Here is a 72,089-nt window from a genome sequence, read left to right as displayed (position 1 = left end):
TTGGGCTCACAGAGGCCACAGAAGAGACCGCCACTACCCCCCTGGATGAAGCCCTAAGTGAAGAAGATACTCTTGGATGTCTGCACATGGAGGACGGTTCTGGCCCATCTGTACAACCTGGTCAAACACCAACACTGAGGCCCTCATTACGACTTTGGCGGTCTCTTTTGAAGACCGCCGAAGCCGCTGAGCCATCAGACCATCAGGGTTGGCGGTCTGCTGACCGACATATTACGAGTGCTGAAAGGACCTTCGCCTGATTACGGCCTAAAATCAGACTCTGTCGGCCTGGCCGAAGGAGTTGAAGAGGTAGTTCCACCACCAGCACTGCCATGTCAACAAGACTCCACCCACCGTATTACGATACATAATATGGTGTGGCGGAGACCTGTACGGCGGTTTGGTGCTGGCTGTGGAAAATGTGTAGGAAAGCCACCATGAGTTTGGTGGTCCAAGGACCGCCAGACTCGTAATGAGGGCCTGAATCTCACTGTGGCCACATGAACACCTCCAGTTGCCTCAACATCACAGGCAACCGTTTGCCTATCAACCTGTGTATCGAGTAGAGTGTCTACCATCTTGTGCTCCCCAGTCCTCGATTCTGAGTTGCAGCCCAACACTCCGGACAATGAGGTTCCAGGATCCAGTGGAAGAGGGCACCCTATGGCATGGGCACAGGGCCATGGGGTAGGGGCGTGAGACGAATGATGTGGGCCAACGGGGTAAGACCACTCGGGCTGTTCCTGGCCAGGACGCCATCAGCCTCAGTCTATCAGGAGTACCAAGGCGTGATGGGCCAGGTCTTGACTAAAGTCCAGGAAATCAAGCAGCTACCAAGGGCATGCACAGAGACATGCAAGGATAGATGGAGGCCCACAACACCAACATGGCCTTCCTAACAGGAGTGATGAGGGACATACACACAGCCCTGAGCAGGGCTATTCAAAACTAATCTTCCCCTTTTTTTGGCTCATCAACACCAGGCATGTCAACATCGGTGCCAGCCACTGGAAGGGGAGCCCTGCCAGAGGAAGAATCTGCCCAGACACCTCTGCCTCTGTAGCAGCAGATCCCCCCTGCAAGTGGGGACATCCAGCAGAGAATCCAGGAGGTGTGGATGACCAGACACACCACACTGCAAGCTAGTGACCTCTTCCTAAATGACCTACTTTGTCCACCACACATTCACTCTGTTGACTGATCCTCAATCACCTGCCAGTTCCAATGGAAGGAGTACTCTGGACTTTGGACTCCCAATGGGGTGACATCTACTCCAATGATTTCAATCATGATGACTGACATCTTCACTTTGCTGTTTTCTTTTCTTCTTGTCCAAATGTCATTTTATGTATCAGCATGGTAATAAATTGACCCATCATAAACTCATTGTCTGCTTCCTTAATTTTCACATTTCGCTATGAAGAGATGTAAGACCATGTGAACCATATGATGAAGATACAAGCTACTTGTGCAAGGAGGGATATGTCATAGGTGCACAGTGTCCTGTTCAGGATTACAACCATTATGCACACATTAGTAGACATTTTCTGGTCACACCAAACATTTTATTCAAGTGTAGAGCACATAGGCTGCCTATATGTCTGGACTTTTTGAAACAAGAATATGTGACTCATACTGAGTCAAAGTACATATACCAACGTACAGACTCCCAGACCACAGTCGGAAGGGATTTGTCAGACATTGTCCTGTAGAATAGGCAATCACTGAAGTGGATGATGTCACCAGCTTGAACCTTATCACATACCACACCTAAGTAATCTAACATCACATAACTCAAGACACAGACAGATGGCAGTACAACAGTCTTTGATCACAGGCCCATCTTAATCTAATGACCATGCATTTGGTTGGATGGCATAAACATATGTCAGTGTTGTGGCACAGGCACTGTGGCCTGCAATGAAGAAACACATCCACAGCTACAGACAAGTCACACAAAAATAGTCTTTAGGCAGTGTGAACTACATATCTCTATGTCCATGACTACATATCTCATGCCCACATGATGACACACATGATGCAGTCGGCCCACCACAGAACACAAAACAAGTCCATTGTGTACTTCTGACCTTCCACCCAAACACTGTGCAAGTTGTCTTGGCACAGGTCTTATACACCCCAAACCTGTGACCTACATTACTTGGAACAAACCATGTCCACTTTGTATGTCAGAACAGCATCAGATACGTGCCAATGCCACAACTCAGAAATGCCCACATGAGGATGTCATGGTGACGGTACCTGAGAAGAGAAATCAAGGAGTAGGCTTGAAAACATACCTATTACACATATCACATACCTTGAAATGAAATTATATTGCATGGAAACTGAGACAAACATAACAACATCATTAAGGTAGGGATATGTCAAAAGCTAACTCATCAAGCAGTCTTCGGCTGTTAACTCATCAAGCAATCTTTGGCTGAATATTGTAGAGTATCATCTTCCCAGTTGTTTCTAAAACACTCAAATCCACATATTTTACTACAGTTGATTGTACAGTCACAGTCATTACATCACATGACATAGTTACACTCATGAAAAGTAGCTGTTGAGACCTTCCAGCAAGTCAGATGCTTCCTTTTCACCACTGTCATCCTCTCTTGGCATTTCAGGAGTCTCACTTGATGTCAATGCTGGCTCCCCTCCTCCCGGATGTATGGGATGTTCTTCCACAGGGCGATGTTTTGGAGCATGCAGCATGCCACCGTGATTTGACACTTTTCCGGGTGAGTAGAGAAGCGCTACACCGATCTTGTCCATTCACCTAAATCTGGCCTTCAGGAGCCCAAAATTCAGCTTCACTACCCGCTGTGTTCTTCCATGGGCCTCATTGAAGTGGGCTTTCCCTGATGTAGTTGGATTCCTTAGTGGTGTCAACAACCAAAGATGGTTCGGATATGTGGAGTCTCCTGTAAAGGAATGGGACATATGTGCAACAATGAGTCACTCACTAACTGATTGTAGCTCCTGATATTACACACACACACAATCAGGCCAGATGTTATTTACCAACCAGTCAGGCCTTCTCTGGGTACAGTGTGACATCAGCTGAGGTATGGTGCTGATCTGCATTATGAAGGAATCATGGGTTGAACCCGGATAACGTGCACAGACATGAAAAGCAGAGATCTGCCAAACAGACAATTTGTACGTTGATGGAATGGAAGTTCTTTCTTTAACAATAAACGTGTTCATTGGCCTGCAGTGGCGCCAAGCAAACATGTGTGCCATCAATGGCCCCCACCACATGTGGGAGGTGTGCAAAACCACAAATGTCAGCCTTCACATGGGCCATTTCCTCATGAAGGGGAAAACTGGATATAGATGTCAATGTGTTTCAACATTGCTGAGAGGACATCCTTCAACAACAGACTGAACATAGGTTGGAACAAACCAGCAGAGAGGGCCATTGTATGTTGGAAGGACCCTGTGGCTAGGAAGTGAAATACTGACATGGCTTGCATAATGGGTGGTATTCTGGTTTGGATAACTAATAGCTGGCATCAGATCTGGCTCCAAATTACGGCATAAGTCAACTATTGTTTGCCTATCCAGGTGGTAGTACATGATAATATGCCTTTGCACCATGGTCTTAAGGTCTGGCAGTGGAAGGCAGACAGGGCATTGTTGCTTCCTCCCTCTCCCAGGGTACCTATGTATAACAGGACATGATTTCTATCATTAGTTAGTGTGTCCACAGCAACATACATGATTCTTGTCAATGAGATCATGAGACAAAGCATTTCTGACCGTATAGACATAACACATAGTACACATCACAGCTGCTAACTATACAAGGGTCACAAGTGACCCCAATGGTTTTCAACACATGTGCCCACAACATGGATTTGGATGAAACTCAAAGACATACAACACAATTGCCCCCTCAAAATGTGATTGTATATAATGACTGCCAAAATGACCCTCAGTGTGTGGACTGTGCCCAGCTGTTAAATGCCATCTGTGCTCTGCAACATATTACAATGGTGGTTGAATAGTAGGACCCACATAACAAGACAGGATAAGGATGTTTATGAGGTCAAAAACATGTTTTGGAGGTGTGACACAGTTTGTAAAGGAGAAAATTACAGCATTTCAGGCTGCCAAAATGGCTGATGCCTGACCTACTCCACTGGACATTAGGAACCACCCACGAAAGACGGCAGAAGTCATCACGGTGGTAGGTAGTTGCAACAGTGGCAGACACAGCCATAGGCTAATGTTGCCAATGGCAGTCTCAGCACAGACCTCTTTTCTACAGATTCACTCACATGACTCCTGACACTGCTGCCAGCAACACCTGGGCTGCTGTGTGCTGTCTCTGGGAGCAATCATGCCATGTCCAGCAGGCAATAGGGCCCCTGCCTTCTCTCCAGAGGAGGTGGAGAGGCTTGCGTCTGAGGTCCTACCCCTGTATGAACAGCTTTATGGCTCACCAGAGGAGCAGGTAAGTATCTCACTGGTGCACTTTTCTCTGGACTTCACCATACTTTTCATCCTCACAGGCTACAATGTACCCCTGTGTGCCAGTTAGACTTCTTGTGCGCCTGTTGTTGCAGTCTGTGTGGCAACAATGGAATGTAGAATGTGCAGGGATTGGTGGAGAGAACCATATTTTAAGTTCAGTCACATTGTGTTTTGTGACGTTTTTGGGGTCCTTGATCATCCTCATGTTGGATGCAAATTACTAGGTGAGGTGATTTTACTGCTGTCCAATGACATAACCTTCGTCATGGTTGTTATAAATGTTGGACAGCATGTATGTGCATTTGAGAATGTTGTGAACTATGTGTATATTGCCTCAGATCTTTCAAACTACATTTCGCCTTGCTAGACTGTTTTGTGGAAGGCATATCATGATTCACTGTGCCCTTCAGGTTGCCACACACGCCCCGTGCCAAATTGCTGATAGCCGCAAGATGTACTGTCACGCATGGAAGTGATGTGAATGGAGTGTCATGTAGGTTGTGTCTGTTCAACCTCCAGAGACTAGGGGGGTCATTCTGACCCCGGCGGTCATGGACCGCCGGGGCCAGGGTTGGCAGGAGCACCGCCAACAGGCTGGCGGTGCCCCGCAGGGCATTCTGACCGCAGCGGTTTGGCTGCGGTCAGATGCGGAAAACCGGCGGTCTCCCGCCGGTTTTCCGTTGCCCAAATGAATCCTCCATGGCGGCGCAGCGAGCTGCGCCGCCATGGAGGATTCTGACACCCCATACCGCCATCCTGTTCCTGGCAGTTCGCCCGCCAGGAACAGGATGGCGGTATGGGGTGGCGTGGGGCACTGCAGGGGCCCCCGTAAGAGGGCCCCACTTTGTATTTCAGTGTCTGCTTTGCAGACACTGAAATACGCGACGGGTGCCACTGCACCCGTCGCACCTTCCCACTCCGCCGGCTCAATTCTGAGCAACTGTGGCCACTCCCTATACCCCAGCAGATCCTGGCATGTGGCCAATATGATGCTCTAGAGGTAAAACCTGCCCTGAATGCCTCATTGCTTTGACTAGATTAGGAATGGGTACAGAGGTGAATCATTCATCTAGTTCATATGTGCATTGTGCATCATTGTCAACGTGTGTCTTTGACTCATGATAGGTCCCTTACTCCCACAGCTCTGTTGTCACCTTCACAAAGGTCACATTTGTCCTGTACATGCTTATTGCATAAAGGACAGTCCCACAGTGCAGACAATGTGTTGAATCTTAGAGACCATGATATGTGACTCAGTAGCTTGGTCACATAGCTGAAACTGTACAGTGCATGTCTTTGTATGTTGAATGCCATCTCTGAGAGATAGACACATGTGTCCAAAGGATTGTTAAGTGGTACAGGTACATGCCACAGAACCCACCCCCTGAAGTGGCTTTAGCCTGCATTTGTTATTCCACATGTCCACACATGGACAAGGAAGACACTTTCTGTACCCACCATGCCAGACCCTTTATTATTACTCAAATGTAATGGTGAAGTTTATACTATCACAGTTGCCTGTAGGGACTGCATGTAATGAGTCAATCTCACAGAGTGTGAGTGCATTGATCTATTCAGGCCTAAGGAGTTTATCCTTTAGAAGCCACATATGTGTGTAGTGTTTCATTATGGCTCTATCACAGTTTGCTGGAGAAGTGGCTGCCTGATGTCAGTAAGCTTACTTAGTCATTGTAGGCCATGAGCAGTGTAGTGGGTTAGCCTGCAGATACAAATACATATGTCTGTAGTCATGTCCCTGTACTCATGGGCTTGTGTTTCACACTTGTGGAGTGTTAACAAATTGAGAAGTTCTAGCTTGGTGTTTCCAACATGTATGTGACTCAACCATTTGTAACAAAATGTGTGATTGTGATATCTTGATTTGTCTTTTGCATCCATACAGGTCAACGGCCATCAGCAAAAGGAATTATGGAGAGCCATCACCAAGAAAGTGCGGACCCTGGGGTCCACATTTGGTAGAAACGCCCACTGTCGGAAGAGGTGGGAGGCCCTGAGGTGCTGAGCCTGGAAGATCACAGAGGTCCTTCTGGGGATGTCCTCCCAATATGGGCAGGTTGACCAATGCACCATGACCCACCTAAGGGCCCACATTCTGGTGGTGGCCTTGCCAGACGTTGATGGGCTTTTTGAAACTGCACAGGAGCCACAAGGGGGTGAGTACAGGGCATAGCCTGGCATGTCGCCAAGTGAATTGTTTCTTACAGCTTCCTCTGATGATTAGGGATGAGCCATTTGCAACACAGTAGATGAAGGTTTGTAGACATGTCATTTGTTGCATAATGATGTGCCTTGACTATTGGCCGAGGGATCTAGGACACAACTGTGTACAATTCACAAACAATTTTCTCTCCCGGAAGTACATAAGGCTGTGTACAGTGATCAATCAAGCACTGTTTTATGTTGTAGTGGGTGTAATTTCTATGCAACAGACCACTACTCCTCAGTGTTACAGCCCAAAGAAGAAGGGACTGATGGATCACTGTCAGCAGCTATAAGGCAGGTAAAATGAGTACATTAGCCTCTGCCACCCGGAGGTTCTTGTCTTCACCATATGACAGATGCTAGTGCCTCACAACTGTCACTAATATGAAGATGGCCATTACGCTTGTGACAGTGCATACATTTTTCGGGGTGCAGCTGTAGATCAATACTTTCCCTTGGTAAGTGGGGAATGTCCATTGACATGAATTATGTGCCATCACTGTTGCTAACATTCCTTGTGCCTACATGTTAGCACATGTCCGCTTCTCTTGATAGAAACATTTGTAAGCTGCTGTTTCAGGCATGGTCTACCTGTGTTGAGAGGATCATTTTTTTGTATTCCCTCACATACATGTGTATGTCAACGTGTGTGTGGAATAGGACATTTACAATGGGGGTATATTTCATGTTGTGCCAGAGAGAGCAGTGTGTCATCTTTGGCTATTGGTTGACACAGATCCTCACCCGTCATAGCATGCCATTTGGCATGTACAACTGCAGTACCAATGAGGGACATGACGGGCAAGCCTATATTTTTTCACAACAATGTGCATTTCCATGCCCGTGATGTAGAATCATGTATCAAAGTGCTTTGTACATGTGAAATGGGGAATGTTTGTAACCTGACTGTTGGTACGCATCATGGAGTGTCTTGCAGTTATGATGAAAACACATGTTTGGGTACAAGCATTTATCCATAGACATCTGGGTTTGCATGACCAAAATGGAGACAATCATGTAGCTTCCAATAGGTCAACATGTTGAGGGACTTTTACAAGTACTTGCAAATCTTTGGCCCATCCGACATCCAAGCGACTAAAGGTGTCTACTGGTGCACTTAGAGTATGTCATTGTCAGGGGTGCCAGACATTAGTGGTGATTTCCCTGGGACTTGTTGATTTATTGTGTTGTGGATTGTAGAGACATTTCTCCCTGACATTTTGCACATTTTGTCTACAGTGTCCATTTCCATGCTAAATGTGTGGTTATATCTGAGCAACTTTAGCACTAACTCCATGACTCCATTGGGACAAATGTCACTTGGTGAAGTGTGCTTTGTGGAACGTTTTTCAGTGTGACATGAGTATTTCCATGTTACCTTCTCCAGGCCATTGTACTGTTGTCAGCAATATGGCATGTTCTGGGAGCATCATTTCTTATTGTTGTGTCATTGTGTATGTGACAAACAGTTGTGTACATGACATTGTGTGGGGTCTGTGGGGATGGAGTTGGCATTGGCCTACTATTGTATGACAGCAGGTAGGTGATGTATGCTCCATGAGGCAAAGCATTGAAGGTGATAGTCCCTACTTGTGGAACTTCAGCCATGCAATTGTAGTTATGTGAGATCCTGATTTTCCTATGGGCAACTGTTGACAATTCAGATGGCATGCATGCATATGGTATGGTACGTTTATGGGACACTTAGGTAGAGTTTGTTCCTGGGGTCTATTTGACATCATGGTAATGTTTGTGAATCACAACTGTTCCTCCAATGTGATCTTGGACATGTAGGTACCCTACTTCTCTTTGTATTTGCAGCATCTGCCAAGGGAAGCAAAGGAGACAGGGCACAGTCGAGTGGGAAAGCATCAGGCTACAGAACCTCGGGTCAAGACAGTACCGATACAGAGGCCCCAGTGATCCTGAGGATATGGGGAGTGCCACTGGGGAGACCAGATCAGTACTGTTGTCATCATCGAATTCTTCCTCCAGTGGCCACTCCCTAGTCGTGGCAGAACCATCGGGACATCCTGTACCATCTTTGTCCACCACTCCTATTTATATTGCTACCCTCCCTGTTGCTCCCCAACCAGTTGGCCGTGCTCGCTCAGTCAAGAGGGTGGGCATCTCCTTTGCCACAAGCACCTTTGCTCCAGCCCCTGTTACATCTGTTGCTCTCAGTGAGTAGGCTATTCACCTCATTTGAAGTAGTTCTGTGGGTCAGACAGCCATTGCAAATGCCATCCAGGGAGTTTTCAACCAATGTCAGCAGACAAATGCAATCCTGGAAGGCATTCATTGTGCAATGTCATGCCTACAGAGATCTTTTCCGGCTCTGGCCTCCACACTGACGGTAGCCAATCATCTCCCACCTCCCCTCCACCTCTCTCTTCCAAATCCAAAACCTCTGTTCACCTACCCATCCCAAGCACACAGACCTATCCGCACTCATCCACCTCAAAACACAAGAGCAGCACACACCTTGAAGTACCTTGAAGCTACTTCATGTAGATGTATGTCCCATGCAGTTGGAGTTGTATTTGCTTTGTTGACTTGCACTTCCACTCTACTATTGTTTGTCCGTGAGATACCTGAAGGGCCAGTTCCTATGCAAATGTTGTTTAAAGGGAATGTGCAAAGTGATATGTGTCCCAGTGCAGCCTCCGTCCCTGAGTGCTCCTGATGCCCCCATCCCTATTGTGCAGGTATTGTTTGCATAGTGAGCTTTGTATATTTGTCTCTCTATTGTGCATCCCATTGTCCTTCCATTGTGTTGCAATGTGACTGATGTGTGTGTACATTGTAGGGTTGTTTAATGGGAGTGGTGTTTGTGTTCCATGCCACATCCATCCAGATGTGTGTTGAATGTGAACACAGTCTATTTCATGTGTGCAATGTGAGTTGTATTTGTAGAGGTTATGTTGGTGTGTTGTTGGTGTTCTGCTGCTCAATATTGTGTATAGTTCACTGTCCCTGTGCCTAAGTTGAGCAAACGTGTGCTTTTGTGTAGTGATGACCTGCCCAGAGGGGGTGTTCGGTGACTGTGAATATGTCCTTCTTTGTGTTTCATTCTGACCTGTGTCACTATGACAAGTGCACTTGGTCCATGAAGCGTGACGCCCATATAATTTGGCTGACTGCATGACAATCTGTTGTTGAAATCTATGACACAGTTAGGTGTGTGTACTTACAATCCATTATGTCCACAGTGGCGTGGATTTTGTGTCCCTTCGATGATCAGCAGCAGAGGCAGGATATGTGTGATGGGCTCCATGGCGGCACCAGACATGTACAGCTGTATGCAGGTGAGCATCTTCCTCTATACTCTCCATTGCCGCCTCCTGAGACATGGTGGTTGAACCGCCATGGTCACGTTGGCAGGGTGCAACCTCACAATCCATCCGGCGGAAGTACGGTCTCAGCTGGCATGTTTGTGCTAACTTATGACTGCGGCGATCTGTGCCTCCTGGTGGTGCTGGCAGTACCACAGCAGTCTTTGCTCCTTATGCCCGTATGACTCATAATATGGCAGTCTGACCACCAACCCAATTGCGGTCACGTTTTCAATGCTACCATGTCAGTCCACAGACCCCCAAACTCGTAATGAGGCCCTGTGTGGAATTTACCGAATGTGATACCAAATCCGATAGATAGCACATGCACATAACATCATAATTTGCCAATTATCAGGCATTGGACGTTTCTGGAGTGAGTAAATGAATCCCTACAGAGCAGAGACACCCAGAGCAACACACATAAAGGGCTCAGGAAACCCCCAAAGCACACTAGCAACTCCTTCTTGTTTGATGGTATACAGGTATTCATTTTATATGGACAAACCACCTTAACACAAGATAAGCAGAATACATTTCCACTCTCTTATATCATACAGTTATCACATGCAGAAACCTGCCAAACTCTTGGTGACATCTCAGAGATGAGAGAAAGACCTCCGACTAGTTTAACTCCAATATGTTTAACTTCCATGGAGAAGGCTACACACAACACCTCTCTGCAACCATCACAGGTCTCCGGCCTAACTAAAGAGCTTGGAATCCTCACAGACAAGTGCTGTGTAATAATACCAACATTCCACATCCAGTCCACATCACATATCCTTTTCCACATGAATGCAAGAAAACAAATTACAACTAAACAAAAGGTGAGCAAACATGTTTGACATTGAAAACAAAACAATAAAATACAAATAACCCCTCATAAGAGTTAGAGAAAATTCACATCAGGATAGAACATAAGCCTCCAAATATTTGGGTTTAACAACTTTTCTCTTGACTTGAGTAGAACCTCTAATTTCCTCAGCTCTCCCTCTAGAAGCACCAAGATCAAACAGACCCTGACAACCTTGGTTAATGCTTACACCACAAGAACATGCACCATGGGACCATGCATCATTGCATGCAACATTGCAGTCACCCACACCAGCACCTGCTCTTCCAGGCACATGTCTGACCATGTAAAAAGGGGAACCCAGGTAAACTCAATCAACATCCAGCTTCAAAGTACATACTTCCCGAAAACTCATCCTAGACTTCCTGGTCCCTCCAGACCACCATGTTCCTTAGCTACATTCTTTGTACTCCATATTTTACAATTTTCAACCTTCACAAAAAGTTTGGAGATTTGCACTAAAGCTGTCTTGGGAAAAAATTTGAAAGTACCCTTCCTAGCTCCCAAAGGCTTTCTTATCCTTACTTTGTTACCTACCTGAACAACATAATCCTTAACACTTTTCAAATTGTCATACCTGAATTTTCTCTCCAACTGCAATTTTGCTACTATAGCTTTCACCTCCTTTAAAAGGTGCATTGCCCTCCCACTACTGAGTTTTTTGAACAGCCCATTTGATAAACAACATATTCAAGGAACAGAACAAAGAGAGCCACACCTGTAGTGGAGTGGGTAGTGTTATGATAACTCAAAACCCTATCAGCAATTGCTTCCTCCACATGAAATCCTGCAGAAATGGCTAGCTGCATGGTCGTTTTAAGCATGCTGCTCATCTTCTTTACCATGAATTTTCCTTGGGGACTGTACAAAGCTATAGTCAAATGTTTAATCCTTAACCTTTTTAACAAGGAGTCAGTTTGAATGAACTTAAATTGTACTCCATTATCAGTGTCTAGGAAGGGTGGAACCTCTTCATAATGAAAACATTTCTTCAAAAATTCTTTGGCATTAAAAGTGTTCAGCTCTGTCATGACATTGTACAACATCCACTTTCAGTGATAATTAACCACTACCAAACCAAATTTCATATTTTCATCCAAGGAAAATATAGGCCCAATAAAATCCATTCCCAACATTTCCCAGGAAAAATCCGGGAATACCAGTGAGCACTTCAGCAGATTGTGTATACATAAAGATTTACCGAAGAGAAAAAAACTCACTAATATAATATGTCCAAATATGGAAAATTAAATATTGATAACACAAATTTTGACACCGTATACATAAGTATAAAAATCACAAATGCTGAGTACACAAATATTGTTATACATAATACAGATTTTTACTTATATCAAACAAAAATATCGGAAACAAACATATTGTCACCTATAAATAAACATAATATGTATAAAATATTGATTCAAACAGTATCAACTGCAATATTATCATTAACATGAATAAGGGCCTGATTTTGATCTTGGTGGTAACGATCCCACCATCAACTTCTCTTCTGAAAACCCGACTGAAGCTGCGAACCTCTACCCGCCGTATGTTGGCAGTCCCATAGGGGAAAGCTTCCATCTGAACCGCCGCCTCTGCCAAGTCACACTGCCCCGTCGATGGCGGGAGAGGGAAAAGTGGTTGACGGTGGAGCCCCAGACACCCTTCCCACTGTGCAGACTTGGATGTGCCTTGTCACCAAGAATAAAGTGGCAGTCCGACCTCCAAGTTTGAGTTGGTAGATTCAAGGGGTGAAGGGGTTAAGACTCACCTTTTTTCCACATTCCACACCCATTTTCGTAAGGGTATGTATGTGCTATTTGTTGTGTATGTGTGTCTGTACACGTATGAGTATGTGTGTGTATAGAGTGAATGTTTGAGGTGGAGGGAGCTGGAGTGGGTGCTGTGGTTGTATTTGTATGTGTCAGTTGCCTGTCAGAAGGATGTTGTGTGTGTTGTGTTGCTGTATGACACATTCAGGTAAGTGGTGTTGTGTGACAGGTGTTGTTGTGCTGCATGTAGTTATCTTCTGTGTGAGTGTGTTTCTGTAGCTAAATGTGTAGTCGTGTTGGTTATTGTGGATTGTGTCATGTGTGGGTGCAGTGTCAATGGTATGGGTATGTTGTGCCATGGATGTATGTCAATATGTGTTTTCGACATGTATGGGTTCTGTTTTGTTGGAATGGCAATGGGTTATTGAGTGTATGTGATATGTTGAGCAGTGTGTAGTGCAGGGGTATACATATGTCTAAGGGACAGAGTGCCACTTACCTCTCTTCCCAAACCACTGCCATTGTACGACCCATTAAGTTCTTCCACTGTCTCCCTACATCAGCAATCTGTTGCCAGGCAATCCACTTACAGAACTGTAACATCTGAATACGACAGGTGGAACACAGTTGGCTTGATGATCCTTTCAGTTCCACCGCCAGTGCAGCTTGGCGGTAACCCCACCAAGACCTAAATCAGGCCCTAATTATTCATTAATAAAAACATAAAAGGAACAGTTTAATATAAAACAATTACTTGAAATCTACATATATATACACATATTTAATTAAATAAAAGTATATTACATCAACCAGATATTAAACATTCACCACAACCAAAATTATGCACCTAAAAGACATACAATAAAACCACCAAAACGTGAAAATTAACTATAAATAATTAAACACAAACCTAAATATTAATTAATATGTATAAACAAATACATTTATATCTAAAAGCAAACCAGCATAAAGATATGATAAAGTAAGAATACTTAAATATTAAATAACAAACTCACCTAAAAATCTAGCAAAAATACACGTAACACCCTCAACCTCAACACACTACCAACAGAATTCTATTCATAATTTAGTTTTTTTTAAATTGTCTTTACAAAAAAAATGAAAGCACCTGTTCCACATTAAAACAAGTTCAACTGAAAAATGACAAAACTGTGCAAAACATCTCAACAAAACATAAAAGTAAGTAAATAAAATGCAAGTATTTACATTTTTTATACTATTAATAACAAACGTGCAGAACTTAAAATATAATGGATACTTATACTACTTAACTTCTTACAGATACAATGACAGAATCTGCCAAATATATCACTTCACAGAAAGGAAAACACTTATTAAACCATGTGGGCTACACCTACAACTAAATAAGTGCATCAACAGAAACTATAAACTGGAAAGGTACTAAATATTATTCTAATGCATGCTATGGGAGGGCAACTACAAAAGATGATGTTCTAATATATGTAAAAGAGCACAGCCACCCCTCAAACACGATAGAAATAGAAGTTACAGAATTATTGCAAAATATAAGAGAGGCAAGCACTAGCTCTCAAGAACCCACAAGCAAAATCCTGAAAGGCATACTACACAATGTGCCCAAACACATAGTAGGTTAAATAACATCTATACCCACTTTAAAACATTTTAAATGCATGAAATAAAAAACCATTAATTATATCCCACCTGCCCCTACAATACACTGAGACATACACATACCTGACCGTTTAATAAAAACATGTAATGAGGAACTCTTCTTTTTACATCTAAATGATGAGAAACAAATCCTAATATTCTCTACAGCAAACAACTTAATGAAACTTAGCCAATGTCAAACCTGAATGATGGATGGGACCTTCAAAATGTGTCCGAAACCATTCTCTCAGATACAGGGTGAATATCAACACACCAATATCCACTTCATGTATGCTTTATTACAAATAGTCAAAGCAGCACATACTATAACCTCTTAAGCTATATAAAACAACAAACAAGTAGCTACTACTCTAAAACAAGATTGTAGCCTTTGAGCACACCATGATTCAAACCATTCTAAAATTGCACCCCCACAAAGCCATACAGGCTGTTACTGTCACTTTAATCAATGTATGTATAAATGGTGACACCTTATTAAATCTACACTAAGGCCCTCATTATGACATTAGCGGTAAGTGCTGCTTACTGCCATCCTGACTGCCTCCAACATACTGCGGCGGTATACCACTACGTGTATTATGACACACACATAGAAATCAACCACTATGCAGACACACACACACAAGTCCGCCAGCCCAATGGTCAGTGATAAAATGGCGGTACCAAAACCCACACCATTATGCCAACAGATATATGCCCACAGCATTATAAACCACGAATCACCGCTGCGGACATTCAACCATGGTAAACCATTGGCTTCTGTGCTCAAAATACACATACACTACCACTACGACACCACATTGGAACATTCAGACTACACACACCTGACACACATACACACACCACACACCCACACCACTATAAAACACACACAGACACACTACCCACAACCCTTTACGAAAAAAAAAAAGTTGACAACTGAGAGAGAGACAAGCCAGGAGCACCCACTGAATCAGAGCCACAGAACACCATAACCCATACACCATCCACGCACCTCACAGCACACCCCCAACACATCACCCCACACACCCTCAAACACACCACTCACACTACCCCCATAGCACCACAAAGACACCCCAGGTTCCCAGAGGAGGAGCTAGGGGCCACAGCTATTTGGATCACAAGTGCAGCAGACGTCCATTGCTAGGAAGATGGAGCTATGACAGAGAGTCTTTGACAGGGTCAACACCGTGGGACAGCACCCCAGGAAGAGGTGAAACGACCTACGAGAGAAGGTGTGCTCCGTGGTTGAAAGACACCAGATAGCTGTATAGAGGACTGGCGGTGGACCCCCACCTCCTCCCCTACAAATAACAAAATGGGAGGAGCAAGTCTTGGCGATCATGCATCCTGAGGGCCTGGCAGGAGAAGCAGGAGGACTGTAATCTGGTAAGTCAAATCTTTACCACTTTGTCCCCCCCTACCTGCATGCCATCACAAACTCCTACCCTCACCCCCATCACTCCACCACCTCACATATACCCCACCATCACAATCCACCCATCACAATACCAAGCCCTACATGCTACACCAATGCATTGACCCCCATCACAGACCTGCATGGACATCAATCACCACAGCATGCACACTAGTGACAATCACTTAGCCAACCAAATCACAAATCACACAAGCCAAAGCTGCCTTGCTAATAATAACCATAGAGGGGAACAAACTCATGCATAAGATGGCACACGCAGAAACAATAACACTGTATTTACATCCCCACAGGACCCCCACACAACATCACCGGAGAGGAGTTGCCAGCCACATCCTGTCCCCCCACAAAAGAGGCCCACAGTGATGACAGCAGCTCTGCACGCCTGGATCAGGATAACCAACTTGGCCCATCAGGGACCTCTGGACAGTCGGTGACCCAGACACATTCCCAAACCACCACAGAACCTCCCCCTCAGGAAACACCAGCATAGCACCCACCCAGCGGGCCCATCCCTCTGTCCCCAGGACACATCAATCAGCAGTGTGTCCACCACTACAGGGACCCCAGGCAACCCCACAAACACAGGGTGATCAGGGACCTGGGGTCAGTGGCAGTGGGCACACAGTTCAGGGGACAGGGGCACAAGACAACAGGGAAGCTGGGAGGTCTGCTGTGCGACAGGGGAAGGACAGGCCCAGGGAACCGACTCTCCACGAGGCACTTGCAGGGATCCTGGGAGCATACCACCATTCCCAGGAGACCATGGGCCAGATACTGGCCAAGTTGCTGAAGACCCAGTGGCTGCAGGAGGGACAGTACCTAGTGATCAGGGAGGACATGAGAGACATCCACACTACCCTGGTCACCATTGCTGGTGTGCTGGCAGACATGGCCAACATCATGAGGGAGGCAGTGGCACACCAACGGGCCCCTGATTCTAGCCACACCGATGAACAGCCCTCTACCTCCGCCGACCTTAGTGGACAGGAGGCCCCGCCACAGGAACAACAAGCCACCAGCACCCCTCCCCCTGCAGAAGGAGAACCACCATGCAAAAGGTCCCTGCGATCCAGGCAGAAGTCAGAGAACATTGCCAAGACCCCCACCAGGAAATAAGACTCCCCTGAATGTCACCCTTGTATCCCACTCTATCACCCGGTCCATCTTGAACTGCCATTGCTCCACTTCCTATGCCCCCTTGGACAATGCATCTGTGATATCAATAGACTTGACTCTATCCTGGACATTTCTCCACCATCCACCCAGTCCATTGTAATACCTCCTACACTTATTATCACAGAAATAAACACCCTTGAAACTAATACAAGAATGGAGTCTGTTAATTCGTTGAAATATATATTAGTTTAACAAGCTGTAAACATTGCAATTCAAATGTATAGTTATATTTACATAGGTATGACCTGTAGTGGGCAGCAGTAAACACACCAGGAGCCAGAGTGGGGCACAGATATCTGAAAATAGAGATGCCAAAGGGTACAGTAAGTGGACATAGAAATAGTGAAATTAGGCTACCATGTACAATGTCCAACACAAAACTGCAATGGAAGGTGAAGTTACAGTGCATTACCTGTGTGTCACTGGAAGTACTGTAGAATTACAGTAGTTCTGTTGAACACATCCTCATCCAAACATATACTCAGATTAATATTCTATGTTTGTTTTACAGAAACAGTATGTGAACTTGTAAGTCAGTTGATGTGCCTATGACTGCTGTGACGCAGTTAGGTACCATGGCCTGTGGCCCCCTGAAATGGCAGCCACCTGACCTGTGAGGAGGGACAAGTGGAAATGAGGTAATTCCGCTGCCTTTGTGCACCGTTGCGTTCTGCAGTCGAAGACCGCCGTGCAACACCGCATTGGTTTTCATTGGGGCCTAAGGGTTCCAGGAGCCAATGGTGATGTACGCCGGCGGTGATGGTACGCACCGCCGTGTACGTGACCGCCATTTTCTACCTGTTCACTCACTTACTATCTGACCTTCAACAGGAGAGGACCTACACTGCAAGTGCTGCTGTGACCTGTGTCTGAAAGCGACCATGGCTCGAGTGTCTGGGGAAAGGGCCCCTGCCTTCACTTCCGAGGAGCTGGAGAGACTGGTCGATGGGGTCCTACCCCAGTACTGTTTACTTTATGGTCCTCTAGACCAACAGGTGAGTACACTGTGAGCCCGATGCATGGGACATGAATGCATGGAGTGCTGTGTGTGTAAGCCTCGTGATGGGGGGTGCTGAGGGGTCCTGGGCAGAGTGCTGCATGTATGGTGGTCAATGTTTGTGCGTAAGGGGATGGGAGGGATATGTTGGGCCATGAGTATGGCAGTCCGGACGGTATGAATAATACCTTTTCTGCTGTATTTTTTCTGCAGGTCAGCACCCATCAGAAAAAGGGCATTTGGCGTGCCATCACCAAGGAGGTGCAGACCCTGGGGGTCTTTGACAGGCGGAGCACCCACTGCCGCAAACGGTGGGAGGACCTGCGCCACTGGGCCAGGAAGGAGACGGAAGTCCAGCTGTGGCTGGCCTCCTAAGGAGGAAGGGGTGCCCATCATACCCTGACCCCCCTGATGTTCTGCATTCTGGCGTTGGCCTATCCGGAGTTGGATGGGCTCTTGAAGGCATCACAGCAGCCACAAGGTGGTGAGTATAGATTCAGATTCATGACTTTGTGCATCTTAAGGTGTTACCTGGGTGGGGGATGTGGGCTGTGGGTGCCCCTAGGCCAGGGCGAACATGGCAGTTTAGGTTCCATGATGTACAAGCTCAGATGCACTCCAACCCCGATAATGTTAGTGGGCATCTACTACTGGGAAGGGTCCTGTGGGTTTAAGGTATGCAGCTAATGGCGTTAGGCATTGTACCTCATGGCCTGGTGATTAGCATTGTAACTGGTAGTGCATGGCCTAGTGCATAGGGCTGTGAGTTGTGTACGCCAAATATAGTGTTGTTGCTGGCATTGACCAAGTTATCCTCTGTCTCTTCCCCCTCTTTTTGTTTTGTCACCCTGTCCTTGTGTGCAGTAGCATCATCTGGCGGAGGAGCAGAGGCACTTACGACGGAAGGAGCTGCATCCCACATGGGCCTTGAGGCCAAATCCACAGACGGTGAGGGCACCAGTGGGACGGAGGGCGAGGGGAGCACCACTACGGAGACAGGAGGGGACAGTACTGACAGCATTTCCTCCTCCGATGGAATCTCCCTGACAGTGGTGGACACCTCTGTGCCCACCCCAACTACAGGTACAGCCGCCACCCCCCATACCAGCACCGCCCTCCCAGGAGAACCTCAGCGTGTTTCCCGTGCCCGCTCACCCAGGAGGGTGGGCATCTCCTTCGCACCAGGCACCTCAGGCCCTGCCCCAGTCAGCCCTGCTGCCCTCAGTGAGGAGGCCATTGACCTCCTCAGGTCCCTCACTGTTGGGCAGTCAACCATACTGAATGCCTTCCACGGTGTTGATAGGCATTTGCAACAAACAAATGCATACCTGGAGGGCATTCACTCTGGCGTGGCGGCCCAACAGAGAGCATTCTAGGCCCTTGCCAACTCACTGAAGGCAGCCATTGTCCCTGTCTCCAGCCTCTCTCCTCCAACTTCCTCTACCCAGTCCCAATCCCCACAACCCCAGCCTATCCAAAGCACACCTCCAGACCTGCATGCACCCAAATCAACACATTGAAGTGGCTCAGGCAAACACAAGCACCACACTTCATCTCACAGGCACTCACACAAGCACCATCCAGATGTAGACACACCAACATATACTGCCTCCACTGTGTCCCCCTCCTCCTCGTTGTCCACCTCCCTCCCAGTAGTGTCTCCACTCATACCTGCATGCACTACATCCTCATCCACTACCTCCATCACCAGCACACCTACCACAACACGGCCCTCACTGGCAGTCACCACCACCACATCCTTGCACACGTCCTCTGTGTCCTCTCCCACTGTGTCTGTGACCCCTCCTCTCAAACTACACAAACCCAAGCACTCAGACACCCAACAGCTATCCACCTCACAACAGCATCCAGCCCATGCACCTGCAGAACAGCCAGTGTGCCTGTACCACCTGCCAAAGGCAAGAAGGGGCCGCCACCTAGCAAGGGCAAGAAGGGGACACCAGCCAGCAAAGGGAAGGAGGCACCACCAGCCAGCAAGGGGAAGGAGGCACCACTAGCCAGCAAGAGGAAGGAGGCACCACCATCCAGCAAGGATAAGGAGGCACCACCACCCAGCAAGGGGAAGGAGGCACTACCAACCAGCAAGGTGTAGGAGGCTGGCCTGGCTTATATTGGGTACCAATGGTACTTACACCTTGTGCCGGGTCCAGTCATCCCTTATTAGTAGAGTAGTAGTCTTCTAGCAGCTTAGGCTGATAGAGGTAGCTATAGCAGAGCAGCCAAGGCTGAACTAGGAGACATGCAAAGCTCATGCAATACCACTTATATCATATAGGTACTATACCGTAAGAAAGACAATACTCAGGGTCTCATTCCGATTCTGGCGGGCGGCGGGAGCAGCCCGCCGGGCGGGAACCGCCACTTATCCACTCCGCGGTCAAAAGACCGCGGAGGCCATTCTGGCTTTCCCGCTGGGCCGGCGGGCGCCCGCCAAAGGAGCGCCCGCCGGCCCAGCGGGAAAGGCCCTGCAACGAGGAAGCCGGCTCCGAATGGAGCCGGCGGAGTTGTAGGGGTGCGACGGGTGCAGTTGCACCCGTCACGAAAATCCTGCTGGGGCCCTGTTAGGGGGACCCTGCACTGCCCATGCCAGTGGCATGGGCAGTGCAGGGGCCCCCAGGGCCCCCGCGACACCCGTTCCCGTCATCCTGTTCCTGGCGGGTTTTACCGCCAGGAACAGGATGGCGGGAAGGGGGTCAGAATCTCCATGGCGGCGCTGCAAGCAGCGCCGCCATGGAGATTCAGCCCAGCCGGGGGAAATCCGGCGGGAAACCGCGGGACCCGGCTGAGCGAGCCGCGGTCAGAATAACAGAGGAAGCATCGCCAGCCTGTTGGCGGTGCTTCCGTGGTCGTTGACTGACCCCCTCATTGTTGCTAAAAATAAAGGTACTTTATTTAAGTGACAATGTGTTAAAAAACATCTCAGAGGATATACTCCCCTAGGAGGTAAGTCAAATATACAAAATATACACAACAGACCAAACCGGGTAAGTAAAACAGTCAGAAAGTAGTGCAAACACTGAAGAATACAATAGGATGCAATTGGCCTAGGGGCAACACAAACCATATACTTAGAACGTGTTATGGGAACCACAAGTGGACCCCTAGGCTAGTGTAGTGTGTAGAGGGTCGCTGAGAGTGTAAGAACACACAGGGTGTCCAAGATACCCCACCCCAAGACCCTGAAAAGTAGGAGTAAAGTACTACTATTTCGCCAGAAACACACTAAAGTCGTGATAAGGGATTTTGCCAAGACCACAACAGACTGCAAAGTACTGAAGATGGATTCCTGGACCTGAGGACCTGCAAAGGAAGGGGACCAAGTCCAAGAGTCGCGAAAGTGTCCAGGGGGGGCAGGAGACCACTAAACTCCAGATGAAGGTGCAAAATGGGTGCCTTAGGGTGGAAGAAGCTGAAGAGTGCCCAAGGCATGCTGGAGGAAACAGAGTTGTTTCCTTGGCAAAATACCGCACACAGGCCTTGCTAGCTGCAAGTGTTGTGGTTAAAGAAAAAGGGTGCTGCCCCGGCACAGGAAGGACCAGGATGTCGCTACTTGGGAGAGGAGACAGAGAGGGCCTTCAGCAACATAGAAAGCCCACGCACAAGCAGGAAGCACCTGCATAAGTCCTTGAACACGGGTTCAAGAAGTCTGAACACAGCGGTCTTCTCAAGACTGCAAAAGCAGGTCCCATGACACTGGAGATCAACTCAGGGATCTGAGCAATGCAGGACAGAGTGCTGGGGACCTAGGCTCAGTTATGCACGCAGGATTTCTTGGAAATGTGCAGAGAAGCCCTCGTAGCTGCAGCTCACGGAGTGCACATTATTACTGTCTGACGAGGGGAGGCAAGGGCTTAACTCCTCCACATTTGGACAGTTGGACCACTGGACAGTCTGGGCCACTTGTGTCCACCACCTGTGTTTCCAGGGGCCACGCTCGTCAGGATGAGTGGGGTCCCAGAGTACTGGTGAAGCTGAAGTTTGGTGCCTGCTGAAGTAGGGGGAAGGTTCTGTCGACGCACAGGAGATTTGTTTGTGGCTTTCAGGGCAGGATGAAGGCAGGCAGCCCCCAGAGCATTCACCACCAGGAACAGTCGAGAAAGCTGGCAGGATTAGGCACTACAATGTCGCTGGTAGTCTTTTGGCTACTTTGTTACAGTTTTGCAGGGATCCAGGAGCAGTCAGCAGTCGATCCTTGACAGAAGTCGAAGAGAGAGGTGCAGAAGAACTCTGGTGAATTCTTGCAAGTCGTTATCTGAGGAAAAGCCCACTGGGGAGACCCTAAATAGCCTGCAGAGGAGGATTGGCCCCCTAATCAGGTAAGCACCTATCAGGAGGGGTCTCTGAAGTCACCTGCAGGCTCTGGCCACTCAGAGGGCTCCAGAGTGCCCTCACACCTCTGGCTGGAAACAAGATGGCAGAGGTCTGGGACACACTGGAGGAGCTCTGGGCACTACCCTTGGGGTGGTGATGGACAAGGGAGTGGTCACTCCCCTTTCCTTTGTCCAGTTTCGTGCCAGAGCAGGGACTGGTGTTCCCTAAACTGGTGTAGACTGGCTTATGCAAGGAGGGCACCATCTGTGCCCTTGAAAGCATTTCCAGAGGCTGGGAGAGGCTACCCCTACCCAGCCTTTAACACCTAGTTCCAAAGAGAGAGGGCGTAACACCCTGCTCCCAGAGGAAATGCTTTGTTCTAGCTTCCTGGGACTGGGCTGCCCAGACCCCAGGAGGGCAGAACCCTGTCTGTGGGGTGGCAGCAGCGGTAGCTGCAGAAAAAAACCCAGAGAGCTGGTTTCACAAGCTGAGGTTGGAAGAGGCCAGACTGAAGCTAAGACAGCAGTTGGCCTTGGATAGGAAATCCCTAGATGTAGAGAGGGAAAGACAGAAGTTGGGGTTAGTTCCCCATGGTGGCAACAGCAGGAATCTTGATAGTCATCCTGTTAGAAAAACACATTCAAGAAACTTGCATAAAGTAAAACTTGGGACAGACTGGTTCCATTGTTTCACTGGCCTCATATGTCAGAAGACACAAAGGAGTTTTGTCGCTCCTGTGTGACCTGCCAAGCCAGTGGCAAGACTGGTGGCACACCTAAGGCCCCCTTAATTCCACTCCCAGTGGTTGGGGTGCCCTTTGAGAGGGTAGGGGTTGACATTGTTGGCCTCCTTGACCCACCAACAGCTTCAGGAAATAGATTTATCCTTGTGGTAGTGGACCATGCTACTAGGTACCCTGAAGCTATACCCTTAAGGACCACTTCAGCCCCTGCAGTTGCAAAAGCCCTCCTGGGAATATTTTCCAGAGTGGGTTTCCCTGAGGAAGTGGTGTCAGACAGAGGTAGTAACTTCATGTCTGCATACCTCAAGACAATGTGGAAGGAGCATGGTCTTACCTACAAGCTCACCACCCCTCATCATCCACAAACAAATGGATTGGTTGAGAGGTTTAATAAAACTCTCAAAGACATGATCATGGGACTCCCTGAAAAACTCAGGAGGAGATGGGATGTCCTGTTGCCATGCCTCCTTTTTGCTTATAGGGAGGTACCCCAGAAAGGAGAGGGCTTCAGCCCCTTTGAACTTCTCTTTGGACACCCTGTAAGAGGTCTCCTCGATCTTGTGAGGGAGGGTTGGGAAAAACCTTTAAAAGCTCCCAAACAAGACATTGTGGACTATGTACTTGGCCTCAGATCAAGGATGTCTGAGTACATAAAAAAGGCCAGTAAAAACCTTCAGGTCAGCCAAGAGCTCCAAAAGCAATAGCATGACCAGAAGGCTGTCCTAACTCAGTACCACCCAGGAGAGAAGGTGTGGGTATTGGAGCCTGTGGCACCAAGAACACTCCAGGACAAATGGAGTGGACCCCATCTCATTGTGGAAAAGAAAGGTGAGGTCACCTACTTGGTGGACCTAGGCACTGCCCGAAGCCCCCCTTAGGGTGCATCAGGTCAATCGCCTGAAAACTTACTATGACATGGCTGACTTAACCCTGCTCATGGCCACAAATGAGGGGCAGGGGGAAGAGAGTCACCCTCTCCCTGACCTAGTCTAGTAGAGGGAGTTCTATCAGCAGATTGCCCTACTGCTGAGCAGAAGGACAACTGCATAAATCTCCTTGACCAGTTCTCTGACCTCTTCTCACTAATTCCAGGTACAACTACCTGGTGTGAGCACACAATTGACACTGGAGACAGTTTACCTGTCAAAAGTAAAATTTATAGACAGCCTGACCATGTAAGAGACTGTATTAAACAAGAGGTACAGAAAATTTTGGATCTTGGAGTGATTGAACCTTCCGAAAGCCCCTGGACCAGCCCAGTGGTGCTTGTCCCCAAACCTCATAGTAAAGATGGAAAAAAGGAAATTAGGTTTTGTGTGGACTATGGGGGTCTCAATCAGGTAAAAAAAACTGATGCTCACGCTATACCCAGGGCAGATGAGCTGATAGATACACTGGCTTCTGCCAAGTATCTAAGCACTTTTGAATTAACTGCAGGGTATTGGCAGGTGAAGTTATCAGAAGATGCTAAACCAAAGACAGCATTTTCAACCATTGGAGGGCTCTATCAGTTCACTGTTATGCCCTTTGAATTGAAAAATGCACATGCCACTTTTCAAAGGTTGGTGAATACAGTCCTCCAAGGATTGGAAGCCTTTAGTGCAGCATATCTAGACGATATAGCTGTCTTTAGCTCCACCTGGGATGATCACCCGGTCCAACTGTGGAAAGTTTTGGAGGACCTGCAAAAGGCAGGCCTCACTATCAAGGCCTCAAAATGCCAGATAGGGCAGGGGAAAGTGGTTTATCTGGACCACCTAGTAGGTGGGGAACAGATTGCACGACTGCAGGGGAAAATCCAGACCATTATGGAATGGGCTCCCCCTACAATTCAAATCCAAGTGAGGGCCTTCCTAGGCCTCACAGGGTACTACAGGAGGTTCATACAGAATTATGACACTATAGCTGCCCCTCTTAATGACCTCACATCAAAGAAGATGCCTAAAAGGGTATTATGGACAGCTAGCTGTCAAAAGGCTTTTGATGAGCTCAAACAGGCCATGTGCTCTGCACCTGTCCTACAAAGCCCTTATGACTCCAAAAAATTCATAGTTCAAACTGATGCTTCTGAATTAGGAGTAGGGGCAGTTCCATCACAGCTTAACAGTGAGGGCCAGGAGCAACCTGTTGCTTTTATCAGCAGGAGGTTGACCCCTAGAGAAAAGCATTGGTCTGCCATAGAGAGGGAGGCCTCTGCTGTGGTCTGGGCCTTGAAAAAGTTGAGACCATACCTCTTTGGTACTCACTTTATTGTTCAGACAGACCACAAACCTCTATTATGGCTAAAACAAATGAAAAGTAAAAACCCTAAATTGTTGTGGTGGTCCATCTCCCTACACGGAATGGACTATACATTGGAACATAGACCTGGAAGTACCCACTCCAATGCAGATGGACACTCCAGATATTTCCACTTAGAAAATGAAGACTCTTCTGGTAAAGGTTAGCCTTATTGTCCCTCGTTTGAGGGGGTTGTGTAGGAAAGTACCATCTTGCCTAGCATGTTACCCCCATTTTTAAATGTATGTCTGTTTGTTTTTGCCTGTCTCACTTGGATCCTGCTAGCCAGGACCCCAGTGCTTATAGTTTGTGGCCTGAATGTGTATATCTGTGTAGTGACTAACTGTGTCACTGAGGCTCTGCTAATCAGAACCTCAGTGCTTATGCTCTCTCTGCCTTTAAATTTGTCATGATAGGCTAGTGACCACTTTTACCAATTTCAATTGGCACACTGGAACACCCTTATAATTCCCTAGTATATGGTACCTAGGTACAAAGGGTATTGGGGTTCCAGGAGATCCATATGGGCTGCAGCATTTTTTTGCCACCCATAGGGAGCTCAGACAAACCTTTCCACAGGACTGCCACTGCCTGAGTGAACTGACACACATGTTATTTCACAGCCATTTTCACTGCACTTAAGTAACTTTTAAGTCACCTATATGTCTAACCTTCACTTACTGAAGGTTAGGTGCAAAGTTACTAAGTGTGAGGGCATCCTTGCACTAGCAAAGGTGCCCCCACATAGTTTAGGGCTATTTCCTCGGAATTTGTGAGTGCGGTAACACCATTACATGCATGCACTACATATATATGTCAATACCTATATGTAGCTTCACAATGGTAACTCCGGACATGGCCATGTAACATGTCTAAGATCATAGAATTGTCCCCACATGCCAAATTTGGTATTGGGGAGTCAATTCCCAGGTACTGAAAAACCAGCTCTCTTTAGTTTTCTCTGCAGCTACCACTGAGAAAGCTTTCACAAAGGTCATATCTGTCCTGTACATGCTTATTGCATAAATGACAGTCCCACAGTGCAGACAATGTGTTGATTCCTAGAGGCCATGATATGTGACTCAGTAGCTTGGTCACATAGCTGAAACTGTACAGTGCATGTCTTTGTATGTTGAATGCCATCTCTGAGAAATAGACACATGTCTCCAAAGGATTGTTAAGTGGTACAGGTACATACCACAGAACCCACCCCATGAAGTGGCTAGAGCCTGCATTGTTTATTCCACATGTCCAGACATGGACAAGGAAGGCACTTTCTGTACCTACCATGCCAGCCCCTTGATTGTTACTCAAGTGTAATGGTGAAGTTTATAATATCGAAGTTGCCTGTAGGGACTGCATGCAATGAGTCAATCTCACAGAGTATGAGTGCATTGATCCATTCGGGCCTAAGGAGTTTATCCTTTAGAAGCCACATATGTGTGTAGTGTTTCATTATGGCTCACATCACAGTTTGCTGGAGCAGGGGCTACCTGATGTCAGTAAGCTTGCTTAGTCATTGTAGACCATGAGCAATGTAGTGGGTTAGCCTGCAGATCCAAATACATATATCTGTAGTCATGTCCCTGTACTCATGGGCTTGTGTTTCACACTTGGGAGTGTTAACAAATTGAGAAGTTCTAGCTTGTTGTTTCCAACATGTATGTGACTCAACCATTTCTAACAAAATGTGTGACTGTGACCTCTTGATTTGTCTTTTGCATCCATACAGGTCAACAGCCATCAGAAAAAGGAATTATGGAGAGCCATTGCCAAGAAAGTGCGGACCCTCGGGTCCACATTTGGTGAAAACGCCCACTGTCGGAAGAGATGGGAGGACCTGAGGTGCTGAACCTGGAAGATCACAGAGATCCTTCTGCGGATGTTCTCCCAATGTGGACAGGGTGACCAATGTACCATGACCCACCTAAGGGCCCACATTCTTGTGGTGGCCTACCCAGACCTTGATGGGCTTTTTCAAACTGCAAAGCAGCCACAAGGGGGTGAGTACAGGGCATAGCATGTCATGTTGCCAAGTGAATGTGTTCTGACAGCCCCCCCTTATGATTAGGGATGAGCCATTTGCAAAACAGTAGATGAGCGTTTGTTCATGTAGACATATCATGTGTTGCATACTGATGTGCCTTGCCTATTGGTCCAGGGACCTAGGACACAACTATGTACAATTCACAAACAATTTGCTTTCCAGGAACTACATAAGGCTGTGTACAGTGATCAAATAAAGCACTGTTTTTTGTTGTAGTGGGTGTAATTTCTATGCAACAGACCACTACTCCTCAGTGTTACAGCCCAAAGAAGAAGGGAGTGATGGATCACTGTCTGCAGCCATATGGCTGGTAAAATGAGTATATTGGCCTCTGCCACTCAGAGGCTACTTGTCTTCACCATATGACAGATGCTAGTGCCTCACAACTGTCTGTAATATGAAGATGGATGGCCATCATACATGTGGAAGTGCATACCTTTTTTGGGTTGCAGCTATAGATCAATACTTTCCCTTGGTAAGTGGGGAATGTCTATTGACATGAATTATGTGCCATCACTGTTGCTAACATTGCTTGTGCCTACATGTTAGCACATGTCCACTTCTCTTTACAAAAACATCTGTAAGCTGCTGTTCATGCATGGTCTACCTGTGTTGATGGGATCATTTTTTTGTATCCCCTCACATACATGTGCATGCCAACCTGTGTGTGGAATAGGACATTTACAATGGGGGTATATTTCATGTTGTGCCAGAGAGAGCAGTGTGTCAGCTTTGGCTACTGGTTGACACAGGCCCTCACCCGTCATAGCATGCCATTTGGGATGAACAACTACAGTACCAATGAGGGACATGACAGGCAAGCCTATATTTTTTAACAACAATGTGCATTGCCATGCCAGTGATGTAGAATTATGTATCAAAGTGCTTTGCACATGTGAAAGGGGAAATTTTTGTAACCTGACTGTTGGTATGAATCATGGAGTGTCTTGCAGTTATGATGAAAACACATGTTTGGGTATAAGCATTTATCCATAGACATCTGGGTTTGCATGACCAAAATGGAGACAATCATGGAGCTTCCAATAGGTCAACATGTTGAGGGACTTTTACAAGTACTTGCAAATCTTTGGGCCCCTCCGACATCCAATCGACTAAAGGTGTCTACTGGTGCACTTAGAGTATGTCATTGTCAGGGGTGCCAGACATTAGTGGTGATTTCCCTGGGACTTGTTGATTCATTGTGTTGTTGATTTCAGAGACATTTCTCCATGACAATTTGCATATTTTGTCTACAGTGTCCCTTTCCATTCCCAATGTGTAGTTACATCTGAGCAGCTTTAGCACTACCTCCGTGACTCCACTGGGACAAATGTCACTTGGTGAAGTGTGCTTTGTGGAACTTTTTTCAGTGTGACATGAGTATTTCCATGTTACCTTCTCCAGGCCACTGTATTGTTGTCAGCAACATGGCTTGTTATGGGAGCATCATTTCTTATTGTTGTGTCATTGTGTAACTGATAAACAGTTGTGTGCATGACATTGTGTGGGATCTGTGGGAATGGAGTTGTCCTTGGCCTACTATTGTATGACAGCAGGTAAGTGATGTATGCTCCATGAGGCAAAGCATTGATGGTGATGAGAGTTCCTACTTGTGGAACTTCAGCCATGCAATTGTAGTTATGTGAGTTCCTGATTTTCTTATGGGCAACTGTTGACAATTCAGATGACATGCATGCATATGGTATGGTACATTTATGGGACACTTAGGTAGAGTTTGTTCCTCGGGTCTGCTTGACATCATGGTAATGTTTGTGAATCACAACTGTTCATCCAATGTGATCTTGGACACGTAGGTACCCTACTTCTCTTTGTATTTTCAGCATCTGCCCAAGGAAGCAAAGGAGACAGGGCACAGTCGAGTGGGAAAGCATCAGGCTATAGAACCTCGGGTCAAGACACTACCGACACAGAGGGCCCCAGTGGCCCCGAGGGTGAGGGGAGTGCCACTAGGGAGACCAGATCAATGTTCTTGTCATCATCGAATTCTTTCTCCAGTGGCCACTCCCCAGTGGTGGGAGAACCATCGGGACATCCTGTACCATCTTTGTGCACCACTCCCACTTCCATTGCTACCCTCCCTGTTGCTCCCCATCCAGTTGGCCGTGCTCGCTCAGTCAAGAGGGTGGGCATCGCCTTTGCCAAAGGCACCTCTGCTCCAGCCCCTGTTACATCTGTTGCCCTCAGTGAGTAGGCTATTGACCTCATTTGGAGTAGTTCTGTGGGTCAGACAGCCATTGCGAATGCCATCCAGGGCATTTCCAACCAATTCCAGCAGAAAAACGCATTCCTGGAAGGCATTCATAGTTCAATGTCATGCCTACAGAGATCTTTTCAGGCTCTGGCCTCCACACTGATGGCAGCCAGTCACCCCCCACCTACCCTTCCCCCTCCACCTCCCTTTTCCAAATCCAAAACCCTCATTCACCTACCCATCCCAAGCACACAGACCTATCCGCTCGCATCCACCTCAAAACACAAGAGCAGCACACAGAAACACAAACACTACAAAACACACCGGCACACAAGCACTCAACAGACATCCAAACACATCATCAGCCACCACTTCTCCAGGCACCCCCACTACCCGCACTGGCCCATGCACCACATCAAACATACATATAGGCACCATCACAAGAGTCAGTGACACACCCACCACACTCACCAATCCTGCCAACACCACCCAAAAAGACACACAGACATCCACCACATACGCCACACCCACAGACAACACACCAACAGACACACAGACATGCACCATTATAAGCAGACCCACAGACAGCACACAAACAGAGTCAAACACATCCACCACTCCCACATCACCCAGCACCTCTACCTCCCAGCCCACAAGACACACAAATGCCCACACACAACAGACACCACCCACACATAAGCATATGTCACATACACACACTCAAGACATCCACACTGACACAGCAGAGAGCCACTCCATCGACCTCCAAATCACCACCCCTTCTGATGACTGACCCTGTGTTCCTATTGATGTTTTTTGTTTGAGCTTGACTTTTCACCTGTTCCTTCCACCCCGTCCCAAGCTCAAGAGGGGCCACCCACCTCCATACCCATCCCTTCCATTTCAAAGTCCTACCCTATCACACCTGCTTCCCCTGCAAGCATCCATACCCCTACCCGAAGAAGAAGCCCATCTCTCCTAAGAAGCAGTCAACCCTTCCTAAACCCAAGCCAAACCCCACCCATCCCGAATCTGACCTCCCTTCACTCCCCAAGAATGATCCCTGAGGTGCCTGCCCACTTGATGTCCCTTCCTGTTGAGGTTCCATGGCAGCCAAGGAGTCAAGAGAGCACAGTGATGTGCCTGGACAATTCTATATGGACTGGCCTATGGCCTTGGACTTTTCCAATTTGGTTCAAAATAAACCCAAACAGAATTGTTTTTTAGGTACACATTTGTTCTACAATTCCTTTTCCTGCCTTTATGTTGTTCCTGTGTAATGTTGTCTGCTTACAGTTGTGTGTGTTTCAGCCTGCTTGCTGATCCATTTGCTGTTGTTTGTAGTGTCTGACTTTGTGGGCAGTGCTACTGTCCACCGAGACAAAGGTAGATGTTTAGTGTATGGATATGTGGGTGTTAATGTAATTGTGGTGTCATTGTATGTGTTCTACGTGGGATGTAAGCATTTCATCTTGTCCAATGTGACAATGTACGGTGTCAGAGTTTTCCCACTGATGTGGATTATGGATTCATCTAACGCGTGGCAGCTTGATTTTTCTTTGTCCCGACATGGAGGGTGTTAAATTGTGCTACCTTTTTATCATTTCACTGTGCATGTGTCCATTTATCTGTGAGTACCTTGAAGCTACTTCATGTACATGTATGTCCCATGCAGTTGGAGTTGTATTTGCTTTGTTGACTTGCACTTCCACTCTACTATTCTTTGTCCGTGAGATACCTGAAGGGCCAGTTCCTATGCAAATGTTGTTTAAAGGGAATGTGCAAAGTGATATGTGTCCCAGTGCAGCTTCCGTCCCTGAGTGCTCCTGATGCCCCCATCCCTAGTGTGCAGGTATTGTTTGCATAGTGAGCTTTGTATATTTGTATCCCTATTGTGCATCCCAGTGCCCTTCCATTGTGTTGCAATGCGACTGATGTGACTGATGTGTGTGTGTACATTGCAGGGTTGTTTAATGGGAGTGGTGTTTGTGTTCCATGCCACATTCATCCAGATGTGTGTTGAATGTGACTACAATCTATTGCATGTGTGCAATGTGAGTGTGTGAGTTGTATTTGTAGATGTTATATTGGTGCGTTGTTGGTGTTGTGCGGCTCAATATTGTGTATAGCTCACTGTCCCTGTGCCTAAGTTGAGCAGACATGTGTTTTTGTGTAGTGATGACCTGCCCAGAGGGGGTGTTTGGTGACTGTGAATATGTCCTTCTATTTGTTTCATTCTGGCCAGTGTCACAATGACAAGTGCACTTAGTCCATGAAGCGTGATGCCCATATAATGTGGCTGACTGCATGACAATCTGTTGTTGAAATCTATGACACAGTCAGGTGTGTGTATTTACAATCAGTTATGTCCACAGTGGCGTGGATTTTGTGTGTACCTTCGATGATCAGCAGCAGAGGTAGGATATGTGTGATGGGCTCCATGGAGGCACCAGATGTGTACAGATGTATGCAGGTGTGCATCTTCCTTTATACTCTCCATTTCCGCCTGCTGAGACATGGGGGTTGAACCGCCATGGTCAAGTTGGCAGTGTGCAACCTCACAATCCATCCGGCAGAAGTACAGTCTCAGCTGGCATGTTTATGCTGCTTGTGACTTCGGCAATCTGTGCTTCCTAGTGGTGCTGGCAGTACAGCGGCAGTCTTTGCTCCTTATGCCTGCATGACTCAAAATACGACAGTCTGACCACCAACCCCATTGCGGTCAGACTGTGAATGCCGCCGTGTCAGTCCAAAGACACCCAAACACGTAATGAGGCCCTATGTGGAATTTACCATTTGTGATAGCAAACTCGATAGATAGCACATGCACATAACATCATAATTTGCCAATTATCAGGCACTGGACGTTTCTGGAGTGAGTAAATGAATCCCTAAAGAGCAGAGACACGTAGAGCAACACACAGAAACAGATCAGGAAACTCCCAAAGCACACTAGCAACTCCTTCTTGTTTGAGGGTATACAGGTATTCATTTTGTGTGGACAAAACACCTTAAAACAAGCTAAGCAGAATGCATTTCCACCCTCTTATATCATACAGTTATCACATACAGAAACCTGCCAAACTCTTTGTGACATCTCAAAGATGAGAGAAAGACCTCCGACTAGGTTAACTCCAATATGTTTAACTGCCATGGAGAAGACTACACACAACACCTCTCTGCAACCATCACATGTCTCCGGCCTAACTAAAGAGCTTGGAATCCTCACAGACAAGTGCTTAGCAACAATGCCAACATTCTACACCCAGTTCACATCACATATCCTTTTCCACATGAATGCAAGAAAACTAATTACAACTAAGCAAAAGGTGAGCAAACATGTTTGACATTGAAAACAAAACAATAAAAAATCTAACCATGTAAAAAGGGGAACCCACACAGGTAAACTCAACTCAACATCCAGCTTCAGAGAACGGACTTCCTGAAAACTCATCCTGACTTCCTGTTCCCTCAAGACCATAATGTTCCTTAGCTACATTCTTTGTACTTCATATTTTACCATTTTCAGCCTTCATAGAAAGTTTGGAGATTTGCACCACAGCTGTCTTGGGATAAAATTTGAAAGTGCCCTTCCTATCTCCCAAAGGCTTTCTTATCCTTACTTTGTTACCTACTTGAACAACATAATCCTTAACACTTTTCAAATTGTCATACCTGAATTTGCTCTCCAACTGCAATTTTGCCAATCTAGCTTTCACCTCCTTCAAAAGGTGCATTGCCCTCCCACTGCTGAGTTTTTTGAACAACCCATTTGGGAAACAACAAATTCAAGGAACAGAACACAGAGAGCCACACCTGTAGTGGAGTGGGTAGTGTTATGATAACTCAAAACCCTATAAGCAATTGCTTCCTCCACATGAAATCCTGAAGAAATGGCTAGCTGCATGGTCGTTTTAAGCATGCTGCTCATCTTCTTTACCATGCATTTTCCTTGGGGACTGTACAAAGCTATAGTCAAATGTTTAATCCTTAACATTTTAAACAACAAGTCAGTTTGAAAGAACTTAAATTGTATTCCATTATCAGTGTCTAGGAAGGGTGGAACCTCTTCACAATGAAAACATTTCTTCAAAAATTCTTTGGCATTACAAGTGTTCAGCTCTGTCATGACATTGTACAACACCCACTTTCAGTGATAATCAACCACTATCAAACAAATTTCATATTTTCATTCAAGGAAAATATAGGCCCAATAAAATCCATTCCTAACATTTCCCAGGAAAAATCTGGGAATCCCAGTGAGCACTTCAGCAGATTGTGTATACATAAAAATGTATCAAAGAGAAAAAAACTCACTAATATAATATGGATTGGTTAAATATCAAAAAGCACAAATATAGTAAATTAAATATTGATAACATAAATATTGACACTGTATACATAAGTATAAAAATCACAAATGTTGAGTACACAAATATTGTTTTACAAAATATCGATTTTTATGTATATCAAACAAAAATATCGGAAACAGAAATATTGACACCTATAAATAAACATAATATATATAAAATATCGATTCAAACAGTATCAACTACCAGACGTCCTTCCCACTGTACAGACTTGGATGTTCCTTACCACCAAGAAAAAAGTGGCGGTCCGACCTCCAAGTTTGAGTTGGTAGATTCAGGGGGTGATGGGGTGAAAACTCAAATTTTTTCCATATTCCACACCCATTTTCGACTAGACACAACTGGACAACACGCATCTGCTGTCACTACAGACACCAACCCACAGAGAAAACACAACCTACCCATCGCTGGACTCAAAGGTAGAGATGCTGCATTGCCAAGGTACATTGGGTGTGCAATGTACAGGAGGTCAGGACCGTTTCGGGCATATAGATGTTACAGTAATTACCTTAAATTACTGTGACACGCATATGTGGGGTACACAACGGTGGCATATACGAAGGGGGACACACTTGCACAACACACATATTGCTCACATACACAACTGTCATTGTAGTGTCATCATTCATTCCAAAATGAATGCTGGTACCACAATGATGGTACACTCACAGTGAACAATGGTGTCCATGTGTGCGCATTGCAAGGGGACCTGTAAGGGTAGGTTTGTGCTATTTGTTGTATATCTGTGTCTGTACCTGTATGAGTATGTGTGTGTATAGATTGGATGTTTGAGGTGGACGGAGCTGGAGTGGGTGGTGTGATTGTGTTTGTATGTGTCAGTTGGCTGTCAGAATGATGTTGTGTGTGTTGTGATGCTGTATGACACATTCAGGTGAGTGTTGTTGTGTGACAGGTGTTGTTGTGCTGCATGTAGCTATGCTTGTGTGTGAGTGTGTTTCTGTAGCTAAATGTGTAGTTGTGTTGGTTATTGTGGATTGTGTCATGTGTGGGTGCAGTGTCAATGGTATGGGTATGTTGTGCCATGGATGTATGTCAATATGTGTTTTTGACATGTATGGGTTCTGTTTTGTTGGAATGGAATGGCAATGGGTTATTGAGTGTATGTGGTATGATGTGTAGTGTGTAGTGCAGGGGTACACATATGGCTAAGGGACAGTGTCTCACTTACCTCTCTTCCCAAGCCACTGACATTGTACAAAGGCCATTAAGTTCTTCCACTGTCTCCCTACATCAGCAATCTGTCGCCAGGCAATCCACTTACAGAACTGTAACACCTGAATATGACAGGTGGAACACAGTTGGCTTGATGGTCCTTTCAGTTCCAACGCCAGTGCAGCTTGGTGGTAACACCACCAAGACCTAAATACAGGCCCTAATTATTCATTAATAAAAACATAAAAGGAACAGTTTAACATAAAACAATTACTTGAAATCAACCCAAAATACTGTATACACATATTTAGTATATTACATCAACCAAATATTAAACTTTCACCCCAAACAAAACTATGCACCTGAAAGACATACAATGAAACCACCAAACGTGAAGATTAACTATAAATAATTAACACAAACCTATACATTAATTAATATGTATAAACAAATACATTTATATCTATAATAAACAAACTTTATATTATACATCAAAAATAAAATCTAAATTAGCGTTTACTATAGAAGGACCATACTGATAACAAAAAGTTAACATACACTAAGCCAACCAATAAAGTAAAAGTATAAATAACTTTAATCAATAAAATCAAAGAAACACTTAAATCAACAATGAAAAATGCACACTAATTTAAACAACTACTTCAAAAACGACAAAAGCTGTGATGAGAATACTTTGCTCAATTCTTTCAGCAAGCAATTAAAAATTATATTCATCTCAACATGTGCCTGTTATTAAACTGAAGATTTAAATTAACAAACTAAATATTAAAACACTCTTTCATATTTTTATATAGACTACCCAAAAGGAAAAAACAACTTCCAAACCAACAAACTGCCAGAAAATGTCAGCTATAGCAAACCATCATAAAGATATGATAAAGTAAGAATACTAAAATATTAAATTACAAACTCACCTAAAAATCTAGCAAAAATACATGTAACACCCTAAACCTCGACACACTACCAACAAAATTCTATTCATCATTTTTTCTTTTATTCTCTTTCGAAAAAAAAATGAAAGCACCTGTTCCACATTAAAACAAGTTCAACTGAAAAATGACAAAACTGTGCAAAACATCTCAACAAAACATAAAAGTAAGTAAATAAAATGCAAGTATTTAAATTTTTTATACTATTAATAACAAACGTGCAGAACTTAAAATATAATGGATACTTATACTACTTAACTTCTTACAGATACAATGACAGAAGGTGCCAAATATATCACTTCACAGAAAGGAAAACATGTATTAAACCGTGTGGGCTACACCTACAACTAAGTAAGTGCATCAACAGAAACTACAAACTGGAAAACTACTAAATATTATTCTAATGCATGCTATGGGAGGGCAACTACAAAAGATGATGTTGTAATAATTTTTAAAGAGCACAGCCACCCCCCAAACACAATAGAAATAGAAGTTACAGAATTATTGCAAAATATAAGAAAGGCAAGCACTAGCTCCCAAGAACCCACAAGCAAAATCCTGAAAGGCATACTACCCGAAGTGCCCGAACACATGGTAGGTCAAATAACATCTGTACCCACTTTAAAACATTTTAAATGTATGAAATAAAAAGCCATTAATTGTATCCCACCTGCCCCTACAATACACTGAGACATACACATACCTGACTGTTTAATAATACCATCTAACAAGGAACTCTTCTTTTTACATCTAAATGATGAGAAACAAATCCTAATATTCTCTACAGCAAACAACTTAATGAAACTTAGCCAATGTCAAACCTGAATGATGGATGGGACCTTCAAAATATGTCCCAAACCATTCTCTCAGATACACACCATACATGGTGAATATCAACACACCAATATCTCTTTCATGTATACTTTATTACAAAATAGTCAAAGCAGCACATACTATAAACTCTTAAACTACATAAAACAACAAACAAGTAACTACTACTCTCAAACAAGATTGTAGCCTTTGAGCACACCATGTTTCAAACATTTTAAAAATACACCCCCACACAGCCAAACAGGCTGTTATTGTCACTTTAACCAATGTATGTATATATGGTGACACCTTCAAAAATCTACACTAAGGCCCTCTTTATGGCATTGGCGGTAAGTGCCTCTTTCTGCCATGCTGACTGCCGCCAACATACCGCGGCGGTGTACCACTACACGTATTATGACGCACACATAGAAATCCGCCACTATACAGACACACACACACCTTAAAACAAGCTAAACAGAATGCATTTCTACCCTCTTATATCATACAGTTATCACACACAGAAACCTGCCAAACTCTTTGTGACATCTCAAAGATGAGAGAAAGACCTCCGACAAGGTTAACTCCAATATGTTTAACTGCCATGGAGAAGACTACACACAACACCTCTCTGCAACCATCACATGTCTCCGGCCTAACTAAAGAGCTTGGAATCCTCGTAGACAAGTGCTGAGCAATAATGCCAACATTCTACATCCAGTTCACATCACATATACTTTTCCACATGAATGCAAGAAAGCAAATTACAACTAAGCAAAAGGTGAGCAAACATGTTTGACATTGAAAACAAAACAATAAAATACAAATAACCCGTCATAAGAGCTAGAGAAAATTCACATCAGGATAGAACATAAGCCTCCAAATATTTGGGTTTAACAACTTTTCTCTTGACTCGAGTAGAACCCCTAATTTCCTCACCTCTCCCTCTAGAAGCACCAAGATCAATCAGACCCTGACGACCTTGGTTAATTCTTACATCACAAGAACATGCACCATGAGACCATGCTTCATTGCATGCAACATTACAGTCACCCACACCAGCATCTGCTCTTGTTATTCCAGGCACGTGTCTAACCATGTAAAAAGGGGAACCCACACAGGTAAACTCAACTCAACATCCAGCTTCAGAGAACAGACTTCCTGAAAACTCATCCTGACTTCCTGTTCCCTCAAGACCATTATGTTCCTTAGCTACATTCTTTGTACTTCATATTTTACCATTTTCAGCCTTCACAGAAAGTTTGGAGATTTGCACCACAGCTGTCTTGGGATAAAATTTGAAAGTGCCCTTCCTATCTCCTAAAGGCTTTCTTATCCTTACTTTGCTACCTACTTGAACAACATAATCCTTAACACTTTTCAAATTGTCATACCTGAATTTGCTCTCCAACTGCAATTTTGCCACTCTAGCTTTCACCTCCTTCAAAAGGTGCATTGCCCTCCCACTGCTGAGTTTTTTGAACAACCCATTTGGGAAACAACAAATTCAAGGAACAGAACACAGAGAGCCACACCTGTAGTGGAGTGGGTAGTGTTATGATAACTCAAAACCCTATAAGCAATTGCTTCCTCCACATGAAATCCTGAAGAAATGGTTAGCTGCATGGTCGTTTTAAGCATGCTGCTCATCTTCTTTACCATGCATTTTCCTTGGGGACTGTACAAAGCTATAGTCAAATGTTTAATCCTTAACCTTTTTAACAACGAGTCAGTTTGAAAGAACTTAAATTGTATTCCATTATCAGTGTCTAGGAAGGGTGGAACCTCTTCACAATGAAAACATTTCTTCAAAAATTCTTTGGCATTACAAGTGTTCAGCTCTGTCATGACATTGTACAACACCCACTTTCAGTGATAATCAACCACTATCAAACAAATTTCATATTTTCATTCAAGGAAAATATAGGCCCAATAAAATCCATTCCTAACATTTCCCAGGAAAAATCTGGGAATCCCAGTGAGCACTTCAGCAGATTGTGTATACATAAAGATTTATCAAAGAGAAAACAACTCACTAATATAATATGGATTGGTTAAATATCAAAAAGCACAAATATCGTAAATTAAATATTGATAACATAAATATTGACACTGTATACATAAGTATAAAAATCACAAATGTTGAGTACACAAATATTGTTTTACAAAATACTGATTTTTATGTATATCAAACAAAAATATCGGAAACAGAAATATTGACACCTATAAATAAACATAATATATATAAAATATTGATTCAAACAGTATCAACTAACAGACGCCCTTCCCACTGTACAGACTTGGATGTTCCTTACCACCAAGAAAAAAGTGGCAGTCCGACCTCCAAGTTTGAGTTGGTAGATTCAGGTGGTGATGGGGTGAAAACTCACATTTTTTCCATATTCCACACCCATTTTCGACTAGACACAACTGGACAACACGCATCTGCTGTCACTACAGACACCAACCCACAGAGAAAACACAACCTACCCATCGCTGGACTCAAAAGTAGAGATGCTGCATTGCCAAGGTACATTGGGTGTGCAATGTACAGGAGGTCGGGACCATTTCGGGCATATAGATGTTACAGTAATTACCTTAAATTACTGTGACACACAGATGTGGGGTACACAACGGTGTCATATACGAAGGGGGACACACTTGCACAACACACATATTGCTCACATACACAACTGTCATTGTAGTGTCATCATTCATTCCAAAATGAATGCTGGTACCACAATGATGGTACACTCACAGTGGACAATGGTGTCCATGTGTGCGCATTGCAAGGGGACCTGTAAGGGTAGGTTTGTGCTATTTGTTGTATATGTGTGTCTGTACATGTATGAGTATGTGTGTGTATAGATTGGATGTTTGAGGTGGACGGAGCTGGAGTGGGTGGTGTGGTTGTGTTTGTATGTGTCAGTTGGCTGTCAGAATGATGTTGTGTGTGTTGTGATGCTGTATGACACATTCAGGTGAGTGGTGTTGTGTGACAGGTGTTGTTGTGCTGCATGTAGTTATGCTTCTGTGTGAGTGTGTTTCTGTAGCTAAATGTGTAGTTGTGTTGGTTATTGTGGATTGTGTCATGTGTGGGTGCAGTGTCAATGGTATGGGTATGTTGTGCCATGGATGTATGTCAATATGTGTTTTTGACATGTATGGGTTCTGTTTTGTTGGAATGGAATGGCAATGGGTTATGGAGTGTATGTGGTAAGATGTGTAGTGTGTAGTGCAGGGGTACACATATGGCTAAGGGACAGTGTGTCACTTACCTCTCTTCCCAAGCCACTGACATTGTACAAAGGCCATTAAGTTCTTCCACTGTCTCCCTACATCAGCAATCTGTCACCAGGCAATCCACTTACAGAACTGTAACACCTGAATATGACAGGCGGAACACAGTTGGCTTGATGGTCCTTTCAGTTCCAACGCCAGTGCAGCTTGGTGGTAACACCACCAAGACCTAAATGCAGGCCCTAATTATTCATTAATAAAAACATAAAAGGAACAGTTTAACATAAAACAATTACTTGAAATCAACCCAAAATACTGTATACACATATTTAATATATTACAACAACCAAATATTAAACTTTCACCCCAAAAAAAACTATGCACCTGAAAGACATACAATGAAACCACCAAACGTGAAGATTAACTATTAATAATTAACACAAACCTATACATTAATTAATATGTATAAACAAATACATTTAGATCTGTAATAAACAAACTTTATATTATACATCAAAAATAAACTCTAAATTAGCGTTTACTATAGAAGGACCATACTGATAACAAAAAGTTAACATACACTAAACCAACCAATAAAGTAAAAGTATAAATAACTTTAATCAATAAAATCAAAGAAACACTTAAATCAACAATGAAAAATGCACACTAATTTAAACAACTACTTCAAAAACGACAAAAGCTGTGATGAGAATACTTTGCTCAATTCTTTCAGCAAGCAATTAAAAATTATATTCATCTCAACATGTGCCTGTTATTAAATTAAAGATTTAAATTAACAAACTAAATATTAAAACACTCTTTCATATTTTTGTATAGACTACCCAAAAGGAGAAAACAACTTCCAAACCAACAAACTGCCAGAAAATGTCAGCTATAGCAAACCATCATAAAAATATGATAAAGTAAGAATACTAAAATATTAAATTACAAACTCACCTAAAAATCTAGCAAAAATACATGTAACACCCTAAACCTCGACACACTACCAACAAAATTCTACTCACAATTATTTTTTTATTCTCTTTCGAAAAAAAAATGAAAGCACCTGTTCCACATTAAAACAAGTTCAACTGAAAAATGACAAAACTGTGCAAAACATCTCAACAAAACATAAAAGTAAGTAAATAAAATGCAAGTATTTACATTTTTTATACTATTAATAACAAACGTGCAGAACTTAAAATATAATGGATACTTATACTACTTAACTTCTTACAGATACAATGACAGAAGCTGCCAAATATATCACTTCACAGAAAGGAAAACATGTATTAAACCGTGTGGGCTACACCTACAACTAAGTAAGTGCATCAACAGAAACTACAAACTGGAAAACTACTAAATATTATTCTAATGCATGCTATGGGAGGGCAACTACAAAAGATGATGTTGTAATAATATGTAAAAGAGCACAGCCACCCCCCAAACACAATAGAAATAGAAGTTACAGAATTATTGCAAAATATAAGAAAGGCAAGCACTAGCTCCCAAGAACCCACAAGCAAAATCCTGAAAGGCATACTACCCGAAGTGCCCGAACACATAGTAGGTCAAATAACATCTGTACCCACTTTAAAACATTTTAAATGCATGAAATAAAAAGCCATTAATTGTATCCCACCTGCCCCTACAATACACTGAGACATACACATACCTGACTGTTTAATATTAACATGTAACAAGGAACTCTTCTTTTTACATCTAAATGATGAGCAACAAATCCTAATATTCTCTACAGCAAACAACTTAATGAAACTTAGCCAATGTCAAACCTGGATGATGGATGGGACCTTCAAAATATGTCCCAAACCATTCTCTCAGATACACACCATACATGGTGAATATCAACACACCAATATCTCCTTCATGAATACTTTATTACAAAATAGTCAAAGCAGCACATACTATAAACTGTTAAACTACATAAAACAACAAACAAGTAACTACTACTCTCAAACAAGATTGTAGCCTTTGAGCACACCATGTTTCAAACATTTTAAAAATACACCCCCACACAGCCATACAGGCTGTTATTGTCACTTTAACCAATGTATGTATATATGGTGACACCTTAAAAAATCTACACTAAGGCCCTCTTTATGGCATTGGCAGTAAGTGCCTCTTTCTGCCATGCTGACTGCCGCCAACATACCGCGGCGGTATACCACTACACGTATTATGACGCACACATAGAAATCCGCCACTATACATTAATTAATATGTATAAACAAATACATTTATATCTATAATAAACCTGGGGGCAGTGGTAGTGGGCACACCGTCCAGGGGACAGAGGCCCGGGGAAACAGGGCAACTGGGAGGGCTGCAGTGCGATAGGGGGGGGAGGACAGGCCCAGGGAACCGACTCTCCAAGAGGCCCTCACCACCATCATGGGAGCATACCACCGCTCCCAGGAGACGATGGCGACGGTAATGGCCAGGTTCCAGGAGATCGAGGCACAGCAGGAGGAACGGTACATGGGGTACAGAGAGGAGCTCAGGAACATCGTCCAGGCCCTGAACCTAATAGTCACCACATTGCGGGACCATGTGGCACCCCAAAGGGCCCCTGTCACCAGCCCGGACCCGGAACAGCCTACCACCTCCGCCGGCGCTAGTGGACAGGAGGCCCCCACACAACGACGGGCCACCAGAACCCCACCTCCTGCTGAAGATCAACCACCCCGCAAGAGGAGCCTGAGATCACAAAGGAAGACAGAGTAGGATGCCAAGACCCCCGCCAGCCTAAGATCCCCCCGGATGTCATTCCACTGTCCCACATCGTCACCCTGTCCAACCTTGAACTGCCCCTGCTCCATCCTTCCACAGGCATATGGACAATGCACCTGTGCGACCGAGAACTGGACTCTGCCATGGACATCACTCCACCCCCACCCATCACGTTTTACTATCATGGACCTATATGAAGCACTTTAAATAAATCACTTATTGCACTTAAAACACTCAGGAGTCTGCTTGTATTCTTAACAAATGTATTACACATAACGGTTAAAAAATGTACAGTTACATTGTGATGACAACATACCAATGTCAATTTGCTTTACTCCATGGCTGAACAAACCAGAAGTCACGCAGAGGGTCATACAGCTCTGAAAAGCCAAGGGAAAGTCACAATTCAGTTGAAAGGAACTGGGGGGAAACACAGAAAGTAGAGATGCAGGAGGCCAGAAGTAAATGTAAAATGCCGTGGGGGATTCTTACCTGGGTGCTACTGAAAATACTGTTGTATGACCGTGTCCCTGTTGTCCATGTCGTCCCCGTCGTCGTCCTCCTCTTCACTCTCCACAGGCTCCACAGCTGCTACAACACCACCATCTGGACCATCCTCCTGCAGAAAAGGCACCTGGCGTCGCAATGCAAGATTGTGAAGCATACAGCAGGCCACGATGATCTGGCACACCTTCTTGGGTGAGTACATTAGGGATCCCCCTGTCATATGCAGGCACCTAAACCTGGCCTTCAGGAGGCCGAAGGTCCTTTCTATGATCCTCCTAGATCGCCCATGGTCCTCATTGTACCGTTCCTCTGCCCTGGTCCGGGGATTCCTCACTGGGGTCAGTAGCCAAGGCAGGTTGGGGTTGATTATCACTGAAAGTGGGTCTTGTACAATGTCATGACAGAGCTGAACACTTGTAATGCCAAATAATTTTTGAAGAAATGTTTTCATTGTGAAGAGGTTCCACCCTTCCTAGACACTGATAATGGAATACAATTTAAGTTCTTTCAAACTGACTCGTTGTTAAAAAGGTTAAGGATTAAACATTTGACTATAGCTTTGTACAGTCCCCAAGGAAAATGCATGGTAAAGAAGATGAGCAGCATGCTTAAAACGACCATGCTGCTAGCCATTTCTTCAGGATTTCATGTGGAGGAAGCAATTGCTTATAGGGTTTTGAGTAATTTGTTGTTTCCCAAATGGGTTGTTCAAAAAACTCAGCAGTGGGAGGGCAATGCACCTTTTGAAGGAGGTGAAAGCTAGAGTGGCAAAATTGCAGTTGGAGAGCAAATTCAGGTATGACAATTTGAAAAGTGTTAAGGATTATGTTGTTCAAGTAGGTAACAAAGTAAGGATAAGAAAGCCTTTGGGAGATAGGAAGGGCACTTTCAAATTTTATCCCAAGACAGCTGTGGTGCAAATCTCCAAACTTTCTGTGAAGGCTGAAAATGGTAAAATATGAAGTACAAAGAATGTAGCTAAGGAACATTATGGTCTTGAGGGAACAGGAAGTCAGGATGAGTTTTCAGGAAGTCTGTTCTCTGAAGCTGGATGTTGAGTTGAGTTTACCTGTGTGGGTTCCCCTTTTTACATGGTTAGACATGTGCCTGGAAGAACAAGAGCAGATGCTGGTGTGGGTGACTGTAATGTTGCATGCAATGAAGCATGGTCTCATGGTGCATGTTCTTGTGATGTAAGAATTAACCAAGGTCGTCAGGGTCTGATTGATCTTGGTGCTTCTAGAGGGAGAGGTGAGGAAATTAGGGGTTCTACTCGAGTCAAGAGAAAAGTTGTTAAACACAAATATTTGGAGGCTTATGTTCTATCCTGATGTGAATTTACTCTAGCTCTTATGATGGGTTATTTGTATTTTATTGTTTTGTTTTCAATGTCAAACATGTTTGCTCACCTTTTGCTTAGTTGTAATTTGTTTTCTTGCATTCATGTGGAAAAGTATATGTGATGTGGACTGGATGTAGAATGTTGGCATTATTGCTCAGCACTTGTCTGTGAGGATTCCAAGCTCTTTAGTTAGGCCGGAGACATGTGATGGTTGCAGAGAGGTGTTGTGTGTAGTCTTCTCCATGACAGTTAAACATATTGGAGTTAACCTTGTCGGAGGTCTTTCTCTCATCTTTGAGATGTCACAAAGAGTTTGGCAGGTTTCTGTGTGTGATAACTGTATGATATAAGTCAAATTATTGCGATGTGCATAAGCAGTTCCAAATGTAAGCGTCGGCTCAAAGAATCCTCTAACTATTTTTATATCATGTTCTTTAGCTAGCTTGTTCAGGAATTCAATCACAGGCACAAAGGAAAACACAACATCCAGATTTGAATAAAAATATTGCACATGCTCTTGATTATAGAATCTGGTTAGTAGCAAACTACAGCTAATCCCGTAAATTAAAGGAAGGCTATGGTAGGTAACCCCTTCTTGCACAGATGAAGGAATCTTAGTGCACACATAACAGTCTTTCGCATCCATGGTCTCCACATACTCATTTAGCAAGCCATAGAAGACATTAGTAGAAAGTTCCCCCTTTGAATTAGTTCCCTCATGCAAGTGTCTTGCATCCTGCTCAAATCTTTCCCACAGTGTTAGTGTTGTAGTTTCAGGTTTTGACATAGCGTTAATAGTCTTTTTCTCCAACCACGGCATTCCCACAATCCTCCTACAATTATTATTGCACACACAATACCTATTATAAGGCCTAACCAACCACACACCTTACTCCCCTTGTTACTATCTCTATTATAAGCCATGTCTGTATAGAATCAGCTAGCAGATTAATAATCAACTTGAGGATGATTTAGAATGTTCTCTTGCTCTCTGCATGTATTTACAGCGTCTTCACTCACTCCAGGACCCCTTTGTCAAATCAGGTTAGCAGCTTGTCGTAATCAGGTTTCTCGAAGTCGAATCCGGTTCTAATATCACGTTCGGTAATTATAAAGTCTCTTTTATCAGTTTTCAGATTTTAGTTTTTAACCAAGTCTTTCCTTTGGATTAGTTCAGGTACCGTAGTATTGGCCGGTACTTCTTGATCAAAACAGAATGCTAAGAATTCTTGTTGCCATTCAGATGTTGTAGCATACGTCCATTCAGGACCTATATATCTTCTGTTGTGACTCTCTTTCTTTTCAACCTTCGTTCACCTTGCTGTTCTCCTTCACTTAGATCTTCCGCTCGGGATGTATCGGTCTCCTCTGTTATTGTTTCATTTGGTATGTTTCTTATCCTTAAGAGTGGTTTCTCTGGCCAGTTATCACCCTTATGCGTCTTCTTCCGTTGTGTCTTTTCAGGACGCTGGACAGCACCCTCCTCTTGTGATATGGTGTTTTCACTTGATGGACCTGCAGCTGGCTCAGGGGATGCTGGCACACTCTGATCTCTTTCTATTATTTCTCCTTCTTCCTCTTCTTCTTCTTCTTCTTCTGGATCTGTACCGGATTCAAGATCTAACCCGTATCTGCCTACTTCTGGGAGAACCTCTCCTTGACTTAGTTCTCCTGCTGCCTCTACTGAGATAGGCACTCTGTCACCTCTCTCAAACTCATTCACTGTTTGAGGGACAAGGCTGTTCTCAGTGGGCCCTCCTGCAGTCTCAGTTCCTTCTTGACTGTTTTCTGGCCCTGAGACTTCTCTTCCTGGAACTGTTGTGCCAGAAACTTCAAGTTCCTCATCAGCAGGACACGTTACCTTCTTTGTGTGACTGACATGTATCCAATTTGGAACGCCTGCACACTTCACGGCCGTGGTAGTTGTCAAGATTACTTGATACGGCCCTTTCCAGTGTGGCTCCAGACACGACTTTCTCACATGCTTCTTGACAACCACCCAGTCACCGGCTTGTAGGGTGTGGCCTGGATCTCCAATCGGTAGCAATGTGTTAGCTTCTACCTGGTGAGAGAAAGAGCGAATCACATCAGCCAAACCTTTGCAGTAGTCCAACACCATATCATCTGTGATATTCACTAGAGCATTTGCAGGTACTGCTGGCAACCTCATAGCTCTACCAATGAGGATCTCATGGGGGGACTGTCCTGTTTTCTTGTCAGGGGTGTTCCTCATTGACATCAGCACTAAGGGCAATGCATCTGGCCATTTCATATTGGTATCTGCGCACATTTTTGCCATTCTTGATTTCAGAGTACCATTCATTTGCTCTACTAGTCCTGATGCTTCAGGGCGGTAGCTACAATGTAGCTTTTGTTCGATGTCTAGTGTGGCACACAATAGTTTAATCACCTCATTGTTGAAGTGTCTGCCCCTATCTGACTCTATATCCAATCTATACACACACATACTCATACATGTACAGACACACATATACAACAAATAGCACAAACCTACCCTTACAGGTCCCCTTGCAATGCGCACACATGGACACCATTGTCCACTGTGAGTGTACCATCATTGTGGTACCAGCATTCATTTTGGAATGAATGATGACACTACAATGACAGTTGTGTATGTGAGCAATATGTGTGTTTTGCAAGTGTGTCCCCCTTCGTATATGACACAGTTGTGTACCCCACATATGCGTGTCACAGTAATTTAAGGTAATTACTGTAACATCTATATGCCCGAAATGGTCCCGACCTCCTGTACATTGCACACCCAATGTACCTTGGCAATGCAGCATCTCTACCTTTGAGTCCAGCGATGGGTAGGTTGTGTTTTCTCTGTGGGTTGGTGTCTGTAGTGACAGCAGATGCGTGTTGTCCAGTTGTGTCTAGTTGAAAATGGGTGTGGAATATGGAAAAAATGTGAGTTTTCACCCCATCACCCCCTGAATCTACCAACTCAAACTTGGAGGTCGGACTGCTACTTTTTTCTTGGTGGTAAGGAACATCCAAGTCTGTACAGTGGGAAGGGCGTCTGGTAGTTGATACTGTTTGAATCAATATTTTATATATATTATGTTTATTTATAGGTGTCAATATTTTTATTTCCGATATTTTTGTTTGATATACATAAAAATCGGTATTTTGTAAAACAATATTTGTGTACTCAACATTTGTGATTTTTATACTTATGTATACAGTGTCAATATTTAGGTTATCAATATTTAATTTACGATATTTGTGCTTTTTGATATTTAACCAATCCATATTATATTAGTGAGTTGTTTTCTCTTTGATAAATCTTTATGTATGCACAATCTGCTGAAGTGCTCACTGGGATTCCCAGATTTTTCCTGGGAAATGTTAGGAATGGATTTTATTGGGCCTATATTTTCCTTGAATGAAAATATGAAATTTGTTTGGGGTAACCAGAGTCACCTATTAGCCACACACGGTGTCTCTGTAGCTGTTCCATCACATAGGGGATGCTGCTATTTTGCATAACATACGCGTCATGCACTGACCCAGGGAACTTGGCATTTACATGGGAGATGTACTGGTCAGCCAAACAGACCACCTGCACATTCATAGAATGGTAATTTTTCCTGTTTCTGTACACCTGCTCATCATCTTTTGGGGGTACTAAGGCCACATGGGTCCCATCAATGGCACCAATGATGTTGGGGATATGTCCAATGGCATAGAAGTCAGCCTTCACAGTGGCCAAATCACCCTCCTCAGGGAAAATAATGTAGCTCCGCATGTATTTCGTCAGGGCAGACAACACTCTGGACAAAATCTTAGAAAACATAGGCTGAGACATCCCTGATGACATGGCCACTGTTGTCTGAAAAGACCCACTTGCCAAAAAATGGAGGACTGACAGAACCTGCACCAGAGGGGGAATTCCTGTGGGTTGGCGGATGGGGGACATCAGTGCTGGCTCCAGCTGGGCACACAGTTCATGTATAGTGGCTCGGTCAAGTCGGTAGTGAAGTATTATATGACGTTCCTCCATTGTCGACAGGTCCACCAGCGGTCGGTACACGGGAGGATTCATCCTTCTCCTCGCAAGTCCCAGCGGACGGTGCCTAGGAAGGACAACATGGAGCACAGAGTCAAGAAACCCACAGGTACGTAACTACATCTTGCACAGTACACGATTGTCAATGCATTGAATGGCTTGTATGAGTGGCAATGCAAGGCCTAGGCCTGTGTGACGCAGTAGTAATTAAGCCCTGTGGTCCCTTGTAATGGCGGCTGCCTGACCTGAGAAGTGTGACAGTGGGATGTGAGGTCAATGCGCTGGCGTGACACACCGTGGCGGTAGGCGGTCGAAGACCGCGGCGCAAAGCCGCATTGGTTAACATCAAGCCCTATGGGTTTCACGAGCCAATGACCAGCTGCGCCGGCGGTCGCGGAACGTACTGCGGTGGTACGCGCCGCCGCGGCCGTGACCGCCATTTTCTATCTGGTTAATCACTCGAGACCTGATCATCCACAGGAGAGGACCTATACTGCAAGTGCTGCTGTGACCTCGGTCTGGGAGATACAATGGCTGAGTTGGAGAAACTTGTGGATGGGGTCCTGCCCCAGTATGCGCGACTCTACGGTCCTCCAGACCAACAGGTAAGTACACTGTGTGCACGTTGAATGGGCTATGCCTGGGTTGTGTATGGTGGATGTAAGATGGTGGGGTGGGGGGACAATGACGAGTGCAAGGCACGACAGATGAGAGCATGTGCCACATGGCAAGGTTGGGGAGGGGGGGACAATCGTATCTATCATGCGGAAAATTGATGATATTTCAATTTCCACCCTGTACATGTCAAATAGGTCAGCGCCCATCAGAAGATCGACATTTGGCGTGCCATCGCCAAGGAAGTCCGGACCCTGGAGGTCCACAACAGACGGGGCACCCACTGCCGCAAGAGGTGGGAGGACATCCGCCGCGGGACCAGGAAGACCGCAGAGTCACTGCTGGGGATGGCCTCCCAACCTAGGAGGGGTGCCAGTCGTACCCTGACCCCCCTGATGTCCCGGATCCTGGCGGTGGCCTACCCCGATTTGGATGGGCGCGTGACGACATCACAGCAGACACAAGGGGGTGAGTACCAGCACATTCAGCTATCTTTACGCGCAGTGGAGGTGCCTGGGTGGGGGAGGAGGGCTGAGGGTGACATTAGGCCAGGGCGCTTTCTGTATTGTATTCCTCTCCTTTAGCCATGTCCCTGTGCCCCCGCCCCCCACCTCTGTACGGTGACAGGTACAGCTAGCCATGGTCCTGCATCACCCATGTGCGCGTTTGTTGTCCCTAGACCTGTTGGCCCAGTCACAAGTACTCAGTAGTGTACCCCGATTGCTCGGCTTAGTGCATGAGGCTCCTGTGTCTGTCCTCTCCGCCAACGGTGTTGACAATGCATGTACTCAACCTTTTATTATGTCTCCCCCCACCCTTTTTCTTTATCTTCTTGTGCATGTGTGCTTCAGCATCATCAGGCGGAGGAGACTTGGCACCGGAGCACGAGGGAGCTGCGACTCACAAGGCCCCGGTGGGCCATGGCACAGACACCGAGGCCACCAGTGATACGGAGGGCGAGGGGAGCTTCACAACGGGGAGCCGTGGTGAAACCAGCGACACCGACACGTCCTCGGATGGGAGCTCCCTAGCGGTGGCGGCAACATCCGTGCCCCCCGCCTCTACAGGTACAGCCGCCACCCAGCGCACCAGCTCCGCCCTCCCAGCAGCCCCTCAGTCTACGCTCCGTGCCCGCTCGCCCAAGAAGGCGGGCATCTCCTTCGCCCCAGGCACCTCAGCCCCTGCCCCTGTTACCCCTGCTGCCCTCAGTGAGGAGGTCATTGACCTCCTGAGGACCATCATTGTTGGGCAGACTACCCTTTTGAATGCCATCCAGGGGGTAGAGAGGGAGGTGCATCGTAGCAATGCATACCTGGAGGGCATTCATTCGGGTCAGTCTGCCCATCAACGATCGTTCAATTCTCTGGCCTCAGCACTGACGGCAGCCATTGTCCCTGTTTCCAGCCTCCCTCTTCTAACTGCCTCCAGCCTGTCTCTGTCTCCTGTTCCTCTGCCTATCCCATCCACACCATCAGACCAGCCTGCACACACCTCAACACCCAAGGGCAGCTCATCCAGACATAAGCACCACAGATCACACAAACATTCACCCAAGCAACACCCAGATGCAGACATGCCAACAGCCACTACCACCTCTGTGTCCCCCACCTCCTCGTCTCCCTCCTCCCTCCCTGTGACGTCTACACTCACACCTGCATGCACACCACCAACAGCCAGTACACCCATCACCAGCACACCCTCCAGTACAGTCCGCACACGTGCAGTCACCACCCCCACTGCCATTTACACGTCCCCTGTGTCCTCTCCCACTGTGTCTGTCACCCCCTCTTCCAAGACACACAAACGCAGGCAGCCACCCACCCAACAGCCAACCACCTCACGACAGCCTGCAGCCCATGCACCTTCACCCAAGGACAGCACACCTGACTCTCCTACAACCACCTCCTCTTCCTCCACCAGCTCTCCCAATGTGGCTCAAAGTTACCACAGTTCCCTTTCCAGCATTCATCTGTTGACAGATGATGCACCAGTGACAGATAACCTCGGCAGCATGTCTGAATTTTGGGTTGAACCAGTCAATTTTAAATCACCTGATCATTGCATCTCTCCCAAGGTGAGCCTTTCCATGATATAGCCTGGCAAACTGAGATAGAAGGCTGTTTGGTAAGACTAATTTCCCTTCCTCTGAGACCCAGAAATCATCAGCCCTTTGTACACATTGCATTCTCTGCCAGGAAGGTTTTTCCTCTTTGCTTGCACAACTTTGTAATGTTTTTAACTCATCTAGGGTATCAACCACCCTTAATGCAAGGTTAAAACGTGTCATTTCCAGTTTGCGGTAAAAATTCCCACTGCTCCTTGAACGATATACAGTTCAATGCGCAAAACCTTGCAACTTGATCTGCATAACTGTTTCCCATGGACACAAAGGGGGTCATTCTGACCCTGGCGGTCGGTGATAAAGCGGCGGCCAACCCGCCAACAGGCTGGCGGTTCAAAAAATGGAATTCTGACCCTGGCGGGAACCGCCAACAGAGCCCGCCACTTTAACACTCCGACCACCACGGCGGGACAGACAAACAGCGCGGCGGACACCGCCAACAGGCAGGCGGCAGACAATGTACCGCCCACCCTATCACGACTCACCAATCCGCCACCTTTTCCGGGGCGGGAGGCCCGCCGATAAAAACACGGCGGAAACAGACTACGAACGGGAAAACGCTCACCTCTACACACTCCACGAGGAAGGAGGACAGCATGGAACCCGAATTACACAACCTACCCGCTCTCGTCTACCTGCTCATCTACCACGAGTACGAACTCCGGCGCAGACGACAACGGTGAGTACCGCACCTACGACACAGGGGAGGGGGGGAGGAGGAAGGGTTACGGGCACACACATACGCATCACACCCACCCCCCAACTATCTACACACCAATGCAGAGCACCAAGTCAAAGTGACCCCACCCAAACCCCCCGGAATAACGAAAAGATATGATTAAAGTGAGAAACAACATTTATGTAAAAAATAGGTTCATTGAAGACATGGTAAAATAGGAAAATGAAGCAAAAAATTTCAAATGTAAACATTGCGTGACCGAGAAATAGAGGCAGAAAGTCCCGCACAGTCACAGAAATTGCAAATGTCCGTGGGCCAAAGTGTATCAACACATGGGCAAAGTCCACACAGGAGACCTGAGTCCGTTGGAGAGAACACTGCAGGGGCATCAGATGACAAAACTACAGGCACCTCAGGGGGAAGGGAAGGGGGGGCACCACAGCCACATGAGTCCACGATTCCAGATCCAAGAAGGGGCCACCATGCCCACTGTTCAATCCTGGGGAGTGCAAAGCCACAGTCTCTCAAGTCTCTACAGTGGGTGGCTTGCCCACTGTCATATCCTGGGGAGTGCAAAGCCACAGTCTCTCAAGTCTCTACAGTGGGTGGCTTGCCCACTGTCATATCCAGGGGAGTGCAAAGTCACAGTCCATCAAGTGGATAACAGTCTCCACAGGCAATGGGGGAGGCAGGATGGCCCGAGTGCAGCGTGAACATTAGCACGACACAGAACCGGCACAGTCATTGGGCCAGCGGTGCTTGAGACGGCGGGGCCCAGCGGAGCGGTGCTTGAGAAGGCGGGGCCCAGCGGAGCGGTGCTTGACAGGAAGGGCCGAGCGGAGCGGTGCTTGACAGGAAGGGCCCAGCGGAGCGGGCCTGTCTTGGCGGGGCCCTCTTCAGCGGTGCCTTCCTGCACAGCGGGGCCCTCTTCAGCGGTGCCTTTCTGGACGGCGGGGCCCTCTTCAGCGTTGCCTTTCTGGACGGCGGGGCCCTCTTCAGCGGTGCCTTCCTGCCGGCGGGGCCCTCTTCAGCGGTGCCTTCCTGCATGGTGGGGCCCTCTTCAGCCGTGCCTTCCTGCACGGCGGGGCCCTCTTCAGCGGTGCCTTCCTGCACGGCGGGGCCCTCTTCAGCGGTGCCTTCCTGCACGGCGGGGCCCTCTCCTGTAGAGAAAAACTTTTTAGATCACACTGATGATAGACGCAAAGCATTGAAAGAGAGATTAGAAAAAGGATAAGAGAAACACACATATGCAAATGATTATGCTTACACTGCAATCAAAACACAAGGCAAACTAGCTATAGATGCATTACATGTAGGTAGGCTTTGTATATATAGGCCAAAATCTGAGCAGGACAATTTGTTTGTGGAAACGAGTGAATGCAGACATGTGTTTTTGTTTCAGAGCAAGTGGACATTTATGCTGAATGGACAGGATCCAGTGATCCCGGGGATCTATTACAACTGTGGACTTAATGCTTATTACCGTCTCCCTAGGGGATGGTATGGGACATGTTATTTGGGGATAGTTTTCCCAAAGATTTACCAGATTGATGACTTAAAACAAATACCTAAAACGCCTGAATCACAACATGCTAGACAAAAACGAGAATCAGTGGCTGCTGTCATTGGTGACATATTTGGAGCTATAATCCCTTCAGTAGGGGTTACCTTGAATTCTATGAAGATTCAAAAGTTGTCTACTATCGTGGATAACATGCTAACAAATTTCACAGGGGCTATACTCCTGATGGATACTGAACTTGCTGCAGAAAGAGCTATGACTCTTCAAAATCGGCTTGCTTTAGACATTCTTTTAGCAAAGAGTGGAGGGGTCTGCAAGCTGCTCAACGAGCGTCATTGTTGCTCGTTCATTCCAGACAATAGTAAAAAGATTAGAGGTATGCTAACTAACCTAACTAGAGATAGTGCAGATTTGAAAGATTTGAAGGAACCTGGAGTGTGGGAGAAATTTGGAAAAGGAATTGCCAGAGTAGGGAGCTGGTTTACCAACATTTGGAATGGGGTACTTGCAAAAATACTAATGGGTTTATTAATTGTTTTGGCCTGTCTATTAGGATTATGGGGGGCATGCAAAATCAATGATAAAATTAAGAGAAATTGGACTAAAAAAACCAGAAGAAATGAAGAAAGTGAAAGAGAGAAAATGTTCAATGAAATCTGGGAGAGTTCACATAAGGGACAAGATGTTGAAATGCGCATTATGCGTAAAGTGACAAATTAAAAGTGAAAGATCAAAGGGAAAGGTTTGTGTGATGACGAGCGTCATCAGAGGAGGGACTGAGAGAGCGTAGTTTAAATGATGCATAAGCTAAAATGAAATGCTTACATCAATGCTTAACGATGCTACATAGAAAACGACAATAATAAGCGATTTTGATTAAACATGCACTTGAATTATGACCACGATGTGTGGCCAATAATGTATATGCAAACTAATAATGATAAATAAAATTGTTCATGCTATGGTTAATCAAGTTTATATTAACATTTACCATATTGCATTTATATTGAAAATCTTATAGGCCTTAACTTAGCGTGAGCTGTGGGTTTTAGCTGCCTAGCTCTCATATTAAAAGTATTTTTCTGTTTTCCAGTGTACTGACTCGCAAAAGGCCATGACCCTGCAAATGTTCTTTTTCTTCAACTTGGAAGATGAATGTATCTTTGTAATTCCGTTCTCAACCGCATACTTGGCTCCTTAGTTTAAGTTTTGTATACAAAATTGAAACAAGTGTAGATTAATGTAATGTACAAGAACGTTTAAAACAATAGACAATGGAACTGCTGACCTGAGAAGACGTGCCAAGGTATGAAGTAACCCCGGACGTGCCACCTCTGAAGACGTCAATTACGAAGACCAATCAAAATGTTATGAATAAATGTGGGATGACAATTTGAATTACCTAATGTTAATTTGATAGGTTAAAGATAGTGGGGTATAGTAAATGTCCAATAGAATTTTGGGGGAAGGTATTACGAAAAAGGGATAAAAACCCATGTCACAGGAAGGTCATTAGAATTAGGTAGGGAATGCCATCGGTTTTATCCAGAAACTCTGTCACTCTGTTTGGTGACTTTGAGACTTATTAAAACCATCCTCATCCATAGACTGCCCATTTACACATCTCCTCCTTATGAGGAGAGTGTCCCCTGTGCCTTTAGTTGAGTTAGACTGATGTCCTGAAGACGAAGACTGATCCTGTGTGCTGACCAAATCTTTGGAGGGTAATTATGACAATGCAATCTGTAATGTGTCTGTTTGCTTTTCCTTTCTAGGTACCAACTTCTCATTTTGATAGAGACCATAGCTAGATGTTTTCCAAATTGGTGTTCTAAACTGTTTTGCATGAAGCCCAACATGCTAATGCTAATTAGTGGTTAGGACAGGAGTTCACTTAGACTGACGCAAATAGATAAATGACTGACATTACGCTGTGCTGAACTGACACGTATATGACATTTGCTGTATTCTGATCTATGTTTACACCGTGCTATGTTCTGATGTTTGTGATTCTTGCAATAATGAAATCTTATCACAGTTGACTATGCTATTATGCTTCTTGGTATTGAGATTAACTCTTTTGGTCGTAGATTGTAATCAATAGGGAATAAAATTCATAAAATTCTATTAGAAGGTGTGGTTATTCGTGACTGAAAGGTCATGGTTGCCTCCACAAATTGATTAATGTCTCTAACCAAGGTAAAGTGCATTGTTGTAATAAATATTGATGCCATTATTGATATATTGCTTGACATATTGATCAGTTATCTCGTCCTACGGTGTCGCTCCACTGGGTCACAAGATTTACTGGCCTGAATCGAGTCCTAATGTGTAATAAATTAACATAAAAGGACGCGTTATCAATGGTATGCTGGGCAACTTTTTACTGTTTATTTTCCTGATATTAAATCAAAAAAATCCTTCAGCAAAGCTCAAATCCTTGCACGCTTACATACCCTGTAAAACACTTTTACTGCGTTCCTTTATAAGCTTAAAACCACCCCAGTTTTAAAAAATGGGCCACTTCATTAGTTATCTCATTCACAAATAGGTGGCCACGTTTATTTTGATGCCTGGGCCTATTTTCTGTCACAGTCAGACCCTGTCCTCCTCTTGCCTACAGAGTATTTTTATAGCAGCATTTTCCTTTCAAATTTTCCATAGTGCAGACCCTTCCTTTATTCGTGCAAGTCTGCATTCCAGTGAAACTGTAGGTCACTTTTTAGACAGGAGAACCAAAAAAAAAAGATGATTTTGAGTGGCACTGTCCCTTGTATCTGGAAGGAAGTAATGGCTTTAGAATTTTTAAACATTATTGATTATTTAAGTAGGGAGATTAGATCACGAATCCCTATTGCAGATGCCGTGCCAGCTTTTAAAGACACATAATTACCACGTACTGAAACAGGTTATTTTTAGAACTGGCGCGGAAAATGTTCCAGCTCACGGCTGGTTTTCAGAAAGCTCACGAAAGTTTGTGTTGGACATTCCAAAACAAATAAAATGAAGACTTGGGTGTCTGGCTCACAAGCTGCGCCATGATCCTGACACATTGGTAAACAAACCAAATCCAAATCAGCATTTCAGCAACATAGTCTGGCTGAAGAAGAAGTTTTTGATTAAGAAAAAAGTATAGATGAAAACGTAGTTAAGCCATTAAAAGAAACGCAATTGCTCTCTGTTTTGCTACTACGTATTCTAATAGTCAGTGTATTTTTTCGTGTTGCCTATTTCCTACTCTATCTTACATATTACTTTGGAACTACAAGAAGTCAGAGGGAATACTTGTTGACGTAGAGGGCTGCCTATCGTGCAACCTTTCTTCTGTTATTGTGCACCAGTGAGACCCAATCCTGATAGAGATTGCCTATAGAAGAGCCACATTTATAGTTAGCTTTTTCCTAAAAAATGTACCGATTTTGGGATGCAACAAAGTCCCAACGCTGTAACGAATTGCCTCCCCATCCACTTCTCCGTTCCAGTCATGCCTCATTGAGGAACATCCAAACTACTAACACACAATTTGGACCAACTAAAACAGACACACACAACGTAGATGCTTCAAACCTCTTGAAAGCTTTATGTTGGGATTTCCAGAAGATATAAGGCAGATTCTGATGGCCTTCTGCCCCACTCCCCAGAATGTAAAACTGTAGGCGCTAAGGAGAGGTCCCAGGCAGATGTAAATACCGGAGAAAAGGGTTATAGCAAATAGGATGCTGAGAGAAAGATAAACATATAAAAGTCTGCTACAGCACCACTTTTGTCTTAGGTCAGGTGTTACAGCAATGTTAATTCTCAACTTTCTCCTGAAATTGAGTGTCTCTATATGCAGAGAGAGTGCATAAAAGGCTTCAGTAACAAGAACGAGCATATGAAATTGCTAAGATCTTGAGCTTTGATTTATACTTTTTTTATGCAAAACTGCGCTAACGCAGTTTTGCGTGAAAAAGTATACTGACGGCTAGCGCCATCCCAAGACGTCGGCCGGGCTTCAAATTTTGGTGTATCACAGTAGGCAGCTGTAAGGCCCGGCTTACATCATAAAAGAGAACTGTAGCCGGGTGGGGGAGGTGTAGGGGGAACAGGAGATTGTGCGTCAAAGGAAGACGCTAGTATAGGCAGAGGCATAAATAATACCTCTAACCAGACTAGTGACATCCTTTGATGCACAACACCCATGGACATGACTCCTGTCTTGGTAAATGCAGGAGTCATGCCCACCACCCTGATTGCCATATGTCCCCTGGGCATGGCTATTGGGTCCAGTGTCATGCCGGGGGGGGGCAAGTTAGGCCCCCCATGGCACTTACCTGTACTTACCTTACTCACCAGAGGATGGGGTCCCCCCATCCTCTGGTGTGCCTCTGGTGTGGGTGGGGGTGTCCCAGGGGCTAGGAAAGGGCACCTGTGGGCCCATTCCACGGTCTCTGACCATGGAAATAGGCCCACAGGTCCCCTAATGCCTGTCCTGACACAGGCGTTAAACAATGGCGCTAAGCAAGCTTAGTGCCATTATTTAATGCCCTCTTCCCCCGTGCTTGATTTTAGCAAAGGGGGATAGATATGGCTCTAAGGCCATATTGTTATTTTTTGCCCGGGAATGCCTACCTTGATTCTCATTGACGCAAGGTAGTTTGCCCACAGGCAAAAAATGACTTTAACTCTAAAGCTTTAGCACTAGACGGGTCTAGTGCCAAAGTGTACCTTTGAAGTTAGGTTTGTGCTGAATTTTCATTAAAAAATGAAGCAAATTCAGCACAAATGGGGTATATATATATATGCCCCTTTGAGTGACAAAATCACTTATGGACTTCAAGATGGCTGGCCATGGCGAACCTATAAACCTATGCTAAACTTCACAAAGCAGGTAAGAGAGTCGTAGCAAAGTCAAGTCAAGTGTGAAGGGAATAGGCAAAAAGAGAAAACAGCAATGCAAACCAAGCAACATTGTAATCCAGGAGTCAAGGCCAGGTAACTGGCCAAAAGGGTCAAAATACTGGGCAAACTGAACAGGAAAAAAATAAGAAAATTGAAGGATGAGACTGTGAATGAACTCTAAGGCAAGCGGAGAGCCAATGCAACACAGAAAATCACTAAGCAACATCATTTTACTTTTCTGGTGTTTAAATATGGGCCACAATTAAATGATGTACCTTTTCTAGTCAGTAGTCTAATGGATGCCACTATTATGGAAAATGCCTCAATAAAATGTCTATGGAAGTCCCCAAATCTCAGAAACCTGTTTACTTCTGCCTTTATAAAAGCTGGATCCTTTTGAGGATCCATGCTCAGCCCTTGATCTGGCAAAATGAAGCCCAGAAAAGCCACTGACTCAGCTTTGAAGCTGCATGTTGGACCTCACCCTTTTTGCAGGGTCATCCCCAAACTTTTTGCCTCCTTCCTCCTTTTTTTCTGACCAGTTTTTGTTGGGTTTAGGACTCTGGGCACTTTACCACTGCTAACCAGTGCTAAAGTGCATATGCTGTCAGTCTAAATTGTATTGGTGGTTGGTTTACCCATGATTGGCATATTTGATTTACTAGTAAGTCCCTAGTAAAGTGTACTAGAGGTGCCCAGGGCCTGTAAATTAAATGCTACTAGTGGGCCGACAGCACTGATTGTGCCACCCAAATGAGTAGCCCTGTAAACATGTCTCAGACCTGCCACTGCATCGTCTGTGTGTGCAGTTTTAAACTGTATACCGACTTGCCAGGCCCAAACCTTTCCTTTTTGTACATGTACGGCTCTCCTAAGGTAGGCCCTAGGTAGCCCCATGGACAGAGTACAGTGTATGTTAAAGGTAAGACATGTACTGATGTGTTGTACATGTCCTAACAGTGAAAACCTGCCAAATTTGGTTGCCATTGTTGCAAGGCATGTCTCTCTCTTAGGTTAACATGGGGACTGCCTTTAAATATCTTTAAAGTGCAGTTTCCCATTGGGAACAGATAGAGATATGGAGTTTGAACTCACACTTTAAAATACATCTTTCAGTAAAGTTGTTTTTTAGATTGTCAGTTTGAAAATGCCACTTTTAGAAAGTGGGCATTTTCCTGCTTAACCATTCTGTGCCTCTGCCTGCCTGTGCAATCCATGTCTGGGTCAGACTGACAGCTGGAATGTTTGTGAAATCCCTCTAGACAGTGACAAAAAGGGATCGGGGGGGGAGTAGCCTGCATAGCCTGATGAGTCTCCTGGGCTATAGTGGGGAGGGAGGAGCTGTCACTTACACCTGAAAAGGCTGTGCCTGTCCTCATGAGAGAGCGTAGTTTATATAATCTATATTAACATGAAATGCTTATGAAGTAATGTATAATAATGCCGCATAGAAACTATATTAATATGTTTTTGCTAAAACGTGCACTTGAAATGTGCCCACGGGGAGTGGCCGTCAAGGTATACGGGGACTAATGAAAATAACTAATGTTTATGAATTATTGAATTTAAATGGTTTCATACTAATCATTAATGATTTTGTTATTAAAGTTTTGCTAATAAATCTCTTTAGGCCTTAGTTAGCATGAGTCGAGGCCTAGCTGCCTGACTCTCATATTAAATGTGTTTTTCCTAACGTGCAGTGTGCTGACTTGCTAAAGGACATGAACTCTTGTTTTCTTCAAACTAGAAGCTGAATGAAACTATAGTAGATCCGTTCTCATGAAGTTCACCGCTCTTGTAGAAATGTATTAATTGAATGCAACAGTGTAGCCTAATATTAAATACAAGGTCGCCCAAACCAGTACAGACAATGGAGCTATTGACCGAAGATGTGCAAAGAATTACAAAAGGATGAAATCTTACCGGACATTCTACCTCTAAAGACGTCAATCATATGGACCAATAAAAGTCTGAGAACTGATGCGGGGTGAAAGATTCAATGACATAATACAAATTCAATTGGTTAAAGATAGTGGGGTGCAACCCCTTGTCCAATTAGGTATTAGGGGAATGTACAATGAAAAAGGGATAAAACCCCTTGACACACGGAAGTGACCAGATTGGTTAGGGAAATGCTATTGATTTGATCCAGAAACTTTGTCACTCTGTTTGGTGACTTGCTGGTTTTACTTAAACCATCCTCTTCCTTAGATTGCCCATTTACACTTTACCTCCTTATGAGGGAAGTACCCTTTTGCCCTTTTCTGCCCGATCTGAGTTCCTGACTGATGGTGAATCGACTGATGTCCTGAAGACGAAGACTGAACCTGAGTGTTGACCCCAAGTGGAGGGTAACTATGACAATGAAATTGTGATTGTTTGTTTGTTTTTCCTTTCTAGGTACCAACTGCTACTTTTGACAGAGCCCTTAGTTAGATGTTTTCCAAATTGATGTTCTAAATTGTTTTGCATAAAGCCCAACATGCTGATGCTAATTTGAGGTTAGGACAGGTATTCAATAGACTGACGCAAATAGACAAATGACTGAATCTATGCTTTGTTGAACCGACGCATTAATGACACTCGGCTGAAGTTGTTCTAGACACTCTGCTGAAGTTGTTCTATGTTGACACTGTGTCATGTTCTAACAATTGCGTTTCTTGCTTTTATGAAGTCTTATTCGAGTTGCCAAATTATGACAATGTTAATGAGCGTTTCGCTTCTGAGATTAATACATTTGCTATTAGAATTGTAACCCATAGGGAATAAACATCATAAAATTCTACTAAATTGGTGTGGTTATTCATGACTGTAAGGTCATGAGTGTGTCTTGAGTTAGTTAAATGTCATTGACTAAAGTGAATTGAATTGTTATAGTAAATATTGATGACATTATTGACGTATTGATTATTATGTTGACTAGCTATCTCGTCCTAAGGTGTCTCCCAACTGGGTCAAAAGATACATTGGCCTAAAACGAGTCCCAATGTGTAATAAATTATTATAAAGGGACGCATTAGCAGTTCTGGTAGCAGAGCGACGGTTTGGCCCTTTGGGGCCCAAGGACGGAGAATCATTGTTTAATTTTGTTTTCTGAGATTATGCAAATTGGAGGTATGATGTGTTTCTAAATTCTTCATGACTTTCCCGGAAACTCAGAGCCTGCCTAAGTGAGATGGGTATGTTTTCGGCATTTTAGTATGAGTGGTGTAGAATTTGCGCTTGCTCAGCTTAGGCATGTTGCAGGTGTTTTGTGAAGTTTGTGTGTTTAGGCCAGGTAATGTTGTTTTAGTAGGAGTGGACGTACTCCACAGTATGAGAATAGGGAAGTTGGCGTACTTCATATGAGTGTGGCGCTTGTGCTAAAAAATTATCCACGTGGTTGTTGTTGGTGATGTACGGACCCGTCGTGGTCTAAGACTCCGGAGTATATTGACAAGTATAGGAGACACTTGGGTTTATGTTGTAATTTGTACAGTTTAATAGGTCAATCGGGCACGGTTGACAAGTCGAATTTGAGTCAAAATTGTATGAATGAAACCTTCGATGAAGATTTGGCAAGTTCTATAGTGCACTAGGACAAACCATTGACAAGTCGAGAGCAGGATTTGCGGGTCAAATTCTGCTTGCGGGTGCGGGAGCTGAGAAGGAGAGAGTAGCGGCAGAGGCTTCAAGTGAAATCTCTGTAAAGTTCTGAAGTGAATGTGTTACCCTTCCTGTAGTAAACCGACAAATTTGGGTTGTTGTTGTTGTTAAAGGTGTTCGCAATATACTGCATTAGTTTGTTGTGAATCCAGAGTGAGGAAGACAAGCCGCAAGACTTTGTCAGCTGCAGTGTGTGAGTGTGACATCAGTAGTGCCGCGCTGGGATAGGTCGGTTCCCGAGAGGGGTCACGCACGGATTGGCAGCTGCCCGTGAGAGGCAATAGGTTGAGAAAGGAGGGTGAAGAGTGTTCTGGGAATTAAAGTCATTTCCTAATTAGATCCTAAACAAAGAAGACGTAAAAATGAATTTCTTCAAAGCTTTAAAGAGCGCTCTGAAAGGAGACGCATATATTATGGCGAGTGAAGGGGAGCCGACACCGCCTGAGGGTACTCCAGCTTATATAGTAATGGAGGAAAAAGGAATCGCGCCATGTCTTTGGATGAAACAGTGGCGAAAATTGACTGAGAAAGAGGGATGTTTAGCGTTTCAGGAGCATGGAACTTTCAATATGAGAATTTTAGAAAATTTTAGGTGGATGTTAAGTGTGCAGAAACCACCTCCAAGGCCAGCTCAGTATGAGGCATTAGCAGTCTGGGACTTAATGGCCATACGACAAAGATGGCAGAAATTTGAGAGGAGAATGAAAAGGGCAGAGAAGACTTTAGACGAGGCTAGATGGGACAATGAGAGTAGAATGTGGAGAAGGGGGATAGACGACAGACTCAAATTGTTTCCAGCAATAACACAAGAAGACGAGACACAGGGAAAGAAAGCCACCTATAAGACAGATAAGGGCTCTAGTAAGCCAAAAGAGACTAAGAGGTCCTGGATAGATGAAGGTGATTCAGACGATGAACAGTTTCTTAATCAGTTGTTGCATGTTCGCCCTCCACCTTATGCAATAAATGACACTGCCCGAGCACTAGTGCGGGTCCTGGGAACCAGACACAGAGTAAGGAAGTTGCAAGTACAGTGCAGACTAGTGATACAGGTTTGATACAGAATGGTGTCAGTGTACCCACTGCGCCAGACATGCAGATACAGTTGCAACCTCCGCCACACATACAGAGGATTTATCCAGATGTCCCAGTGCTAGAGACAACTACGAGTCTGATAGTGCCGCCCGATCCGATATATACAAAATCAAAGTTACTGCAGAATGAGCCAACTCCGCAATTGCTGCCACAGCCGCAGCAACAGCTGATTCCAGGTTATAGTCCAGCAGCAGGACCTCTGTTAGTACCTGCACCAGTTACAGTGAGTCAAGCTTTGGGAGTTACTGCTCCGCGAGATTTGGGACCAGGTCAGACACCAGCTGCCATATCATTACCTATTGCTGTTGGTCCACCTGTACCACTGTATGCGCAGGGTAAACCTTGCACATGTGATCATGGGGTGGGGACCCAGGAAATAATGAAGGGAGGGTTCACGGGAACCCCCCGATCAATGTTGCCAAGAGCACAAACACCCGGAAATCTCAGATCTCTGTTAGACCTTAGTCCGAGTGGGGCTCCTTTGGAGGCAATGAGACAAGTAGGGTCAAATGTGCTAGCCCCACAGACAATGAGTGCAGATATGTCACAGACACCATTGATGCAGTCAGGAAACATCTTGTTGCAAGGTTTTTCCGTGCAACAACTAAATGAGTGGTTGGGAAATAACAACGCTTCACAACCTGCTACAGTGACCGCAGAGAGTTCAGAAAGAGATGACTACTTAAACTTTGTAAGACTGGGTGTGGAAGCTGCCGAACTAGTGGAAGGAACAATAGGGGTGAACAGATTAGAATCATACACAGAAGCAGAATTAAGATATCTGTGCCCCAAAATCACTAAGGAAGTGGACAAGGTGCATCAGAGGTTGGCGAACCTGGCAGACAAATACAATATTGATATTGAGAATACTAAACATTTTTAAAGAAGCTACAGGCTAGACTTTGACTCTAAAGATTTTGATCACATGAGGTCGGCCAGAATAAAAGCGCATCTTAAAGAGATACTGCAAAGCGCACAAATCTGGGGAGCTTTAGAGAAGTAGGAAGGCAGATGGGCCAAGAAGAGAGATAAGGAGAAAAGTGATAGTCCGGAATCAATTTAGGCTAAAGCTTCACCGGACACGGGGAGATTAAAAATGTTACCAATGAGAGAAACAGCTGGAGGGGTACTAGTCCATGTACTGTGGTCTAGAGGAGACATTTTGTCATTCACAAATGACTATCCCAGGTTGAGGGAAAAGCCAATGGACTGGTTGCAGCAGACAGACAGGTTTGTGAACCTTGCGAAGTGTCTCTGGTAAGACTTGAATACCCTGTTTGAGATTATTGTGCCACCTGACTTATGTCTTGAGTGCAAGAGAGGTGTGGATTGGCCAACACAAGAACCGGCAAGGGATAAGGTAACCGGAGCACCATCCGAAGAGGTGATGAAGTACTATCATAAAGTGATTGAGTTTTTGAACCAGAAAGTGTCGCCGAAAGTGACCGATTGGCAAAAAATAGATCGGACCTCACAGGAGGTCAAAGAGTCGATCCATGCTTATTATGAGAGGCTGTTGAAAGCGTTCAAACATTACAGTGGCACTGAGACTATTGAGCCGAAAGACATGAACCATCTTGTGTTCAGATTTGTTGAAGGATTGAGACCAGAGGTTAGCCAGATGATTAAGAATCATTTGATCTGTTGGCAGGCAAAGCCGATTGATGAGGTGTTGCAGTATGCGAAATACTGTAGTGACGAGATTGAGTTGAAGCAGAGAAAGTTGGAGGAGAAAGTGATGGTGATGCAGATTAAGGCAGCTCAGGCAGGAATGCAGGGAAATGGAATTCAGCAGATGGTACAACAGCAACCACAAGGGAATGGCATGTTTCAGACACAACGAGATGGCGAGGTCAGGGTTTTGTGAATCGCGGTCAAGATTTGAATACAGTTGTGGTTCAAAATGATGCGCAGGGGATGAAAAAGATGTCACCATGTCACGCGTGCGGGGGGTTGGGCATTGGAAGCGGGAATGCCCAAATGTGGTGCAGGATGGTGTTGTTCAACAAAGCACTGATGTCGGTACATTTAAAAATGTGCGGGGTCCAAAATTGAGGGGCCAGAATCAAAACTTCCAGAATAACATGGTTCAGATGCAGGGGTTACAACCCATGCAGCAAATGCAAATGCCGTGTGGTCAACCAGCACAAATGCAGTAGGTACAACAGCAGGTTCCCATGGTACCTAGACAGCAAATGCAATTACCATTAGCTCCAATGGGACAGCAGCAGGTGATGCTTCCTCAGCAGGTCACAGGCCAAATGATGAGTCAAAATAACACAGTACAACAGTTCCCATTGCATGGTGAGGATGGAATAAACGATGAATGGTCAGATGATAGCTCAGACAGTGAGGAGTGCAGGCTTGCAGCGTCCCTAGAAGTAGACCTGGGGGGCCCTATGTAGAGGGTAAAGTGATGGGTCACAAGGTTTCATTCCTAGTCGACACAGGAGCTACACGCTTTACAGTCAGAAGTGCAGAGGTTCCAAAATTGCCACTTTCGGGGCGTACCATAAGGGTGGTAGGAGTAGCAAACCCGTACCTGACAAACCCGATTACAGATCCGGTTCAAGTTGAGATTGGTAACTTCCAGGGGTTACATAAATTTGTAGTCTGTGATTTGAGTCCTGTATCCCTATTGGGAAGAGACTTGCTGTGCAAGATGAGGTGCTCAATTACCTGTTCCAATGAAGGAATTGAGGTGCAGACAAACAGTGATGATGAAGGGAACGACGATCCGCTTATAGAGTTAGAAACGGAGACTGCAAATGAGGAATACCCTTTGATAACCTTATTCCCGATGCTTACAGTGACTGACTTGCCAGCCGAATTGCAGGGAACTGTGACATAGAAAGTATGGGACTTGACAGGAAAGGAAGTGGGACTGATAAAAGGAGTAGAACCGGTTAAAGTACAGGTAAAGCCGAATGCAGTGTTTCCCCAGGTGCCACAGTACCACATGGCACAAGATGTCCTTATTCAGGTATCACAGATAATTGCGGACTTTGTAAAACAAGGAGTTCTAAAGGAGGTATTGAGCAGCCCATGTTATTCACCAATAATGGGTCTGAAAAAGCCTTGTGGGAAGGTACGAATTGTTCAGGATTTGAGAAAAATAAACGAGATTGTGGTAAAATGTTGCCCCATAGTGCCAAATCCAGCAGTGATTATGTTTCAGGTTCCATGTGATGCAGAGTGGTTCAAGGTTGTGGACTTGTCTCAAGCATTCTTTTTGGTGCCTCTTCATGAGGACAACCAATTTCTCTTCAGTTTCAAATTCCTGGACAAGGTGTACAGTTGGTGCAGAATTCCTCAAGGGTTTTCTGAGTCAACTTCCATCTTCAATCAGATATTGAAGAAGGATTTGGAGTCACTGGAACTGCCTTTCAGTTCGACTCTGGTACAGTACATTGATGATCTACTGATTGCATCCAGAACAAAAGATGACTGTAGGTATGACTCAATTGCCTTACTGAACCATTTGGGAAAGAACTGACATAAAGTGTCCCCAAAGAAGCTGCAGTGCTGTCAGAAACAGGTGAAGTACTTAGGGCACTTGAATGAGAAGGGGTCCAGAAGGATATCAAAAGAAAGGGTTACAGCCATACTGCAGATGAATCCTCCGACAACAAAGAGAGATGTCAGGATATTTTTGGGAATGGTGGGGTACTGTCATCAGTGGATTCCCAACTTCTCGATTATCTCTAAACCATTAGTGAAACTGACAGGCAAGGAAGTTAAGGATGACCCGAATACCATAATTTTGTCTGAGGAAGAGCTTGAGGCATTCATGGAGTTGAGAGAATGTGTGTGCAGGACACCAGCTTTAGGTATGCCTGATTACACAAAGCCTTTCCTACTGTTTTGTCATGAACGTGATTCTTGTTCTTTGTCTGTCTTAACACAGGTCCATGGAGGTGCAAACCGCCCTGTAGCATATTTTTCAGCTACTTTGGACCCAGTCGCAGCAGCCTTGCCGGGTTGTTTGCACGCAGTTGCAGCAGTTAGTCAGAGCCTCACACAGTGTGAAGGCATAGTGATGGGACATCCCCTAACAGTAATGGGTCCACATTCAGTTGAAATTCTGTTAACCCGAACTAAGACTCAGCATATGACAAACGCTAGGCTGACTAGATATGAAACCGTTATACTGGGGTCTCCCAATGTTTCTTTGAAGAGATGTACTGTATTAAACCCGGCAACTCTACTTCCTGTTGAAAATGCTGAGATTAGTAATACAGAGGAAGTAGAACATGATTGTCTTGAGGTAACAGAACTATGCACCAAACCCAGACCTGACATCAAAGATACACAGTTAGAGGAAAATGATTACATTATGTTTGTTGATGGATCATGCTTGAGAGACTCAGTTGGAATACTGAGAGCTGGTTATGCCGTGTGTACAATCACCGGTATTCTAGAAGCTTCCTGGCTCGAAAGAGTGTACTCTGCACAAGTGGCTGAATTAATTGCCCTTACCAAGGCATGCCACGCTGCTGAAAACCAGAAAGTCACTATCTATACTGACAGCAGATACGGATTTGGAATTGTACATGATTTTGGCCAATTGTGGTCACAGAGGGGTTTCATGACCTCTTCAGGCTCACCAGTGAAAAATTGTGAAAAGATTAAGGATTTGGTGCATGCGATTCAGTTACCTCTTGAAATTGCCGTGGTGAAATGCAATGCTCATGTTAAGTCACAAGACTTTGTGTAAATGGGAAACGGCTATGCAGATCAAGTTGAAAGGTTTTGCGCATTGAACTGTATATCATTCAAGGATCAGAGGGAATTGTTACCAGAAACTGAAAATGAAACATGTTTGAACTTTGCATTAAGAGTAGTTGATACTTTAGATGAGTTAAAATCACTGCAAGGTCGTGCTAGCAGAGAGGTAAAACGCTCCTGGCAAAGAATGCAATGTGTACAAAGAGCTGACGACTTGTGGATCTCAGAGGAGGGGAAGTTGGTTTTGCCAAACAGTCTTTTGTCACAATTTGTGAGGCTTTACCATGGTCAGGCACACCTTGGAAGAGATGCAATGATCAGATTATGCAAAATTGATTGGTTCAATCCAAAATTCAGGCAAGCCGCAGAGGTTACCTGTCACAGGTGCATCATCTGTCAACAGATGAATGCAGGAAAAGGAACAGTGGTGGCTTTGAGCCACATATTAGCAAGATGCAGATGGATTTCATTGAGATGCCTGTGTGTGGTGGCTTGAGGTATGTGTTGGTGATTGTGTGTGTTTTCAGTCACTAGATTGAAGCTTACCCTACCCGTAGGAATGACAGTCTCACAGTAGCACAGCTGTTGCTTAGAGAGTTAATACCACGGTTCGGATTTCCGGTCTCTTTAGAATCAGATAGGGGCAGACACTTCGACAATGAGGTGATAAAGCTCTTGTGTGCTGCATTAGACATTGAGCAGAAGCTGCATTGTAGCTACCGCCCTGAAGCATCAGGACTAGTGGAACAGATGAATGGTACCTTGAAGTCGAGAATGGCAAAAATGTACGCAGCTACCAATATGAAATGGCCAGATGTATTACCCTTAGTGCTGATGTCAATGAGAATCACACCTGACAAGAAAACAGGACTATCCCCCCATGAGATTCTCATGGGCAGAGCTATGAGGTTGCCCGCAGTACCTTTAAATGCTCTTATGAATATCACGGATGATATGGTGTTGGACTACTGCAAGGGTCTGGCTGATGTGGTCCGCTCTTTTTCTCACCAGATGGAGGCTAACATGTTGCCACCGATCAGTGATTCAGGTCACACCCTGAAGGCCGGTGACTGGGTGGTTGTCAAGAAACACGTGAGGAAATTGTGTTTGGAGCCACGTTGGAAGGGGCCATAGTAATTCTGACAACAAACACTGCTGTGAAAGGTGCAGACGTTCCCAACTGTATACGTGCCAGTCACACAAAGAAGGTGACATGTCCAACTGATGAGGAACTCGAAGTGTCCGAAACAACAACCCCAGAGAAAGAAGTCTCAGGGCCGGAGAGTATTCAAAGGGGAACTGAGACGGAAGGAGAGCCCACTGAGGATGGCTTAGTCCCTCTAACAGTAAATGAGTTCGAGAGAGGTGACAGTGAGCCTATCTCAGTAGAGGCAGCCGGAGAACCAAGACAAGGAGAGGTTCTCCCAGAAGTAGACGGATACGGGTTAGAACTTGAACCCGTTACAGACCTTGAAGGCGAAGGGTAAGGAACAAAAGGAGGCCAAAGTACACCAAATCCTCCTGAGCCACTTGCAGGTCCATCAAGAGAGAACACCATAGCACAAGAGGAGGGTGCTGTTCAGTATCCTGAAAGGCCAAGCAGAAAGAAAGCTCATAAAGGTGATAACTGGCCAAAGAAACAAGCTGCAAAGGAAAAAGTTGTCCCTAGTGACACTATAGAGGAAGAAGTTGATATAACCAGAAGGGAGGATCTTAGTGAAGGAGAGTTGCAGAGTGAACGCAGATTGAAAAGAAAGAGAGTTGCAAACAAAAGGTACACAGGTCCTGAATGGGCATATGCAACGACATCTGAATGGCAACAAGAATTCTTAGCCTTCTGTTTTGATCGAGAGATACCAGGTCAATACTACGGTACGTGAATTCAACTTTAGAAAGAGGCTGTGTTGAAATTGAAATTAAAATTGAAGGCTGAAAAGCTAAGAAAAGAAACTGATAAATTACCAGATGTGACATTGAAATCCTGATTTGACTCTGAAAAACCGATTATGACAAGCTGCTAACCTGATTTGACAAAAAGGGTCCTGGAGTGAGTGAAACGCTGTAAATATACGCAAAAGAAAAAAAGACTGAGTTTTAGAAAAAAAAAAAAGAGCTTTTATATCATTCTCAAGTTGATTGTTTGCTTTATATTATTCTGCTATCTGATTCTTTAAAGATCATGGCTTACAATAAGAGTTAGAAAAGTAGGATGTGTGGTTGGTTGAGTGCTATATTAGGTATTGTGTGTGCAATAATAATTATAGGTGTGATTGTGGGAATGCCATGGATTGGCAAGAAAGTGACTAACAATGCTTCAAATCCTGAGACTGCTACATTAACACCATGGGAAAAGTTTGAGCCGAAACTAACATTTGGGACAGCTTATGCACATCGCAACAATCTGACCTGCTTATTAACATCCGTAGAGAAAAGCTTTTTAGATCACACTGATGATAGACGCAAAGCACTGAAAGAAAGGTTAGAAAAGGGATTAGAAAAACGCACATACACAAATGATTATGCTTACACTGCAATAAAGACACAAGGCAAAGTAGCTATAGATGCATTACATGTAGGTAGGTTTTGTATATATAGGCCAAAATCTGAGCATGACACTTTATTTGTGGGAACGAGTGAATGCAGGCATGAGTTTTTGTTTCAGAGCAAATGGACATTCATGTTGAATGGACAGGATCCAGCGATCCCTGCGATCTATAATATGTGTACTTATTACCGTCTTACTAAGGGATGGTATGGGACATGTTATTTGGGAATAGTTTTCCCAAAGATTTACCAGATTGATGACTTAAAACAAATACCTAAAATGTCTGAAGTACAACATACTAGACAAAAGAGAGAGATAGCGGCTGCTGTCGTTGGTGACATATTTTGAGCCATAATTCCTTCAGTAGGGGTTATATTAAACTCCATAAAAATTCGAAAGTTGTCTACTATTGTAGATAACATGCTGACAAACTTCATAGGGGCTATACTCTTGATGGATACTGAACTTGCTGTGGAAAGAGCTATGATTCTTCAAAACCGGCTTGCTTTAGACATTCTTTTAGTGAAGAGCGGCGGAGTCTGTAGGAGCTTAACGAGCGCAATTGCTGTGCGTTCATTCCTGACAATAGTGGAAAGATTAGAAGTATGCTTACTAACCTAACTAGAGATAGTGCAGATTTGAAGGATCTGAAGGAACCTGGAGTTTGGGAGAAAGTGGGGAAAGGAATTGCTAGAGTAGAGAATTGGTTTAGTAATATTTGGAATGGGGTTCTTGCAAAAATATTAGGGGGTCTATTAATTGTTCTAATTTGTTTATTGGGTTTATGGGGTGCATGCAAAATTAATGAAAGAATCAAAAGAAATTTGACAAAACGAAGTAAAAGAAATGAAGAAAATGAAAGGGACAAAATGTTCAATGAAATTTGGGAAAGTTCACGCAAAGGTCAACATGTTGAAATGAGAGTCATGCGCAAAGTGAGAGGTTAAGGGAAAGGTTTGTGTGATGACGAGCATCATCAGAGGAGGGACTGAGAGAGCGTAGCTTATATAATCTATATTAACATGAAATGCTTATGAACTCATGTATAATAATGCCGCATAGAAACTGTATTAATATGTTTTTGCTAAAACGTGCACTTGAAATGTGCCCACGGGGAGTGGCTGCCACTGTATACGGGGACTAATGAAAATAACTAATGTTCATGAATTATTGAATTTAAATGGTTTCATAGTAATCATTAATGATTTTGGTATTAAAGTTTTGCTAATAAATCTCTTTAGGCCTTAGTTAGCATGAGTCGAGTCCTAGCTGCCTGACTCTCATATTAAATGTGTTTTTCCTAACGTGCAGTGTGCTGACTTGCTAAAGGACATGAACTCTTGTTTTCTTCAAACTAGAAGCTGAATGTAACTATAGTAGATCCGTTCCCATGAAGTTCACCGCTCTTGTAGAAATGTATTAATTGAATGCAACAGTGTAGCTTAATATTAAATACAGGGTCGCCCAAACCAGTACAGACAATGGAGCTATTGACTGAAGATGTGC

The sequence above is a fragment of the Pleurodeles waltl genome, chromosome 7 (assembly GCF_031143425.1).
Source record: "Pleurodeles waltl isolate 20211129_DDA chromosome 7, aPleWal1.hap1.20221129, whole genome shotgun sequence".
Taxonomy (NCBI): Eukaryota; Metazoa; Chordata; class Amphibia; order Caudata; family Salamandridae; genus Pleurodeles; species Pleurodeles waltl.
The sequence above is the reverse complement of the archived record's forward strand: the minus strand, read 5'-3'. Positions refer to the sequence as shown.